The 72,089-nt window shown below is 37.3% G+C and overlaps 1 protein-coding gene across 1 annotated transcript; it reads left to right on the top strand.

Annotated features, from left to right (window-relative positions):
* Positions 1–29,403: 29,403 nt before the first annotated feature.
* LOC309806827 (phospholipid scramblase 2-like) lies at positions 29,404–60,249 on the top strand. Its single transcript, XM_082625781.1, is given in 9 exon segments — positions 29,404–29,850; positions 38,895–38,948; positions 38,951–38,974; positions 44,100–44,323; positions 46,430–46,472; positions 49,212–49,432; positions 50,958–51,119; positions 57,500–57,661; positions 60,012–60,249. Coding segments are annotated over 9 exon segments (1,191 nt in total). The 5' UTR covers positions 29,404–29,603; the 3' UTR covers positions 60,066–60,249.
* The last annotated feature ends 11,840 nt before the right edge of the window (positions 60,250–72,089 follow it).

Here is a 72,089-nt window from a genome sequence, read left to right as displayed (position 1 = left end):
TTGCTTGCCTCCATTTCAGTTAGTTCTTTTTCTGAGGTTTTATTATTTTGTTTAGAAGGTATTCCTTTGTCTCATTTTGCCTTTCTGTCTTTGTTTCTATATATTAGGTATGTCAGCTACATCTTGGAAGACTGGCCTTATGTAGGGACCCAATGATACACTTGACACACTTCCCCTTGCTCACCAGATCCAGGTGCCCCAGGGGTACCCCCCCATGTAGGCTGTATGGGCCTCTTGTGGTTGGGTTACAATTGCTGCAGGCACACTGTTAGGTAGGGCTGACCCCTGGCCCAGTTGGATGTGTGGCTCAGCCATGACTACTGTTAATGTTCTAGTGGGCAGTCTGATCCCCAACCCAGCTGTCTGTGAGACCTAGCTGTGAGTGTTGTGGGCATGCTGGTGTGTAGGGCTGGCTCCCCAGAGCAGAAACCTCTTTAGTGGGGTGCTAGTGCAGGCCAAGCTCAGCTACTGAGTTGGTGAGGCTACTTCCTCAGAATGGGAGCCACTCTGGAGGGATCCTGCTCCTTGCTGGGTGGGGCAGGAAGGGAGCCATTTCAGAGGGGCCAGCCAGGGCAGGCAGTTTTCACAGGGCTGATCCTGAGGAGAATGTCAGGGTGGGGTGCATGGTATTATCTATGTTCATAAAGAATGACAAAAATGGCTCCTGTCAGCACCAGGAATCTAGGTGAAAAGAGAGTTAAAAAAAAAAAAAAAAAAAGAAGGGTAAGCTGTGACAAAGCAAGAGAGTGGCATGGACATATATACACTACCAAACGTGAAATAGATAGCTAGTGGGAAGCAGCCACATGGTACAGGGAGATCAGCTCGGTGCTTTGTGACCACCTAGAGGGGTGGGAGAGGGAGGGTGGGAGGGAGGGAGATGCAAGAGGGAAGAGATATGGGAACATATGTGTATGTATAACTGATTCACTTTGTTATAAAGCAGAAACTAACACACCATTGTAAAGCAATTATACTCCAATAAAGATGTTAAAAAAAAAAAAAAAAAAGGAAGAAGGAACCTGCCAGTGCTTTCATCCCTGGAGAAAATTCCCATCAGATCTCTCCCATACACACCCTAAAATTAGTCAGTGAGTCTCCTTCTTGCATGACCCAGCAGTTTTCAAGCTGCTGCCTCTGCACTAGGACTCAGAGTGAGTTTGTGTGTGAGTTTTCCTAGAGTGGAGCCTCACTTTCCCACAGTCCTCTGGCTTTCCTGAATATAAGCACTACTGGTTTTCAAAGTGAGATGTTTTGGGGGCTCATCTTCTGGTACAGGTCCCCTGGACTGGGGAGCCCAACATGGGGCTTGGACCCCTTGCTCCACAGGGGGTACCTCCACAGTTGTGATATCACTCCCACTTACAGGTCACCACACTGCTGGTATGGATTCTGAGTAGACTGTGTTTCTGCCTCTCTTATCCTTCTTGATGTGGCCTTTTAAAAATATCCTTAGTTGTGGAAAATCTGTTCTACTAATCTTCAGAATGTCCTCAGAGATAGTTTCTCTCTATGTAGTTGTAGTTTTGGTGTGTCCATGGGAGGAGGTCAACTCAGTATCTTCCTACTCCACCATCTTGGTCTGGATCCTCTGTGATTCATCTTCTTTCCTAGACTATGAGCTCCTTCTTGGAAGGGTCTGCCTCTGAACCATTTTTGTACCTATCCTCAATGATACCAAGAACACTGTCGTGCCTATAGTTAATTTCAATAAATATTTCTTTTCTTGTGGTGGAATGAAAAATTTAAACAGATAAATCTACATTCTCAGACCTGACTACAAATCATCTTCAAATTTTCAGAATGGAGAGTGTGCCAACATTTCATGTAAATGAAGAAAAAGAATTTTATTTAACTACATGCTCAAGTAACTACTAAAAAGTCAGAATCTTACTAAGATGATTTGACAGAAGTATAATGTCTATAACAAAGGTGGTAGCTATGGCACTGTATGTGTCAATAATCCTCTCTCTTGGGTTTATAAACACTATAGTAATGTATTTCAAACTTCAAGAACACTGGAGGACATTTGAAACAGAATGATTAAAAAGATGAAGATGAGGGGTTCCAGTTCAAGGTAACAGTGTAGGAGACCCTTGAACTCATGTTCTCCTACACACACCAAATCTACAGCTATAAATCCGAAAATTCCCTCTGAAAGAAATACAGAAACTAGATGAGTGACTCCTACATATCAGGCAAACAAGAAAATACTCAAATCAAAACAGGCAGGAGACACTGAGACACAATCTGTCCATAAACCCGACCCGCATCCTGGCTACACACAAGAGGGAGGGAACTCACAACTCCCTGTATCTTCTTGAGTAGCAAAGTGTTTTACCCCACATCTGATACCCCACCTTTTAATACTTTCACCAGAGAGATGGGTCCCCAAAACATCCAGCTTTGAAAGCCAATGTGGCTTGCATGCATGATACCCACAAGGCTATAGTAAACACAGAGAAAGATCTTAAAATGTTAGTGTGGACTCACTGTGGTTATAACCCTAGGGCCCACAGCAGAGACAGCAGACTAAAACACAACCACTCTTTTCATAAAAGAGGCCAATTTTCTTATCTTAATAGCTGTAGCCTGAGGAGCAGGCTTCTATTTTAGCACATATAAACAGGTTAACTGCAATACTCTCCAGAGACCAGGAGGAAAGCAGCTCCTTCTTCATGCTCTCTCTCCACCTTGCTCCAGGTTGCTGATATGTCTCAGAGAAGCTCGTGTATGTGTCTGAAGCCCTGGTTTTTTTCTATACTTACATCATGAAAAACAGACTTTAAGCCAAGGACTGTAATAAGAGACAAAGAAGGTCATTATATAATGATAAAAGGGTCAATTCAACAAGAGGATATAACATTTGCAAATATTTGTGCACCTAACATAGTAGCAGCTAACTTTATAAAGCAAATATTAGCAGATCTAAAGGGAAACGTAGACAGGAATACAATAATAGTAGGAGACTTCAATATCCCGCTTTCATCAATGGATAGATCATCCAGATAGAAAACCAATGAGGAAATACTTGACTTAAATGACATGCTAGACCAGCAGGACTTAACATTTACAGAATATCCCATCCAAAAGCAGCTGAATATACATTCTTCTCAAATGCACAAGGAGCATTCTCCACAATAGATCATGTCAGGCCATGAAACAAGTCTTAATAAATTTAAGAAGACTGAAATCATATCAAGCAACTTTTCCAACTACAAGGGTATGAAACTAGAAATGAATGAAAAGAAGAAGACTGGAAAATTCACAAATACGTGAAGATTAAACAACATGTTACTAAATTACCAATGTATCAAAGAAGAAATCAAAAAAGAAATCAAAAAATATCTTGAGACAAATTAAAAAGGAAATACAGCATTCCAAAGCTTATTGGATGCAGCAAAAGCAGTTCTAAAAGGAAAGTTTAGCCTACATTAAGAAATGAGAAAGATCTGAAATAAATAACACAACTTTACACCTCAAGGAACTAGGAAAAGCAGCACAAACTAAGTACAAAATTAGTATAAGGAAGGAAATAAGAAAGATCAGAGTGCAAATAAATGAAATAGAGACTAAAAAAATCAAAATGATTAGTGGAATTAACAGCTGGTTTTTGAAAAGATACAAAATAGACAAACTTTTAGCTAGACTCACCAAAACATAAGAGAGGACTCAAATAAGTAAAATCAGAAATCATAAGAGGATACTATGAACATTTATATACCCCAAAATTGTATAACCTAGAAGAAATGGAAAAATCCTAGAAACATACAGCCTACCAAGAGAGAATCATGAAGAAACAGAAAATCTGAACAGATCAATAACAAGAAAGTAGATTGAATCAGTGATCAAAACTTCCTAACAAACAAAAGCCCAGAAACAGATGGCTTCACTGATGAAATCCACCAAACATTTAAAGAATTCATAACAATACTTCTCACACTCTTCACCCCAAAAAAAGGATAGAAGGAAATGCTTCCAAACTTGTTTTATGAGGCCAGCATCATCCTCATACCAAAGCCAGACAATGACACCACAAGAAGAAAAAAGTACAGGCCAATATACCTGAGGTACATGGATGCAAAAATATTCAACAAAATATTAGCCAAACCAAATTCAACAGCACATTGAAAGGATCATACACTGTGACCAAGTGGAATCCATCCCTGAGATGCAAGGATGTTTCAACATATGCAAATCAATCAATGTGACAGAACACATTAACAGGATAAAGGATGAAAATCAGGATCATCTCAGTTGATGCAGAAAAATCATTTAACAAAAATCAACATCCTTCGATGGTAAAAGCTTTTGACAATTTAGGTATAGCAAGAACTTACTTCAACTCAATAAAGGCCATTTATGACAAGCCTACAGGTAACATCATACGTAAAGGTGAAAAACTGAAAGCTTTTCCTCTAAGATCTAGAAAAATAGAAGGATGCCCACTCTCACCACTTTTATTCAACACAGCATTGGAAGTTAGCCAGAACAAGTAGGCAAGCAAAAGAAATAAAAGGCATCCAAACTGGAAAGGAAGAATAAAACTGTCTCTACTTGCAGGTGATAGGATATACATAGAAAAAACCCTAGAGACTTCACCAAAAAATTTTTTAAAACCAATAAACCAATGCATTAGAGTTGCAGGTTACAAAATCAATATACAAAAATCAGTTGTTTCTATACACTAATAATAAACTATCAGGAGGAGAAATTAAAAAGGCAATCCCATTCACAATTGTGTCAAAAATAATACATTTAGAAAAGAATAAATTTAAGCAAGGAGGTGAAAGGTCTGTACATTGAAACTATAAGACAGTGATAAACTATAAGACAGTGATAAGTTGAAGAAGACACAAATAAATGGAAAAATAATCCATGCTCATGGATTGGACAAATTAATTTTTTTTTTTTTAGAGTTTCTTTTTTTTTAAAATTTTTTATTTATTATTATTATTTTTTAATTTATTTATTTACTTTTGGCTGTGTTGGGTCTTCATTTCTGTGCGAGGGCTTTCTCTAGTTGTGGCAAGCGGGGGCCACTCTTCATCGCGGTGCGCGGGCCTCTCACTATCACGGCCTCTCTTGTTGCGGAGCACAGGCTCCAGACGCGCAGGCTCAGTAACTGTGGCTCATGGGCCTAATTGCTCCACGGCATGTGGGATCTTCCCAGACCAGGGCTCGAACCCGTGTCCCCTGCATTAGCAGGGAGATTCTCAACCACTGCGCCACCAGGGAAGCCCTGGACAAATTAATATTATTAGAAAGTTTATACTACCCAAAGTAATCTACAGATTCAAAATTCCAATGTCATTTTTCACAGAAATAAAACAAACAATCCTATAATTTGTATGGAACCAAAAAGACCCCGGATAGCCAAAGTAATTTTGAGAAAGCTAAATAAAGCTTTCTCAAGGCTTTATGAGAGGCATTATCCTTCATACTCTATTACAAATATATAATAATCAAGCTAAGGTGCTATTGGCATAAAAATAGACACAACTGATCAGTGGAGCAGAATAAAGAGCCCAGAAATAAACTCATGGATGATCTATTCATTCACAACAAAGGAGCCAACAATACACAATGGGCAAAGGATAGTCTTTTCAATAAATGATGTTGAAAAAACTGGACAGCCACCTGCAAAAGAATGAAATTGGACCCCTATGTTACACCGTTCACAAAAATCAACTCACGATAACTTAAATGCTTGAATGTAAAACCTGAAACCATAAAACTTCTGGAAGAAAACAGACAGTAAGCTCCTTGACATTAGTCTTGGTGGTGATTTTTTTAGATTTGACACCAAAAGCAAAGGCAACAAGAGCAAGATTCAGCAAGTGGGACTACATTAAAGTAAAAACGTTTCTGTACAGGAAAAGAAACTATTGATAAAACAAAAAGGAAACCTACAGAATGGGAGAAAATATTTTCAAATCATATATCTGGTAAGGGGTTAATATCCAATATATATAAAGAACTCTTACAAGTCAATAGCTAAATAAATAAATAAACCAATTTAAAAATGTGCAGAGGATTGGAACAGACATTGTTCCAAAGAAGAATTTCAAATGGCCAACAAGTAAGTGAAAAGGTGTTGAACATCATTAATCATCAGGAAATGTAAATCAAAACTAAAATGAGCTATACCTTAACATCTGTTAGAATGGTTATGATCAAACAGAGAAGAGATAACAAATGTTGGCAAGGATATGGAGGAAAGGAAACCCTTGTGCACTGTTGGTGAAAGTGTAAAATGGTGCAGCTACTACAGAAAAGAGTATGGAGAGTTTCAAAAAGATGAAAAATAGAACTACCATATGATCCAGCAATTCCACTTCTGTGCATTTATCCTAAAGAAAATTACTGTCTCAAAAAGGTAACTGCTCTCCCATGTTCACTGCAGTATTATTTACAACAGCCAAGACATGGAAGCAACCTAAGTGTCCATAGATGGATGGATAAAGAAAATGTGGTATTTATATGCAATGGAATATTATTCAGCCATAAAAAGGAAGGAATTCCTGTCATTTGCAACAACATGGATGGACCTTGAGGGCATTATACTAAGTGAAATAAGTCAGACTAGAAAGACAAACACTATGATCTCACTTATATGTGGAAACTAAAACAAAAACAAAACCTCTAAACTCATAGATACAGAGAAAAGACTGGTGGTTGCCAGTAGGGGATGAAGGTGTCAAAATAGGTCAAAGTGGTGAAAAGGTACAAACTTCCAGTTATAAGATAAATAAGCCCTTGGGATGTAATGTACAGCATGGTGACTATAGCTAACAATACTGTATTGTATATTTGAAAGCTACCAAGAGAGTAAATGTTCAAAGTTCTCATCACAAGAAAAAAAGTTTGTAACTATGTGTAGTGATGGATGTTACTAAACTTACTGTGGTAACCATTTTGCACTATATACATATATCAAATGAACATGTTGTACACCTAAACTAATACAATGTTATATGTCAGTTATACCCGAATAAAGAAAGATGAAGATTGTGGAGACCATGCTCTATGAAGAATGATTAGTGGTATATAGTCTCAGGAAGGGAAAATGTGGGTGCTGAACTATGGCAGTGGGAATAAGCTTACTCTGAATTGCTCTGTAATACCCTGGATTTCTCACCTGCAAAACTTATATAACAATTGTATATTTCTCATAGGGTTGTTGTGAAGAGTAAGTAAGTCATTGCATGTTAAACACTTAGAATAGTTCCTGGAAAATAGTAAGCACTATAAAAATGTGAGTTACTACTATTGTTATTATTCCCCCAAGAGTTGAACAAGGGCCAATGATACAAATAGATAAATTTTTCTCTGTATAAGAAAGAGCGTCATGATCATTAGAATTTTCTAACCTCTCAAAATAGTAAAATAGTTCAACATTCAACTTAAATGCCTTTAAGTCAGAAACTTAGAGTATTTCAGTCTTGGGAAGAAGTCAGACTGCATAACCTCCCAGACTCTATGTAAGGACTACTGATGAGCTGAACAAGGCTTTAGCCATAAATGACAAGTGTTTTGGAAAGGCACTCTGCACATGTTTGCAAGACGTTAAGGAACATTCTGCATTCTCCTCCCATGGCATTTGGATGGAATTATTTATTCATTCACAGTCAGTAAAGTCTCACATCAGCCAGTATATGTGCATGGTGAGATTTATGACCATACATACAGAACTCTAAAATTAGGATTCTTTAGACATAAAGAACAATGAGGGTATGGGTTTAGGAGAAAGCCACAGGAAAGAAGTCAGGCATTGACAAGGTGCCCACTTCACAACGGTGTCCAAAATACACTTTTTTTTAATAGAGGCTAATCAAGGATGCTAGTTGGTAAATATGTCATTGAAAGCCTAATGTCTCTAATCTGACTATAGTGTTATCATCTATAGGAGAAAGCCAAGAGCAAACAACGATGTTTTATTTCCACATAGAAAATGCATAAAGGCTTATATAGGACTGGCTATGTGCTGTTGTACTTCATTTTGTGTGTGTATATATTTGGGTAAGTATGAAGAACTATGCAGAGAATATGTCAATTTTCAAATAAAAATAATTATCTTATATTAAAAGAAATGACATCAGAGACACCAGGATTGTACACAGCAGTAAGAAAGTGAGCCCAAATAATTCTTCATAAAGGAAGAGTCCATGTCATAGGCTCAGCAGTTACACTAAAGCTATTAATTTGAACTTAAGTTTTCATAAATTCTACTGTCTCAAACTAATAAATTACTTGTACATGGAAAGATGTCAAACAAGTTCTCTCTCATCCTACATTTGGCAAACACCACAACTTCTTAACCCAATTGTTGGTCTCAACCTGTAACACCTGTAAATTTTCACCTCATTAAACATCTACTATATGTTGAATGATGGGGCAGAATTGTTGATTTCAAAAAGACAAAACCTACTCCGGATAGCTGAAACATAAAATAAATGTATTAAAGGATATTAATTTGCAGGTTCTTGGGGGGAGGGCCAGAGAGTCTGGCACGCAGTAAGAAACAATGCCCAAACCCTTCGAGGAATTTTCCAGAACGCAGGACTTGTGTGGCATTGCAGAAGGAGAAAAGTAGGAACGAAGAACTTAGGAATTCATGAAGAAAATGAAAAGGTGTAGCAGATTTGTTAGAGAGCACACTGAAGTATCAACATATGGAAAATGCAAGCTCTTACAATATATTCTTCTTCCATATTTTTCATTCATAAACTCAACTGATACGATTGGTGCCTTTGGGGATAATTAAGTTGGGAAAAAAATGTGGACACACAACAGCGAAAGCAAGATGTAAAGAGAAGCCACAGCTCCAAGAATGCAGATACAGCTACACTATGAGAGTATCTGAAGACTTCAGGTTTTAATTCAATCAAGTTAATTAGAAATGGCTGTGAACACAGGGTCCATAAAACAAATTATGGTGGTTACTGGAGTTCAAATGATCCCAGCTGTATAGAGACTGGAGAATTGCTCAGTCATTCGACTGAGAAACTGGCAAAGCCTACTGAGAATAAGTACTCAGAGCATGGGGCTTGAGACGTTTAGGACCAGACTGAGTAAATGCCCTAGTAATATGGATGATAAGTAATATGGATGTTGTCATATAACAACAAAGATGAGGGAAGTCTTGTCATGACTACCTTCCATTATTAGTTTCCCAGTTTTCAACAGAAGCTATTTAACGCAAAAGATAAATCAATTTTAGGATAAAATTAAAATACTAGGTTTCTGTTTTGTTCCACCAGAAACCGTGAGTCTTATTTGTCATGTGATATTTGCTGAAAAAAGGGATAAATTCATTTTTATATAGAGAAAACAACATTCTTTCAAAAAATAGCATTGGCTCTCAACTTTGAGGAGACTAGGCAGAGACTGAGAGGGGGGAGGAATGAAACAGAACATGATTTGTACTTTAATTTGGAAGCAAGCTGGAAATGCTGAAAAGCTCTTTCTAATGTCCTAAAATAGGTCCCTGTCCTTATTCCTATCCAACACCCTCCAAACTACTAAATTAATGACTCTGAAATTTAACCCTAACCTCGAAGAATCCAAAATAGGGCAACATTTATAACCACCACACTCTGGATCTCTTTTGAAGCAGGCAGACTGCAGAGAATCATATTCTTACCTTTTTTTTTCTGCAAAAAGCTTTACTGTTTCCATTTGGTCCACAGCTTGGGGGAGGGCTCCTGGGTGTTAGAAAAGCTGCCTAGTGCCTGCGGTGAGAGGCTCAGGCAGAAGCTCTGACACAAAGGGGATGCAGAGGAGCCCCTCAAAGGTCGCTGGGCTCTGGAGGCTCTAGTCGTGCTTGAGGGTGAGCCTTTGGAAGAAGAGATACTCGCCCACCCCTGCCTGGGGCCGCCAGCCTGCAGAGGGCGGTCAAGTGATTGCCATCTTCTTGATGAGTTTCACCTGCTCATCCAGAAAGTGGCTCTGCAGGAAGTCACAGAGATATAGGGGTCTATGCAGGCAGAATGCAGGGCATGCAGAACCCAAACAGCCTGGTTCAGGTTCTTTTCCAAGGCCACTGTGGCTTCCATGGTGTCCAGGGCTTTACCTCACTTACTGTGAACGGCTTCTGCATGTCCCAGAAGTGAGTGTGGCCTCCACGCTGGTTTTGCATCTTCAAGAGAGGTTGGGTGCCCTCAAGCTTCTCCTTGGCCAACTCGAGGAAGAGGTGAGTGGCCCAAGCCCTGTGGAGCCACAATGTCTCCATCGAAATAGAAGCCCTGAGAGAATTTTTGTTGATGAGGAATGGGATCCGAAGCTACTGCTATTGTCCTGCAGGAAAACAAAGGCACAGCTCCACTCATCCATTTTTAGCTGCCGAGCGTATTTCTTCACGAGGAAGCAGAAAGGCATGTCTATCACCCTTTCTTGGCCAAGCACAAGCCTCAACTTCCAGGATTGTATATCCCTCAAAGAGAGTAGCAGCACCAAAGGACAGCTTGTTGGGAGGTGTAGGCAGCACCCTCATCTCCATTAACTCTGTCTAAACTGCAGTGAAGGAAAGCAGTGTGTGTGTCTGGCAATGCAGCTTTGAAACAAGTCACAGCCTAGTTCCTCCCTCCACGCTCCTACCACGGAGACATTCTGCAACTTCTGCCTACCACTCCCACCCCAACTTCTCGCCCATGAACTCTACTGTACAAAGTCTACAGCGTGCGGTTTTGTCCTTATTAAATGCTGCCTGCTGTAGTTTGATGTCTTCTCCCCTAAATGGCTGCACTTGGAGGGCAGAGGACTTGCTCTCAACACTTTGGTATCTGAGCCAGAGCCCAGTGCAGTAGGTAAGCCACCATGCTTGCTGGTGGAATGGGCTTCCTACCAGTGCCCATCTTCTCCATTTCTACCTTCCACCGCTTGCTTCTGGTCTACAACAGCAGCTTGCTGGCAAAATGCTCACTTCTAGCAAGGCTGTTTCAACCCAAGTTGGAGAGTTTTGATCTGAGGAACATAAAGACCTACCTGAGAGGAAAACATGATCAAGAAAATGTTAATGACCAGCTGAGTCACATCACAGAGCATTGCAATGTGACAGCATGAGGGGTCCTATTGGGGGACCTGCAGAAATAATCTTTATATTTGAAGGCACTGTGGGAAGGAGGGTAAGTGAACTGAGGAGGTTCCCTGAGTTTGGGACAAGCTGGGCCTTTAAAGACCATGAAAGGCCAATCAGAAAGGCTCAGAATCACCAGAGGTTGAAATCAAACCATCCCCTCCAAACTGGAGTTCCCTGAGGGCATCTCAGAAGAAAGGTTGCATTAGGAGGTTTGGAGAGGGAGCAAAGATGCTAATGAAGCATAAACTGGCTGCTTTCTGCAGAGCCTTCTGGGTAGCAGGCCACCCTCTCCCCCTTTCCTACCCATATATTTATTTATTATATATTCTTAATTAATGGAAATTTCAAACCCCATTAGTTCAGGAGGAGTCAGTAATAAACAGTTGGAGCGTTAGTCAGGCAGCGCTACTGGGGAAGGGCAGAGGCTCTTCTTCCTGTTCCTAGATTCTGGTCACATGGCTAGCTTGGGCTGGGGAGAGAAGATCCATTTGCTGGTTCTATGCAGGAGGGTCGGAGCCTGTGTTGATGGGCCACTGACCTCCACAGTATCTGAGTTTCTTTTCTTTTTTTTCTCTTATTGAAGTATGGTTGATTTTCAATATTATATTAGTTTCAGGTGTACAACATAGTGATTCAATATTCTTATAGATTATAGTCCATTTAACATTATTACAAAACAGTGGCTATATTTCCCTATGCTGTACAATATATCCTTGTTGCATATCTATTTTTTAAAAAATAGCATTGGTGGTAACTGATGACTGTATGTTTTTGTTAAAGTATTTTTTAATAAAAGTAGTTATATGGACAGAGAAAGCATTTATTAGAAAAGGAAAACAGTTTATCTTATAGGCTAAGTGCCAAGAAGTCTATGGGAAAAAGGAAAGTCCTATTGTTCACTGCCCAATTTCCTGAGTACACAATAGTGTCTGCTAAAGCCAAACTTTATTACATGAGAAAAAAATAGGAGTCCTATATTTGGAAATAATTTGAATTTTTCATTAATAACATAAGTAATCATGTAACATGTTACCATTTAAGAGAATTATAACTTAGATCCTCTCACCTGGTAAAGTTTCCCAGGAAGAAATTTTAGAAGATTACAAAAATCTATAGAAAAGTATCATACATGACTGTAAAACACCAGAAACATGCATGTCTTTTAAAGTTAAGAATAAACTATGGAGGTACCTGGGCTTCCCTGGTGGTGCAGTGGTTGAGAATCTGCCTGCTAATGCAGGGGACACAGGTTCGAGCCCTAGTCTGGGAGGATACCACATGCTGTGGAGCAACTGGGCCCGTGAGCCACAACTACTGAGCCTGCGCGTCTGGAGCCTGTGCTCCGCAACAAGAGAGGCCGCGATAGTGAGAGGCCCGTGCACTGCGATGAAGAGTGGCCCCCACTTGCCACAACTAGAGAAAGCCCTCGCACAGAAACGAAGACCCAACACAGCAAAATAAATAAGTTAATTTGTTAATAAACTCCTACCCTCAACATCTTCTTTAAAAAATATATATATATATATGTGAATGCACCTTCAATTACTGATGCTATCCAACAATATCTTTGAAGTTCTGACCAATGAATAAGGCATGAAAAAAGTAAACTTATGAATATTAGAGAGAAAAATATTGCCAGAACTTTAAGAGTATATTATTTTATTTTTAGAAAATAGTAAATAATCAACTGAAAAACAATAAGGCATTTAATAAGGTATTAATTATTTTCCTGTAAACCAACAATAACAAATTTGGAAGGTTAATGGCAAAATGTCCCATTTAAAATTAATCACAGATACTGTAAAATGTCTGAGAATATATACAAAAATAAATGTTCAAGAGCTAAACTTCAAAACAATTATAAAACTTTGCTGAGCGTCATAAAAGAAGATGTGGGTAACTGGAGTGATGTTTTAGTGTATTGTCTACTTGATAAGCTGATTCTAAAGCTTATCTGTAGGAATGTATAAGAAAAAATATTCAATATATAACATTAAGAAAGAACAGTGAGGGAGAACTATTCTAGGTATCAAAATATACTATAAAGCTAAATCATTAAATCAGAGTAGTACTGTACACAGTACTTGAGGAAAAAAGTAAATAAAAATCAATGGATTAAACTAGAGAAGCCATGTACACATAGAATTACATATATGATAAAACTGGCACCTTTAAAGCAGTGGAGAAGAATTAACTCTTTTTAAAATGGCATTAGGGTAATTTGACAATATTTAGAAAAAGGAAGAAAAAGTTAGGACCCTTTTATATGTCATATACAAAAGTAATTATCAGATGAAATGAAAAACAAAATGCAAAAAACAAAACTATAAAAAGATAAGAAAAAACAGAAGAGATTATTTTCATAATCATTGTTTGAGGAAGGTGTCCCAGTGAAAAACTCTGGAAAATATTTTCAAACTTCACCCATTTAAAAATTTAGAATCTTTACATCTTGGGGGTAAAAATCTTAAAATAAACATTAAAAGTCTCAAAAATGTTAACATCAGTAAGCAATTTAAAGTTTCTATAAATCTATAAAAAGTAAATTCAATAAGTCAAAATAAATGAACAGGAAATGTAATATAAATACTCACAGGTATCCAATGTATCTACAAATAGACATTCGATCTCAGTAGCCATCAAAATCATAAAGATTATGAATTTTGTCTCTTTGAAGTCAACACTTATGCATATTCGTTATTTCAAACAATAGTGTTAAAAGAGGTTGCTTCTTTTAGATGTTTCAGCAATGAAAGTTTTATATACTTATTCAAGTGCCTTAACTGTCTACTTTTGCAAAAATGTAATCATTTTTGAAAACTTGTGTTTTAAACAACACTAAAAACTCAAATCACAATACATTTACACAATTTTAAATCTCTAAAGATATAGGCATTTTAGAATGCTAAATTTCTCATATTTAAAAACACCCAAGAAACAGAAAGAATAATGTATACACAGTTTTTAAAAGTTACTAAGAGTTTAAAATGGTAATACACATATTGTCAGCATAGCTATGCAACCTGTGTGTCCCTGCCACTAGAGTCTTCATACTTTCAAGAAAACAGAGTCTTCTTCAATTTTTATTTTCTAGTGCACAGTGCAGTTCTTTATATCATAGAAGAAGCCTAATAAATATTTTCTGAATGAAAGTCAATCTTTATCCTCCTTCCCAGAATATATGTATGCCAAGTTTTTCTTTGTTTACCCCCATGAATATAAATGAAATATGTCCCACACATAGATTTACTTGAATTATCTAATAGTGAATATATAGATGTATATATCCTGTGATCTTCATCTGCTTCTGAATACTTGTAAATAAATTATGATATCATGATTTAACAGAGCTGCACCTATTAGGCATTGTGGATATATTATCTCAAGTTAATTCTTCAGGACTTCATTGAATAGAAAGAGGCAATTTGGAAGATTCTAGGCTGTTAGACTAGTTTCATTAAAGTTAGTACCTTTCCTAGCAGTTGATTTCTACAGCACAGTAACAACATGAATGAATGAATGAATGGACTGTGTTCATGTTTGTCCTCTACATTGGCCAGATTTAATACATCCAGTATATCAACAAAGAAAACCCAGAGTAATAGGCAGAAACTAAACAGAGACAGATAACCACCAAGAGCAAGCCAACTTCATACATGTTTCTCAATCTTTTATGTTTCTAGCTGGTAGAAACGACTAAGCATTTTGCAATTATAAATATGAACTTTCAACCATAAATAAAGATTGCAGGGAGTATAATTCAAGTTATATGTAAGGAATGTGGCTGGTTAGTGCATTGTGTTCATTGTTCCAAGGTAGTAAATCTACCTCCAATTTGCCTAGTTAGCTGTACTTTCTCCCACTAATGCACACTGCTCATTTAATGTGGAAATCCCTATTCCAAAATAGGGCTAAAAGAAAATGAGAAGGAGTTAGAAACAAAGAATAGGTTAGCAATAAAATAAAGTACATTTCCTACCACTAGTGGGTAATAATGATGATGATAGCTAACATGTACTGGGTTAGTTGGATATCTAGTTGTCACTGTATATTAGGCAATATACCAAGTACTATATATTAACTGATTTGACTCTAATATCTTTAAAATATTATTATCTCCACTTAAGAGAAGAGACAAAAGAAGAGGAAACTGAGGCAGAGAGGTGTGCTGGTATACAGTATCTTTTTTGAAGAGTTTACACTTGAGTCCGCACTGAGTCTGTAATGCTCGTGTCTCACATTTAGATGTACATGAACAACTAGTAGTGAATGTTAAGGAGTTTGAAATTTTGTCATGGCCCATTGGCCAATTAGCTCAGTGAATGTAGCTGTAAATATACATACATCCATACATATATTTAACATACATCCATACATATATTTGACTCTGTGTGTGTGTGAACCTATACCCACATACACATGAGGTCGTCAGCTTAGAAAGGTTTTTCTTTTTGAGAATGAGAAGCACTGATGATTCCATCTAGTTGCTGGGACCATAGCAGTGACTAAGGCTGACTGATCTGCCCTCATCCTTTCCTTTCCTTTCCTGTGTGACGTGCCCCATGTGGCTAAGTAAAAGGTAAAGCAGCTGTGCTGAGATGGCAGACATTTATCTCATGTAGAAATTATTTTCCCTGAGTGGCACCGTGAAAGAGGACTTCTTATATTTTGTTTCAGAATGAGCCTTTCAAAGGAACACATCCTGAAACTCAATTAAATCAAGAAATTTATAGATTGGAATCATGGTTACATACCTCAGTAAAACAAGGGGAAAGTTCAACTGCTAAGTCTCATAAATGAATATATTTGATGTCATTTGAACCAAGAAGCAACATATAATGTTTAAGAATACTGACCCTGGAGGCAGAGTGCCTGGCTTCAATTCTACCAGCTGTGGTCACATTCCTTAACTCTCTACAAACATCCACCATCTGTAAAACTGGGGAAAATTTAACCTTAAATACAGAAAATTAAATAAGTGTGTGTATATGTATGTGTGTGTGTATATATATATATATATTTTTAATTTATTCCCAATCCAATATAGTGTTCAAATCAAGGCCTGGTATATAATAAGTGCTCAACTGCTATTTTATTTATTAAAATATGCAGATTTGTTCATTTATGGCATTTTAAATCTCTTAAGCCTTGTAAGGGCTCTGACTGTTCTGGATCCAATCACCTACTATATCTGGAGACTTATAAGAGTAAAGCATTAGTGGAAAAATATGAAGTGGCATATTATTTCTATTGTGTCTGTTACTAACATTCCAAGTATATCCTGAGGTAATTAAAGTTTAGTCTTAAAAGAGAATCTATGAATTCATATATTTTGATATCTAGTTGATACCTAAGATTGAATATCATAATTTACAATTTAATTTTTACTAAAATAATATAATTGCATTGCATTTTTTTCCATTTTGGGGCTTATAGAAAGGACATATTCATATATGAATTTTAAATAATATTTCCATCAAGGAGCTCCTCAGAAATACTGCCTAGGAAACCTGAAGTTTACTGGGAAACAAATTTGAAATATTTAAAAATTAATCCAATAGGTTCCCTGTATCCCTTCTCTCTTCATATGTAATTTGCATACCAAAAATTATTATCAAATTGCCTACAAATGTCAAATATTTAACATAGCTGTAATTGTAATTAATCCTGATTAAATACCTCACATGATATACAGTTCATAATGTTCATACATATATGAACATAAATATATACATGATATACAGTATAACACACAAAAAATAGGAGAATTTTAAAAATATCCAACAATTCTAGATCCAGGTAAGATGGAATAAGCACACTACTCCCTGACTCTCCCACTTAACATAGCTATAAACCTGGATTGCACATAGACCTGCTATTTAAGGACTCCAAAAATTTAATAGTAAAATGCAGATTAAGTGAAGACCCCAAAGAGCTTTTCTTTATGTGGGTTTTATCTACTGATACTTACTATATTAGAAATTTAAACTAAGAAATTGTTAAAACACAAGCTCATATTCCATTAGCTAACAGAGTGTTGATGTCATCACCACATAACACAAGCCTCTGGAAATTTTCACTGTGCATTCATATGAGAAAGAGTGAAAAGTACAAATAACATCTTAGTGATATAGGAAATACTTTTGACCACACTTTGAGAACTCTGTCTTGTGTGCAATTAATAAAGAATAAATATTGTTTTGATGCATACATGAAGTGTTCACCAAATTGTGAAACAGATTCACAAATATTTTAAACACTAATTTCATACTGAAAAAATTTTTTTAAAGAATACTCTATCAAAAAGCTAAAAAAATGTTTAGAAAAAAGACATTTCTAAATAATACAGACACATGTCATTTGATGTCTTTTCCCCAGCTCTGGTTCCCAGCAGTACTTTCTAAGGCTCTCCATTCACAGAGGATTACAGTAGAGTTAAGAAAGACACCAGGTTCATGCTCCACCACTACCCTTTTACAATTGGGATTACATTGCCATTGAGAAAGAACTCACTTGAATAAGTTAGATGTTTATATATAAAGACTCTTTATATCAAGCTATCCTAATTTGGGGACCAAATTCAACACTAGCAAGGCCATATCTGGGATAGTAGAGATGACCAGAATCAGTATTCAAATATCTGTGAACAGTCAAAACTTTTCCAGACTTCCAGAGAGGAAACCTGTCTGTTAAATTTCTTGTTATCCAAGAATTACTCTGAAAAAGATAAATGGTTCAGCATTCATTAACTAACATCTCCAAGAAATTATCAGATACTATACCTATTAAAAATTATGGACTTAAGATGACCTATCTAGAGTAATATTCTTGAACCTGTAGGTAAAAAAATATTATATAGATTACCTTTCATTTTGTAAGGTAGCAATAATTTCTAATATTTAAAAGAATTTCCAGTAAAAATAATTTTCCTTACTTGGCTTTAAAAATCTCAGGGGCTGGGAATTTTCAGAACTCAAATAACACATTTGATTTTTTCAAAAAAATTTTAACTTCAGTAGAAAAATATATATAAATTATATTTTAGAAGTTTAGAAATATAAACAAATATAATACACATAATAGAACATAAAACGGGTTTGAGCAATGTTAAAATATAAATGTTTAATCTGTGACTTTAAAAGGTCTTAAGATATTTTAGACCTGGTCATCGACTCTGGCACCAGGGAAAGGATAGTCTCTTCAATAAATGATACTAGGAAAACTGGATACCCACATGCAAAAGGATGAAATGGGACCCTTATACTGTACACAAAAATCAATACAATGGATCAAAGAGTTGAACAAAAGACCTGTAACCATAAAACTACTAGAAGAAAACATAAGGGAAAGCTTCTTGAGGTTGGTCTTGGCAATAATTTCTTGAATATGTCACCAAAAGCACAGGAAACAGCAGGAAAAATTAAAAAGTGGGACTATACCGCCTGCCGGTGCAGGGGATGCGGGTTCGTGCACCGGTCCGGGAAGGTCCCGCGTGCCGCGGAGCGGCTGGGCCCGTGAGCCATGGCCGCTGAGCCTGTGCATCCGGAGCCTGTGCTCCGCGGTGGGAGAGGCCACAGCGGTGAGAGGCCCGTGTACCGCAAAAAAAAAAAAAAAAGTGGGACTATATCACACTGAAAGACTTTTGCAAAGCAAAGAAAAAACAAGATGAAATGGCAACCTACAGAATGGGAGAAAATATTTGCAAAACATATATCTGATAAAGAAAGGGTTAATATCCAAAATATATTTTTAAATTATACAACTCAGTTAAAAAACAATCCAATTTAAAAAATTGACAGAGGAAATGAATTAATATTTCTACAAAGAAAACATACAAACAACAAGCATATGAAAAGATGATCAACATCACTAATCATCAGGGAAATGTAAATGAAAGCCACAATGAGCTATCACCTCACAACTGTTAGAATGGCTAATATGAAAAAACCAGAAGAGAAAAAGGTTGGCAGGTTGTAAAGAAAAGGGAACCCTTGTACACTGTCAGTTGGAATGTAAATTAATGCAACCACTATGGAAAACAGTATGAAAACTCCTCAGAAAATTAAAAATAGAAGTGCCATATGATCCAGCAATTCCACTTCTGGGTATATACCCAAAGGAATGAAATCAGTATCTAAAAAGGTATCTGCACTCCCATGTTCATTGCAGCACTATTCCCAATAGCCAAGAAATGGAAGCAGCCTAAATGTCCCTTGATGAACAAATTGATAAAGAAAATGTGGTATATACATACAGTGGAATATTATTCACCTTTAAAAAGAAGGAATTCCTGCCATTTGCAACAATATGGATGAACCTAGAGAACATTATGGTAAGTGAAATAAGTCAGATACAGGTGAATAAATACTATGTGATACCACTTATATGAGAAATCTAAATAGTCAAACTGATAAAAGCACAGAGTAGAATGATGGTTGCCAGGTGCTGGGGAGAGGGGAAATGGGGAGGTGTTAGTCAAGGAGCACAAGTTTCAGTTATGAAAGATGACTAAGCCCTAGAGATCTACTGTAAAATATAGTGCTTATAGTAAACAGTACTGTAGTGTATATTAAAAATTCACTGAGAGTAGTACTTATATTAGGTGTTCTTATAAAAAAAAATAATAACGATGATAAATAAAGAGGGCAAGAGTGAGATATTGGAGGTAATGGATATGTTTCTGATTGTGGTGGTCTTTTCACAAATGTATACTCATGTCCAAACTTATCCAGTTGTATACATTAAATGGACAGCTTTATGTATGTCAATCATACCTCAATAAAGTGGTTTAAAAAACATATTTTAACTGCCCAATTTTGTTTCTACTTGAACGGATAATATTGGTTCACTGTCATATGGGAGGACTAAATGATATGAACTCACTAATCTGATAATAATTTCAGAGGACAGGAAAAAACAAAACTGGTAATATGACCATGGTCCTGTTCTGACGGGTGAGTAGTAGAAAGAGGGAAGAAAGGAATTAAAGCCCAACTACAAATTACATTTCTTATCTTCGCTATCTTTGTTATCCTCAGTAAAGTGAGTCATGTTATTTTTGGCATCTTTTCTCCAATCTGTTATTAACAATTTCCACAAAGCCAAATGCAGACACCCCCAAGATAATCTAGCTTGCTGCAAACGCTTTGAAATTGAACAGGGACCAATCTAGCTTGAGGCTGTCATGGTCAGAAAATTGTTTCCTGGAGAAATTGAATAGTCAAAGGAAAATTTAAAACCTCTAGATTTTTGGGATATCTGAAAGAAAAAAAATCAGTTTTGACCCATTAACCCTACAGTGAGGCACACCAATCAACAAGGTCTGCTGTTGAAATCTGCTATTTTACTGCCTCTGGCATATATATAAATAGGCTATCTAAGGATCACCAGACACCTAAGGCAGGTATCAGACAAGAGAGACAAAAACAAACAAAAGAGAAGCAAAACTTGGGAAAAAAAGACACATTGCTGAAAAAAATAGGAAAAAAATCCAAACCCATAATTAATATCCTCTGAGACATAAAAATCAATTTATAAAACAAGAATACAAAACTACAAGAAAGAGTATTTGGGGTGGTGGGCAAGAGTTGAAAAGATAATAGCAAAAGTTTTAAATTAAGTTTGGGTATGAAAGATAAATTGAGAAAAATCCCTCAGAAATTTTAACAAACAAAAAATACCAAGAAGGAAAATAGGGAAGAAAAGGTATGAGAGGGTAGAGGGGAAGGAAAAGGGAGAGAGTTGAAAGAGAAAGGTGAATTGAACACCCTATTAGGAAGGGAATTCTGGTTTACTTTGGATGTTGTCAAAAGTTCAGAAATAACAGAAGTAAAACCAATTAATCACCAAAGTAGTAAAAGTTTTCTATGCACACACAAGAAAGACAGTCTGAGAATTGGGAACACTCAAATTGAATATTGAATGAGCCTCTGGGTAAATTATTAAAAGTAATGACTATTTTTTCTTCATAGTGATTGGTTATAACCTTAGAATTTTCTTAAATAATAGAGAATTGGTTAGTGGCTACCTCATATCCATTTGGGGAACCAGTTTAAGCTGTGCTTATGATTCCCAGACACATAGGCAAGAAACGACCCAAGTCAATATCAATATCTCCAGATGCTAAATGAAAGCAGGATACTAAATTGTATCAACTGTCTGAGTCTAATTTTATTAAAATTACAAATACACTTGCACACACAATGAAGACTGGAAAGAAATACATTATGTTATAGTGGTCATTAATGTGTGGTAGGTTATTAGTAATTTTTAGATATTTTATCAAATTTTTATATATTATTACTTTGCAATTTGATATATTTTTTAAAAACACTGAATATTAATCTGTAGAATTAGTTTGCTACTTATACATATGGCACTAATTCTATATACTACTTTGCCAAATTGACCTTTCAGAACATTGGTTCCCTCATCTTCAAAAATCAATTGACCCAACGGACCTAACGTCTCTTTGAACACAAAAATTCTAAGAATATATAAATATAGAAGCGTCACGAAAACCCTAGGTTTATAATGTATAGCCCTAGAATCATCACTTGGTCTTTGGCACTTTGCGATTTTTCTCCTTCATGTCATCGCTGCATAGGTCCTTTATGAGCATTTTTTGAACTCTGAACATGAATCATCTCTTAAACCACAATGAATGATCTTCTTATCATCCTATCACTACATGAGTTTTGAAGACAGTTAAGAAAGTACAAACAAGAGCACAAACTATTGGGAAATTGCTATCTTAATTTTCCTTTATATTTTTAAAGTAATATTCTTACATAAATGACAACTACATAGAAGTATTTGTGATTCTCCTTTTCAAAATATTTATGCTCTTATCATTGCCTTATATTAACATTATGCATACCAAAATAAGGTTTGCATATATGTTTGTTTGTAAGAGTTTTTAATTGAATTCATTATTTTAAAAATTATCAAAACTATTATGTATCATTAAAATTATATTTTAGCCATCTAGTTTAAAACTTAATAAACACTATGCATATCTGTTTTCATTTTTTAAAAAATCCTTTCATATATTTCATTCTATATGTAGGAGTATAAATAAAATTTCAGGTGGAAGCAAATTTGGTACAATTCTTTTGGAAAGCATTTTAGCAAGATACACAAAGAGAATTAAAATGATTAAGCAATCTGACCTCAAAATCCACCTGGAAATTTATCCTTATGAAATGATTCAAAATAAATAAAAGATCAATGATGGATATTTACTTCCATTTTAAAAACTTTCATTCAATTATGAGCTTAAAAAATCTATTAGCATTCATCCTGAATTGTTTGAATTTCTCATCTACACAAACCAGATTAAACCTAATTTCTTAATGTACTAATTTGCATTAACCCTCTAAGCCTAAAGAATGCATTAGAAATTTGGTACTCAGTGAAGGAATGGTTTGGAATCTATTTACCAGACTAATAAGTACAAATAACATTCCTTGAAATATCACTATATTTAAGTTATTACAAATGGCTATGAAACTTTTTTCTTCACTATTACCTCTTCACAGATGAATATAAAACCAAATAAATAAATGCAATTCCTGTTCTGGTATGAATTTAAATGATATTTCTTTGCAAACGAATTCAGTTCACCACCTGAGTTTGCAAATACGTGCTGTCAATACCAAGCAGTTTCTTTCTTGTACCACAAAACAAAACAAACAAAAACGAACAAAATAAAACAAAACAAACATAACAACATCATTATTGGAAAGATCAAGACTAAAGTTTTCTTTTTTAAAAAATGTAGACAAAATGTTGAATTACTAAACTGGTGAAAGAAGAGCTAACATTTAACAGAACCATGATTAGTTGTTGCCGTGTGTTGTGGTTTGTTTTCAATGTTGATTCCACTGGTAACTTAATTGTAGGTGATACAAACAAGCAAAAATGTGATCAGAGGAGAAAGCAAGCAAAGGGCAAACATGATAAAGTGTAATGAAGTAACTGAAATTTTTATCTATTGACCTTATATAATATACTATCTATACTGAGCTCAGATTGACATATGACATTCTTAATATAATGACTTATTGAGGAGATGAAAGCATTGTTGACCTGCTATGGGGTTTTGTTTGTAATGAGTTACTTTGTTTTGTTTAAATTTGGCATTCATAAAGGAGTACGACACTCAAACTCGCCCTCTGACTCAGTAACCAGATATTTGCACTTCATAAGCATGAACTTATGAAGTACATTACCTCATAATCTGAATATGAATTCCTCAGTTAACAGGGTTTCAAATTGTTCTTAGAGTTTTATTAAAGTGTCTCTTATCTTGTTTTCGCTTGTGATACATCCAAGAAAATTAATGTTTTCAGTTAACAAAGGGTTAGTCCAATGAACTTGATCCCCTTTAGGGTTTTTCATTACATCTTCATGGTATTCCGTAAACCACTGAAATATGGTTTCCATTCCCACAATTCCAATAAAATTGTCCTTGCTAAGACTGGTAATGGACTTTTTACTTGTTAGACCATCTGAAAACTGTTAAATCTTTAACTGACAGCCAGGACAAATGTATATTAAAATACCTCTTGTGCTCAGATTTCTTGGATTTTTTTTTAACCTAATAATTATCTCTTTAGATGGTTATTTGATATTGGCTAAATAAGTAGAAAATTTAGGCCCCAGACCTAACTATTTTGTTTTGCTGGTTTGGATTTGGGGTAAGTGAAAATTGTTTGACTTGTGCAAAGTGAAGAATCAAAACAGATAAGCTCATCAGATGGTGACTGATAAAGCTATAGTTACAACTTTAAACCTCAGGAAAAGATTCAGCCCTGCACCTCCTCGCAGGACAACCTGGTGCAGCAGCCTGGCCACTCCCACCCTGTTCACTGAAACACAGCTCTCTCTCTATCTCTGTCTGTCTAAAAACAATGGGAACTAGTACATTACAGGGACCTGAAACTGTAGAGCAAAATCTTACTTTCTTTCCACTCTGCTCATATCTACCTACTAGGGCTCCGATTGTGGATAAGATCGTGGGATATATTTTCTGTTTAGTGACTTCCCTTCCCTTCTAGAACTGGGGGAGTGGAGGGCACAATAAATTAGGCATTGCGTTTAACCAGAAGGTGTCTTTTCCTTGTCATCAGGTGCAAAAACAGGACATGATCTTATGACTTAAGTGCAAGACTCAGCCACCGCAACGACAGTTTCTCTTATTTCTTGCAGTTGTGACACCACTAAAAGTTTCCCATTAAAATTTAAATTAAAAAAATTTTAAATTTAATAATGACACCATTAAACTTTTCTCATTAAAAGTCTCTTCCTCTGGGCTTCCCTGGTGGCGCAGTGGTTGAGAGTCCGCCTGCCGATGCAGGGGACACGGGTTCGTGCCCCGGTCCGGGAAGATCCTACATGCCGCGGAGCGGCTGGGCCCGTGAGCCATGGCCGCTGAGCCTGGGCATCCGGAGCCTGTGCTCCGCAACGGGAGAGGCCACAACAGTGAGAGGCCCGCGTACCGCAAAAAAAAAAAAAAAAAAAAAAAAAGTCTCTTCCTCCTGAATTTCAGGAACATTACACTTCTGCTTTACATGGTGCTCTTTGTCCTTCCTCCCTTTCAGTTTCTTTAAGGGAAGGATACAGTACCCACACTCATTAAATACCGGTGTCTCTCATTTCCATGCTTGACCCATTCCTCATGCTGCAAATTCAGTGGTGTGGGCCTGTTTCTATAACATCAATTACTGTTCATATGTCAAGTTCTCTCAACAGGTAGGTAGGAATATCTTAACTACCTACCCATTGTCTCTACTTTGATGTCCCACAGCCATGTCACACTCAACAAATCTAGCTAAACTCGACTCCTATTCTCATTCTGTGATGTCTATACATATGCAGTAGCATCTATCCAATTGTTCAAAATGGAGACATTCCCCATTCCCCCAAAGGGAACGAGAAATAATCCCCTTCCCTTTCTCTCCCCAAAATCTGTAGTCACCAAGCAGCACCTGTCCTTTTATTTTTTTTTCCCCATCCTTGGAATTCATCTCCTCCTTTCTAACTTCACTAAACACCACCTCACTATTTTTTTCAGGATAGTACCTTTGTCACTAAAATTACCTCCTTTCTTCTCCTACTCTACAAATCATTCTTCTCCCTGTCACAATTCAGTCTTTCTAAAACAAGAGCCTAACAGAGTCTTTTTCATACTTAAAATTATATCATACTTCAATCCAGTCTCCAAGATCAAACCCAATCTCTTCAGCACAGTGTATGACCTTTTACCTATGGTTCCTGCCCAACCTTTCCAGAATTGGTTAGTTTGGATGATGATAGCTTCTATAACAAATTTTAATGGCTTTTATTAATACAACTTTCTTTTTCTTTCCCATAACTATCAAGGTGAGAGTTTCTAGTCTCTGGGCAGCTTTCGTTCACACAGTGTTTCAGGGCCACAAAGGCCTCTGTTTTGTAGTTCTGTCATCCCTTAGGGTCTCAGCGTCTTCTGCATCAAGCCAATGGGAAGGAAACAGTATGGTGGAGGTTCACCTAGTGCTTAAGATTCTTAGTTTGGAAGTAATACCTTTGTTTCTACTCACACTCTGTTGGCTGAAATTCAGTCATATGGCCAAATGGTAGCTGGCCACTTGTCGGCAGTAGTTCTATACCAAGGAAGAAGGAACACAAATTTTGGCGAACAGCTCATTTTCTCTGCGTCAACATCAAAAGTCTCCTTCCGTTCCCTATCTTGCTCCCTCTTGCATGGCAGCCATACTTAACCCTCATACTCCGGAAATACACTATGGCATCCCTTGGCATATGTTTTTGCTGCCTTCTGCTCATATCTATCTTCTATTCACCTTTAAAAATGCAGCTGAGAAATCTTTTTGTGTAGAAAGCCATTACAGAATTCTTATTTCTGGATTAATATCCTTCCTATGTGTTCTATATTTTTTTGTTGCAATAGGTGCTTGGAAAATCTTGATAGACTCAGTTATGTACATTATAAGTTCAAAAATGTTCATCTCTCTTCTCAGTGGGACCTAAAAAATATGACTGTTGAAAATGAAACCTGACTCATTTGGAGCGATTCTTTTTTTTTTTTTTTTTTTTTCGGTATGTGGGCCTCTCACTGTTGTGGACTCTCCCGTTGCGGAACACAGGCTCCAGACGCGCAGGCTCAGCGTCCATGTCTCACGGGCCCAGCCGCTCCGCGGCACGTGGGATCTTCCCAGACCGGGGCATGAACCCGTGTCCCCTGCATCGGCAGGCGGACTCTCAACCACTGCGCCACCAGGGAAGCCCTGGAGCGATTCTTATTACAAATTTATGAAAATATTTTTGGTAAAGTAAAAGGATTTATGATTTTATAAATAGCTGTTATCATACAACTGGTAATATACAATTTGTTAAACAGGAGCTTTTTGTGTGTTTTTAATCTTAAGTGAAAACCTGTAGAAGATGGTATAAAAATCTTTTGCTTAATAACACTCACTTCCTTATTTTTCTGAAGAGACACCAGACAGCATCTCTCAGCTTCCTTTGCAGTTAGGTGTGGCCATACAATTGAGGTCTGACCAAGGAAATGTGGACAGAAATGATGTATCTCAATTTCAGATGCGGCCCATAAAAACCTCTCATATGCAACCAACTTCTTTCCCCTGCAGACTTAGTGTCAAAGCCCAGAAAAATCTCGAAAGCCATATGTTAAAGATGTCAGTGTTTCCATGAGCCTGGGTCCTTGAGTGATGCTGTAAAGCAGAGACCCCGGCCTACCAAAAGGGAACACTTCCATTTGGCTGTTATGTCGTGGGGAAAAAAAAAAAAAAAAAAAAAAAAAAAAACTTTTATTATGTTATGTCATTGAAGTTTTGAGGTTGATAATGCCACCAGCATTATCCCAAATTATACAGCCCAGTGTTGATGACTAAAGAATTCATGTTTGGTGATCTCCTGGAAAATTAAAAATCTTTGCTAACATTAATATTTCAAAATAGATAAATTTGCCTGACCAATGGTGAGCCTGAGGCACTCAGATGTCAGGACCTTCTCCTGCTTCTTCCCATGAAACCCTATTGTACCAATTTCACCTTGGGGCTGCGGCACTCTCTTGGAGCTATCGGCTACAGCAGTTGACCTAAACAAGAAAACAAACAGCAAAAAAGAGGATTTTGGAAAGAATATATTAAGATTCTTGGTGGTACAATGCTAAGATTATTTTTAAAGTAACTTTAAATAGCTTAAACAAAAAGAAAGAATCATGAAGAGCTATAACCATGGTGCAAAATTATAAAGACATAAACCCCACCATGCAGAAAAGGACAGCAGTACAGAATCCTGTTTAGTTTTAGTATGAAATCAGATGAAAAACAAAATAAATACTCTTGGTGAGTCCATAACCACAAGCCAGCTTACACATAACAAGTCATCTGGAACTATGTAAGTCAGGGTCAGTGCTGTGGCTCAAAGGGGTCATTATGTTCTTGAGATCGTTCCACAATTCCTATATGTGTGTGTGTGTGCTTGTGTGTGTATGTAAGTGTGTATACATGTATGTGTGTAGGTACATACATTTGTATGTATGTATACAGAAATATATATATATATATATATATATACACATATATATATAAAATTAGGCAGGAATGCTTTTCTCGAAGTCCTCAAGAAGATTTTTCCTCAGCCAAATCTGAGAAATATGCCCACGTGTGCACCAATCACAGGCAAAGGAGACAGGCCGGTGTCAATACAATTGTCTACCAATGAAAATTCATACTTTGGGTTAGGACCCTTGTTCCATGAACACATTGCTCCCTAATACGTAACCAAAATAGGATTCCCTTACCAACTGGTTCTCAAAGTGAAGTCCATGGACCAACATTATCAGCACCACATGTGAACTTATCAGAAAAGCACATTCTCAGGCTCCATCCCAAACCTACTGATTCAGAAAAACTGAAGATAGGGCTTCACAAATGGAGTTTTAACAAGAATTTCTGGTGCTTCTGATGCACATTAAAATTTGAGACCCACTACTTTACCATATAAAAGTAGATACTGAGTTTTGGGTAGGCAACTAATCGTTTATGCTATACCTAGATATTTTCTAATTAAAGATATTTTCTAATTAAAAGTACTTTTCTTGGGCTTCCCTGGTGGCGCAGTGGTTGAGAGTCCGCCTGCCGATGCAGGGGACACGGGTTCGTGCCCCAGTCCGGGAAGATCCCACATGCCACGGAGCGGCTGGGCCCGTGAGCCATGGCCGCTGAGCCTGCGCGTCCGGAGCCTGTGCTCTGCAACGGGAGAGGCCACAACAGTGAGAGGCCCGCGTAACGCAGCAAAAAAAAAAAAAGTACTTTTCTTTAGAGATCATAATAAAATGAAAGCAAATACAGTTAAAACAAAACAAACAAAAAACCAAAGATATAAAAAGCACAAGAAGAACAAGAAAATGTTAATGTACAGAGGGGAATAAAATCTTAACATGTTTGAGAAAATGGAAAGAGGCAGATGTGGTAACTATTTTATAACAGGAAATTATAACGTGTGTATAGACAGATGTAAGAATAAAGAGATCCAACTTACTACCACAGAATCCCAGAGAGACTGAGGACTTAGTGATTTCAAGTAAAAGGGAGAATAAAGTTGAAAATTAAAGATCAAAATGAGAAATGCTTGAAAGTCTATATTCACAGGTCTATTCACCAACCCTCATTCACTATCGCCATGGAGAGAACGTGGCAATGGTATATACCACCCTAAGCAAGGTGTAGGAGCTTTCTTCTGTTTAAAAGATAACAGAAACTTCTAGAGATTCAAAAACAATATTCATGGAGGAGGAGAGGTTGAAAAAAAAACATTGAAAATGGAAGGTACTGGATCTCTACAGTCTTCCTATTCCTTCTGCAGCAGATATCAGCAGTCAGAAAGCTAAACGGCAAGGTACATATCACTTCTTTTCTCCATATCCAGCTTTGTTTGGAAGATCATGTGTTACTTTGGTAAATAAAAATTTTACTAGAAAAACACCAACAATGAATCCTTCAGTTCAACAAATATTTTCTTACTGCGCCAGTTTGCCAGTAGGGGGCGCTGGAAAGAGTAAACATGCTAAACACATCTGGTTGATTGGACGCTTCAAAGGAGTTAACATCGTTTAGTGGAAAGAGAGAGACAGAGAGCGAGAGAGAAACAGAAAAGACACCATACAGAAAAACAAGTTTGACTCGCCCTCGTTTGTACTCTGTACCGCCTCCTGCTTCCTGGCTTGAAAGCAATGGGAATCTAAGGGACAGAAGTCGGTCAAGGCCGAGGTAAAGGAAGTTCCCCCGAGCCGGGCAGCCAGAGTCCACCCCGGAGGCGGCCACTCCCCTGTTAATGACCAAGTTCCAGCTGATTTCGACCTCCCAGTTCCTCGCGGCCCTAAACCTCAGAACCAAAGTTTTTGGAGCCTCTCCAGGGGTCAGAAAGGGAGCTGCCAGTCTCTCGGCGCTGCACCGGGGCGGCGGTCCCGCCTCCAGGTCTCAAGCCTCCCGCAGCGATGCGGAAGCGCCAGCCCGGGGACGAGGGCGGGAATCCCCTTTGTAACTCAGGATCTAGGAAACGAAACCAGAGGCCATGGGTTTCGTCACCGAGGTCTCTCGGAGGCCTCTTTCCTGGTAACTTCAGGGAAGGTTGTGTAAGGACCACTCTTGACCGGCAAGGGTCGGAAGCCGAGCATCGGCCCCGCGCCCGGGTTCCCCGAGCTCGTCTCACCGCAGGCAGAGCCGGAGCTGCGGCGGCCACAGGTTGGTGGGCGGCGTGCTCGGCCTCCTCCCGCGGGCGCCGGCCGCGGGGCTGGCGCGGGTTCCCAGCCCGGGCAGGGGGCACTGGGGGGCTGCTTGGGAGCGAGGGGCGCGAGGGCCGGCAGGCTGCGTTTGCGCTGAGGTTGGGGGCGGGGTGGGGGGGCTCGGGCCCCAACGGCCTTGGGAAGCGATCGCAGAAGCCAACTATGGACTCAGCAGGGGGCCCGGCTGACCTAGTCCTATCCCGGCCCGTCCCAGGACCTTTCCAAGGCCAAGGTGTTTTCTGCCTGAAACCGCCTTGTAGGTTCGAATGCGCTTAGTCCATCTCTTAATAGCGCGGAGCTGCGCTGGATCATGGCCAGAACCTGGGCTCAGCGGTATCTGCGAGCACTTAGGGGTATTCAGAGGGACGATTAATAGATCTGCTAGCTGTCGTTGAACAGTCAGTATTAATGAGGAGTGTGGCTGGAGCCAAAACTATACTGGGCACCCTGGGACACACACCAGAAGAATTGGGAAGACAGGCGGTTTATCACATAGATGCTAAAGCCATTAGCTGAGGAGTCCACCTGCCTGACTTGAACTTGCCTCTACTACTTAATATCTGTGGACTCCCAGGCAGTTTCTTCCTACATGTTCCTTCCTTGGCTCATCTCTGAAACTGGGTAACGATCAAAAGTTACAAGAGTTATTAGAGTGTGACGTATACCTTTGTCTGGCACTGCAGAGTGTACTCAGTAAACGTTAGATTTATTACTTTAAATATTTGAGCAAGCCCCTGCTCCTCCAAGCTCACTGTCTGGTTCCCATGTGGTTTTATTTAGACAGCTATTCCAGCAAGTCCTGGAATGGCCACTTCCCAGTTCCAGGACCAGGAAGTCAGTGTTTCTCCTAGTTGAGCAATTTGACATACATGGTTAGTGCAAGTGTCACTTGCTTAGTGTGAAGTATCAGGAGATTCAGGGTCCCCTTGTTCTTCCTGGAGCTTTCTTAACAACGGAACTTTCTCTTAATACCACCCTGGCGAGTATGACAATTGTAGGGCTTTGAACACTGAGCAAACACAAGGAAATGAAAAATAAATGAAAAGGGAAGTGAGTGGGTTTCTGCAGTTGGATAGAAGTGTCACATGAAACAGGTGAGTCATAGATTAGCCAGCCTTCACATCTGTAAGGTAACTGTCCTTTCTGACTGAAGGGAGTGAAATAATACTGTACACAACTATTGAATCAGCAAGCACCAACTAAGTGTCTTGTCCTGACAAGCCGTGCTCTGGCCTTTGAGAGCTTAGACAGGAAACCTGTAAGAACTGTTCCCTGTTCACCTCTCCATCCTCTGGTCCAGTGATCTCTCTCTCCTTCTGTGCTCTGTGACCCACAGATCTTTATTCCCTTGAATGAGCCAAGCTCCCTCCCTCCAGCCTCAGGACTGCTACCTATGCAGTTCCCCCTGCCTCTAATGCCTCACCCCATCCAAATACACACCTCCATAGCCTAGTTGATTTTAAACTGCCTTTGGCTCTCAGATCTGACTTTCTGACAACCCCAGTACACTATCTAAATTAGTGCCTCCATAACTCTTTTTATAGAACCATTATTTTTATTCATAGCGCTAGTATTTATAATAATATATTGTTAATTGTCTGCCATTTTGTTCCAGTGATTGTTATAGTGCCTTACATGCTCTATGCCTCCAAGCAATGTTCCTTGGAAAGAGGCACAAACGTTATAGTGAGTGACTATTTACAGACATATTTATATGTGTATATGTGCATTTATATATGTGTGCATGAGTGTGTATACTCTATTGCATTTTCTTTAATAGTGCTAAATTTAAAAAAAAACCAAAGCATTGTAGTTAAGCAGTGCTAACTATTGTGCTTTACGTTTTACAAATTTTGAAAATACTAAGTACTTACAAAAAGCTCTTGCCTGGCCTAGTAAAAAAACAAATAGCCAGCAGTAAATTTGAAATTCCTGCTCTCTGCCTTACATAAGAAAGACACCATAAAGATAGTCTCTTAACAAATTTCACTGAAAATTGGCGATTTGGGATAATGTGTTGTTGTTGTTGTTTTCCAGTGAATCAAGGACATGACTGCAAAGGAAATGAATCGTGAATCATTCATATGAGCTACTTACTGAGCTGTATGACATTAAGTAACCATTAACCTCTCTGGCCTTAGTTTCCTCCTTTTTAAGGAAAGGAAACAACACAAATTTGTGAGGGAGCTCTCAGTTGTCAGGAAAGGCTTTTCAGGAGTAATAAAGCAACCAAACTAGGATAGCTGACATAAAGATTAGTTTATGTGTCTTTGGTCTCTTTGCTTTAGTTGCTAGTTTTGTACAACACTTGACCACCTCCCTCTCAGTTGGTCCCAGCTGATGAAATGTCTACGTTGTTCTTCAAGGTTTACTATGAAATGCTATCCCAATGTGGTTCTGAGCATATTTGTTTTGATTTCTTGAATCTAAAATACAGAAGTGGTATTTTATAGGCAGAGTCTCTCTTATCAGGTTCCCTGCACTGATGATGACCTCAGCCACCCCACTTCAGTGCCCCGTCTTGGACATACGTGTACTGGTATACTCAAATCCTCACCAACATCTTGGCCACCTATTTGTGTGAACCCATCTGTTTTTGCTCTGCTTGTCTTTTACCAAAACCACAGTTCAACAGATGAAGTGCTTTTGACCTTAGGTGTTAACCTTTCTAAATGCATAAAATTTACCTACAAACATAAGCTGAACAACATGGAAATTGCTTGATTTGTGACTTACCTCAGCAAGGGTTGGGTTCTCCGCTAGCTCTGTGTAATTCCTCCCCTCCCCCTAGTCTAGTATCTCCTTTTCATTTATTCATAGGAAGTTAGGGATATAGAATTCTGGGATTGTGTTTAGAGCAGTAATGTTTTGTTAAAATAATTAAGGACATATATCTCCATCTTGGGACTCTGAGAAAAACGTTAACTGGCTTGGTTTTTGGCAGTTAAGAAGTAAAATTGGATAAGTAATCCAAATCTAGTTTATGCCTAGTTCATAGGCTTAGTAGTTTCAGGATCTTTCAGAATTAGGGATGTTTCCCCTTTGGGTTGCAGGTTATACTTTAATATTTTTGACGAAATAAGATAGAAATTTCAGGACCCCAAGAGATGGGTCAGAGGGTTTCCTGTAATATGAATTGTGGAGCCACAACTGGATATCACGTGCACTATTTCCCCTTCTCCCGGGTGGTAGAGGTTTATGATTATCTAGTATCCCACAGCACCAATAGAATAGGTCTTAATGGTGTCTGATAGAATAAATTTAACAGATACATGCTTATATGTATAGTATATGATGCCTTAATTTCCTCAGAAGCTCTCATTTAACAAGTTAGGATAAGTGTGTAGTAATCAGATTATAATTTGGAATTCTGTATTTGTCCTGAAGTAATTATGATTCCAGTGGTACAATGTATAATATGACTTCATTAGAGTTCTTTTTCTTTTAGTACAGGATAAATATGATTTTCTTGCAAGTCTTGCTGTGATTTGTTTCTTACTAGGAGTAGTGGAAGACATTATTTAAAAGTTATCATATTAAATTAATTAACTAATAAGTTAATTCATACAGGACACACAGCCCGATCATTCCCAAAACTGAGTGATGTTATGTCTTGTAATAGAACCATTAAGTTCGAGAAAACCAAAACATCCTTAAAACAGCAAAGGAGAGTGGACAGGGATGAACGTGGGGGATGTCTTTAGTCCACAAGTGCGTTATTCTACCTGGCACACATACAGGTTCAACTGTCACTTCACATTTTGCACCAGAGCTTATGACGTAACATTTTTCATGCTTGAGATATTAGGAACTTATGAAAATTCTAAAACCTACAGGAAAATCAGGACCCAGATTATACTGCAGTAGTTTTGCCAACTGGTACTCATCCTCACAAAGCTATAGTTTAAGACTCAAAATAATATGACCAAGTAGGAAGGAAAGAGTAAATATGAAAAAATGAGCTCTGTTTGAGTCTGTTTCATTTCCTTTCCTTCGATTTCTGTGCAAGGAGAGAATTATCTCTGGCTTCATGAAAAGTAAATACTCATATTCATAGTTGGTACTTATTCTGCAAGGACTTGGGAACTTATTGTTCCATTGCTTAAGAGCCTCCACCTGTTCCTAATGTGATGCATAGCATTCGTGTATGAATTCCCTCTCTTTCTAGCACATTCTTTATTTCTGACTGGCACTGAATTTCCCAGGCTCAAACAACTAAATGCTAAGAAGAAGTATATTTTAAATTAAAACTAATTTTTTTTCCATCTCAGATGTATAAACTTGCCCTCCAGAAACTATGGATTTTTTTTGCCAATTCAGTGATTTGTTCACAAAAATAAATTGTTTAATTCTAAAAATTAGACCTCCAGGTATTATTTATGATTTTTCCTTGAACTGAGTGCCCTTCTGACATTTTAGGCAAGGCAGGAATGACTGAAACAGTAGTCCCTTAAAATTGCTAAGTTGATTGAAGGGCCATATAACATTTAAAAAAAAAAAAAACTAATCATATTATGAAGTGATCCTATGAGAAAAAGTAGCTAAGTAAAAACTTGAGCTGTTTAGTCCAGTTTGTTAACTAAGGGATACTACCCATTTCTACTCCAGAAATGGAGTAGTTTTTAAATGTTTTATGTATGTTAGGGTACTGAAGATAATGGGTATGAATTTTAATATACAGTCTTGGATCACAGAACTGCATGTTGACAAAAGTAATCATGGTCTATTGTATATAAGAATTTAGTCTCCTTTCTTAGTTGTCCTTCATATGATAGAACATAAAACACATTAATGGCCTTTGAAAACTTTTGGGATGCTTTTGTTACATGTATTTATTAGCTTATTGTTCACCTTCTTGAATAATTGCAGAAAAACATAAATTTTAATCTTTTTGTTCTTTTGTCCTGAGGAGGTCCATAGCACTTGGTTTCTAACCAGTTAATGCTAACAGGGGGTAGTACTGTTCTAAGAAAATCCAGGAAGTAAAATCTGTAACAAAAAACATATTTTTAAATTTATTCCAGGGCCAAGAAAACCCATTACTGAACTCCTTGAGTATATATAATTGAGGTGACTGTAATTGGAATATTCTTAAAAGTTTTACTACATTATTAAATTTTATGCTTATAACAGGCAATGATAAATCGATAACTTAGAAAAGAAGAGGGATACGGTTTCTTCTTGGGAACACCAGATTTTAGTTAAGGATATGGAAGGATCAGTTGACTTTTATTTACCATTTAGGATAACACAGTAGAAGGAGCTAGTAAAGGGGCAGCAAAAACTGGAGAGGGCCTGGGAAGGGCAGAGCCAATTCATATTAGTGTGTGGGTCGCAGATCAAACAACTGAGTAGCAAGTTTTTGCCTAATGTGTTAATTGTAATTAACAGGCAAATAGGGGTTGGGATTTAAAGTGGAGAGATAGGAAAAGTAGTGACTGGATAATTGTGGGAAAGACTGGGATGGGATCAAGGCAGTAGAAGGCAGAAGTATTGAGTATAATGTTTTTTATCATTATTTTTCTGCAGAAATAAGCAAGACAAAGTTTCAGTTGGATTATCATGGTGTTACAGCTACTATAACCCCTGAGTATATGTTTTTAGGCTAAAATCATGTATTGATACACAAACAGGGGGTCAGGCCTTCTCAAATTTGTTGCTGAAGCTGGGCAGAACATGTCCTCAGGACCTGGAATTTCCAGAGATATTTAAAGCAGTGTGACCTGATAGCTAACGTTTTTCCTTCTCCTGCTGGACCACACCTGCAGCCCAGCCCTACAGCTGGAAGCTGGATTGCATGCTCCCTGTAGATTGTGTAGGTTGGAAGGCTCCAGTTTTTAACTGGAGGGCCTTGGGTTCACAGTGTTTCTGTCTTTCTGCCTCATTGAACCCTCTCTTCCCAAGATTTTTAGAAATTGTCCACCATCCTGGACTGACCTACAACTTGTAAAATCCTACTCAGAAACAGCAGCAGGGAATACAGTCAAGACTGAAGAGTTTAAATGACCAGATTCTGGAAGACTAGATGAATAGAGGAATATCTCATGTGTATATAGTTTCAGAGTATCTTGTTTCAACTGTCATATTTGAATTATATATTTATATCAGGTCTTCTTTTTCAGAACTGTTTAAATCATGGACAAACAAAGTAAGTAATTTAAGTTTTTACTTTCCACCTATAATGTTAAATCTCTTGTTAATGTGTTATTTGTCATAATGTTCTGTTCAGTTTCTGAAAGGATATAATTTGCTTTGTGTTGTTTATGTTCCAGAATCCTAAGTCTGGGCCAGTGTTTTGGCTATAGAGAAGATGTACACAAATATCCATGACCACTAATTTTTCCTTTAAAAATAAAAAGCCTTAGATAAACCTAAGAAATTTTAGGCTTACTGGGAAATATGTTGTATAATTTATATTACATTTCATCTGAATCAAGTTTCCCTTTTCTATGTGCATTTTATATACAAAAAGATTGTTCCAATCATATTGTTTAACAAACAATGACTTTAATATGCCAGGACATTGTAATAAAATGCTCAGATACATCCCCAATATACATCTCATAAAATACACATGTGAATAGGTTTAAATAAATACAAATCTTTATTTTATGGCTTTTTTTTCCAAGAAAATTCTAAATAAGATGAGTATTAACCAAACATGTAACAAAAGACTTTGTCTTTTAAAAAAATCCAAGTTTCTGAAGAGAAAAAAAATCCTATGGGAAAAATAGGGAAAACAAAATCCTGTTTTCTGAAGGATCTCTATTCTTTATGTTTGTTTAGATAGCCAAAGAGATGTTTATCTCTACCACAATGCCAGCCTTGCTACATATACTAGATACTCTTTAGGACCAGAAACCTTGACTTTCCTTCACGAAGTTTCATGATTTTTCTTAATGCTTGCTATACTAATTTAATTTTATTAACAATACTTACTTTACTTTTTAAACATAAATTTATATAGTGTTAAGCTATTTTCTTTGCTACAAAAATAGGATGCTTCCAATCACTTAAAAAAAATCATTGGGTCATGGTGACAATTACCTTTTAACTCTTCAGCTTCCTATATACAAATGCATGTGTATGTATGTATATGTGTGCGTAAATAGAAATAGGATGTATGTATGTATATAAATATATATATATAGAAATAACAATAACTTGTTGACAATATGAAAGTCCTGTGATTTTTTAAGTTATTCTAAGTTGCATTTCACAAATGCAGAAATCCATCCATAATTCATATGCTCTCTGATCTACTTGAGCACTTGCCCATGCATTTATTTTCTCTTTGTATAAATTCCCCTGGAATTCCTGAAACCAGGATCATTGCTCTGGTACCAAAACCCCAGGGATTATGAGCTCCTAATTTCTTGAATATGTCAACTCCTTGATATGTGTGTGTATTTACTATCGTTTAAACAGTGGTACCTGTTAAGAGGTGCCAAAATGTGACATATCATTTAAGGATGGGTCTTTAAGTCACACTTGCAGTGTGTTTCTGTTGAGTCTGATCCTGTTGCTTCCAACTCAGGTTGGGAGTGGGGCTGTGGGTATAGAGCCTCAAGAGCTAGAGAACTAGGAGCTCGGCCACTCACCTGAAGGGATGGTTAGGATGGAATGACTCGTGATATTGCAGAGATGTGTGACAATTCGGGGTATGCTGTGGTGTCTGTACGGGGAAAAGCCCTGACTCAAGTAGAGCGTTCTCTGTTGCCTGAATTTGCAGTGTCCATGGACTCCGTTCTGCTGAAGTTATTATGAAGCCAATCATGGAGAAGAAAGGGGGTGGAGGTGGGCAAAACCCAGCCTTCCTGCTGAGATCATATGACTTGAGTTGTCTTTCAAAACCCATGATATATACAGGAAATGAGTCAGATTGAAAGTTTGGTCAACTTTGTCTTCTACACCGTTGCCATGTCCCCATTATTCAAAAATAAACTATTTTGAATTTACAGTTAATAAGCCATAGGGAAGAGACAAGAATATGGTGTAAGTGTAGTGTCCACTAGACCATAAATTCCATGAAGGCAGAGCCAGTGTAGCCAGAGAGCCTAACTGAGGGTGACACAGGAGATGCTAGTACTAAATATTTATTTTCTGGCCAGGGTGGTTGCTAAAAGAATGATTAGAGAAACACAAATATGAAGAACTAGGAAACTGAACCATTTGTACATACATATTAAAGATTATTCAAACTACATTGATTAGCAGATAACAAAAGTTAATATGTTTATTTATTGTAGCTAAGTCAGTTATGATTTTTGTAGTTCAAAATCAGTCAAATACTGCGAATTTCCTATAGTTCAAACTTAATGGGGTCGTTCCAGAGTAAGCATAAAAAGGATATTTAAATACTGAATTGCATGTATTATTTTAAATATTTAAAACATAATTCTTATAGCAACAATTATAGATATCTTTAAAATCACCTATTGTCCTTCTATTACCAAACCCACATCCAACTAGGTTCATTTATCTCCTTCTTCACAGTCTATGTAGTTTTTTTTTTTAACATCTTTATTGGAGTATAATTGCTTTACAATGGTGTGTTAGTTTCTTCTTTATAACAAATTGAATCAGTTATACATATACATATGTCCCCATATCTCTTCCCTCTTGTGTCTCCCTCCCTCCCACTATCCCTATCCCTGAGAAAACCATAATTCAAAAAGAGTCTATGTAGTTTTGAAACAATCTATTTTTCCTAGTAACAAAATCAGTGTATGGGTGAGAACGAACACTCATCAGGCATATTTGAAAACTAGAAATTCAGCCCCAGTAATTAGCTGTCTATTTTATCAGAAGGGAATTTGTTTGAAACAGGGTTCTACTGCAGATTAACTCTGATAACAGGCATGGCTTTTGTTAAGTGAAGAATTCACTTTGTTTCAATACAACACAGGAAAATATAAATGAAATTATTTAAGAACAATGCATTTTTTTTCTGATATGTATTTTTTTTAAGAAGATATATGTTTACCTCTCCTTGAATTGCAGATGTGCAAATGAATGATCCTCACCCAGGAACACAGTTGCCAGGTGGGTATCCCCCGAATATCCTCCGGCAGCTTTCCCAGGTAAAACACTGGCTTAAAGAATAAAAAACCAAAATTTATCAGTTATTGATATTCCCCAAAGGGTATGTGTGTGTGTGTGTGTGTGTGTGTGTGTGTCTGTCTGTCTCTGTGTGTATTTTAGTAGTGTCTTTTACTAAAAGTTCAATAATGAAATTTGCAGCCTAGTTCTGGATTTTTTTCTTTGACTATATGTTATCATAAATATCATTAAAATATTTTTTATTTAGACAGAATAGTAAAAGTGTTGTGTTAATAAAAACAGTAATGAATTGACATTTAGCAAATAAGATATAAGGTTGCACATAAATTAAACCCCAAAATACACATATTAAGTAACAGATTTTATCGATTCTCCATTCGTTCTGAAAATTATGGTCATGCAGTCACATTTAGGAGATTTATCTCTGGGTGTTTTTGAATCATTTATTATCTGGGGTTAATTATGTTAAGTGATTGTCATGCAAAAGAGATGACTGCTTAAGCCTGGAAGCTTCAAGCAATAGAAACATAGCTACCTGGGATAATTCTCATTTTTATTTTGTAACATACAAAAATGTGAAAGCTTTGCTTTTATATACATGCTCAATCCTGCCTTGCCTTTCTAAGAAAAGTAACTGAGTCATATCGCTACATACCAAGTAATATATTATTTCTTTTGAACCACTGCATAGAAGACTTCAGAAATTTTCATTTAGACAAATGCAGTTATCAACATTACCAGAACTTGGGCTTCCCTGCTGGCTCTGTGGTTAAGAATCCTCCTGTCAGTGCAGGGGACACGGGTTCAGGCCCTGGTCCAGGAAGATCCCACATGCCGCGGAGCAACTAAGCCCGTCACACCTACTGAGCCTGCACTCTAGAGCCCGCGAGCCACAACTGCTGAGCCCGTGTGCCACAACTACTGAAGCCTGCGCGCCTAGAGCCCGTGCTCCACAACAAGAGAAGCCACCACAGCGAGAAGCCCTCACATTGCAACGGAGAGTGGACCCCGCTCTCTGCAACTAGAGAAAAGCCCGCGCGCAGTAACAAAGACCCAACGCAGCCAGAAATAAAATAAAATAAAAAACGTTACCAGAACTTTACCAAATGGCAGGGTTCATGGTGCACCTACATTTGCAAGTAGGCCAGCTACCCACATCTTGAGAGACCATCCTGAGGACTTAGGATCAAAAGGAGTCTTGTTTGGCCAGAAGGGTGTATGCATTTTTTTTTTTTTTTTTTTTTTGCGGTACGCGGGCCTCTAGCCTGTTGTGGCCTCTCTCGTTGCGGGGCACAGGCTCCGGATGCGCAGGTTCAGCGGCCATGGCTCACGGGCCCAGCCGCTCCGCGGCATGTGGGATCTTCCCGGAACGGGGCACGAACCCGCGTCTCCTGCATCGGCAGGCGGACTCTCAACCACTGCACCACCAGGGAAGCCCAAAGGGTGTATGCATTTTTTATTCTACTCTGAGCAAACAAATCTGTTTAGGAGCTGAATGGCTTGTTAGTTGTCTAGCCAGAAACCTCTCAGTGGAGCCTGGATCTCATCCAGATGTTTGCATTTAAACGAATGAGAGGTAGAAAGACTCTCAAGGCTCTAAGATGATAGTTCTCAAAGGTGCCTATACTTAAGTGTTACTTGTAAACTGCTGAAAGCACTAGTACCAGGGCACTATCCCAGGAAAACTGAAACAGAAGCTCTGGTTGTGGGACCCCAGGATTGGTAATTTTTTAATTTCGCAGGTGATTCTAAGGTGCAGCCAGGGCTGAGAACTGCTGCTCTCAATTTTTAAATGGTTGGTGTTTGAAGAATTATTAGGAAGTCTATAGTATGCACCCAAGGCACTTGGAGGATATTTTAATCCACCCATGGCTAAATAATAGTAGGCGATACATAATTAAGTTATAATCAGACTTGAGAGTTTGTGAGAAAAATAGCTCAAATTTATTTCTCAAGTAGAAGGCCAGTATAGCACAGGTCTTTTATGACAATGATGCTAACAATAGTGATAGATTAAAACTGAGAGTTTATTGTGCCTAATGTGAATTAACTCATTTAATTCTCAGACAATATTATGGGGTAAATACTATTAATTATCCCCATTATGCAAGTGGGAAAACCAGCATAGAGAGGCTGGATCAGGCTTCAAGTTCTGGCTTCTGTACTTAATAGTTGTGTTGTGGTTTTAAGCAAGTTGCTGTACCTCCAAGCCTCAATTCTTATCTATAAAATGGGCATAATATTTTCTAATTCAGGCGTTTTGGAGATTAAATGAGAGTATGTGTAAAGCAACTAGCACAATGCTTTACAATTAATAAATGACAAGTATTTGCTGACTATTATATTAATAATATATTAAATCAATTGGGCTTTAGGTAAATGAAATTTTACCTAAATTTCAGGTAATTCTATATGCTTAACCCATGACTTGGGAAATAAGTATCCTCTATAAGAATCTTGTGAAGGTTTAATAATGCTAATAATGTAACCAATTAATTCACATCTCCTCCCCCTCACGGGCTTGCCTGTGGTTTCATCTTTGCACTGTAGTCAGTGATGTTTAAAAATAGTTATCTGGGGCTTCCCTGGTGGCGCAGTCATTGGGAGTCCGCCTGCCGATACAGGGGACACGGGTTCGTGCCCCGGTCCGGGAAGATCCCACGTGCCATGGAGCGGCTGGGCCCGTGAGCCATGGCCGCTGGGCCTGCGCGTCCGGAGCCTGTGCTCCACAATGGGAGAGGCCACAGCGGTGAGAGGCCCGCGTACCGCAAAAAAAAATAAAAAATAAAATAAAAATAGTTATCTGTTAATATTACAGACAGTACCCAATGGGTACATCATTGGCTTCCTTTTGCTTTCAGGATAAAGACCAAAATGCTTAGTTTGGTCCACCAAACCCAAGGGGCTCCCCTGCCTTCTCCTTCTCTGTCTCTTAAGACTGTCTCTCCTGTTCAGGTAGACTGGCCATTTTGCAGATTTTTAAATGCCCTGTGTTTGTTACTATCCCAGGGCTTCTTTCTGAAATATTCATTCCCTGCTGCCCACCTACTCAACTCCTTTGTATCCCTCAGATCTCAGCTGACGGTGGTTCTCAGGGAGGCTGTCCCAACTCCCTCCCTCTGTCTCTCCCCATCTAAACACCTTCCTTTGGCACATAAAACCCTGGTCCCTCCCTTCAAAGCGCTTGTCTCTGATTTTAGTTAATCACTTACTGACACTGGTGTTGTAGATCCCTAGAGTAAGGGTGAGTGTAAAATTCTCTCTCCCATTAGGCAATGAGGGCAGGGGTTGCATTTGTGTTTCCCATTTTAAATCCATAATGCATAAAGCGCTTGGTACTCCTAAAAACTTTGCAAGATATCACACAGATCATGGAACTCAGTCTTCTGTTTAAAATCCCTAAAGCCTGTCAATCACACTTGGAATAAAATCCAAACTCCTTATTAAGGGGCTCTCAAGATGAATTGATCCTACTTCTTTACTGACAGCTGTTTTTGTGCTTCCTCTCCCTTATAATGTCCCTCTCTTTCTCAAACATGTCAGATTTATTCCTAAAGTCAGATATTTTGTATTTGGTATTCCTGCCTCCTGGAATATTTCTTACCATATCTTCACACACACCTTTTCCCTTCTCAACTTTTAGGTGTCAACCATAAATTTTATCTATCTAAAGTAACTGGTTGATACCTTGCCCTTTTCCCCATGTATTTTCTCCATCAGGTCAACCTGAAATCTTTTTTTTTTTTTAATTTATTTTCTGTCTCCTAGAAGTTGCCTCTAAGCTCCCTGAGAGCACGTTGCCTTGTTGATAGCTGTATCCTCTGATTCTATCCTCTGATTCTAGACCCAATCACATTATAGATCATCTGTAAATATTTATTCATTTAAGAGGGAATAAATTATAAAACTATATTTAAAAGACATTGCTATGAGATTTAGTCTGTCTTCTGAGTCTTACTTTTTATTGGTGTATGTATTTTGTCGTCAGTATTCCACTTAAAAGTATTTACAATTTTCCTGCTCTAAGTGTTAAATTTTGCATAGCCTTAACTTAAAATATTGTGGGACACAGTTCTTTGCAACTACATCCTCCATTCCTATGGAACAGCTACTCTGCAGACTATTCATTTAAGTTATAAAGTTATGAAGCTTCATATTTGTAATCACAAATTCATGTGGAATAGAGTATATACTCATTTCTTCCTCTACTGTGCTTAGTAAGTACTTGAGACAATTTTGCCTACTATAAGGTTTTACCTTCCTTGGTTCTCAAACTGTATTTTCCAGAGAGCTTAGGGTGCCGAACTGTGAAATTTACATTTGTAACCTAATATCATACCTTTTTTTTTTTTCCATGTGGAGGGTTTTAGGAATGGAGTACACCATGGGTTAAAACTTCAGGCAAATTGTTAACCCAGAGGAGTATCTGGGCAGTACTGGAAGGAATGACATACCCTTACCACTATACTAGGGTTTCTCAACAAAGGCACTACAATATTTCAGGATGGATAATTCTTTTTTTTTTTTCAGGGCACTGCTCTGGTCCTTGTCGGATATTTAGCAGCATCCCTGGCTTCTACCCACCAGATGCCAGTATCCCCTTCCCTTCAATTATGACAGCCAGAAGGGTCTCCAGACCTTGCCAAATATACCATGAGGGGACAAAACCACTATCAGTTCTATACAGATAAGAAATGTCACATGTTGGAATTCTAGAAATATCATTTTTTACAGGGTGGTTTGGTCCTAGAAATGCTGACTCAAAGCCTTTATTCTGGACTTTCTACTCAATGCCATCCCTCTTTTCCAGGAAGCCATTCCAGAATTTTTACGTACCTGACTCTAGATCATTGTTGACTTTCTTTCACTTTATTAGATTTCAAGCATATTTTCACCTGAGTTTTGAACGATAAGGGTAAGGCTGTGGGGCAACTGTAAACACAGCCTAAAACCCTCAGAATAGGAGTGGACCTGAAACCACAGGTATTTCATTGAAAAATCACTGAGAGAGAAAAACACAAGCTTCTTAGAAACAGGATTTCTAAGTAGAAATTGTAGTTTGTAGATAGCTGGGGTGATCCTAAAAGAGTTGAAGTTTGCATTTTTCTCTGCAGTTACAAATAATTTCACATGTTCATATTTCAGGGCCTCCAGGATATACTGGCTATCCTGGCACCCAGGCTGGCTATTCTGGCACCCAGGCTGGCTATCCAGTCCCGCCAGCTGGCTATTCAGGTGCTGGCCCAGTCGGCTTTCCTGTCCCATACCAACCAATGACTAGTCAGCCAGGCACGCCTGCAGGGGTACCATGGATGCCAGCACCACCACCTCCATTAAACTGTCCACCCGGATTGGAATATTTGACTCAGGTAATTCAATGCATAAAAGACTCATTAAAAACAAAACTGTGCTTCCAGTTTACTTAATGCGATTAACAATTGACTCATTCACAAAAGTCTGAAATGGTAAAACAATATGTTTTGCTTACAGATTAATTCTTCTAGGTCAGGTTTACTTTTAAAGCAAAATGAAAATGTCTTAGGAAATTGTATTTTCTATGATCTTGAATATAATCTGCAATAATAGCTAATAGCAAACCTTTATTAAGCTTCCAGGCTTTGTTCCTAAGTATAATTCACGTATTTACTCATTTAAATTCTTTTTAAAAAATTCTGTGATATACAAGTGCTATAATTATCACCATTTTACAGAAGAAACTGAGGTCCAGAAAAGTTACATAATTCGCTTAACATCAAAATGCAGAGGAATTGGGAATGGTTTTTTACTTCTGGAACCTTAGTTCTGGATCCTGCCCTTTAATCCCAATACTGAATAATTTCCTAGGAGTTGGAAAGAACCATCAAACTCGATTTAGTGTTGATTTTCCGTAAGTGGTACCAAGAAAGGAGTTATTGATTTGTGTATAATATGACCTACCTTTCATTATAATTAAGAAAATTACATTTTTATGTTCCTTTTGTTCTTTGGAAGACCCAATTTTATTAATGTTACCAATAAGAAAAAAAATTCCTGGATTTTAATGTACTACATGATAGCTTATCTCAGCAATGTGAGATTTAGTATTTGTGTGCCATTAGAAATCTGGTAGGTTAGTTTTCAGTAAATGAATTGTCTCTCTTGCACTCTCTGCACTAATTTAATTTACCACAATGCACTTGGGCAGCCTATAATATAAGAGTTGTGCACTGTTGGTGGGAATGTAAATTGATACAGCCACTATGGAGAACGGTATGGAGGTTCCTTAAAAAACTACAAATAGAACTACCATATGACCCAGCAATCCCACCACTGGGCATATACCCTGAGAAAACCATAATTCAAAAAGAGTCATGTACCACAATGTTCATTGCAGCTCTATTTACAATAGCCAGGACATGGAAGCAACCTAAGTGTCCATCAACAGATGAATGGATAAATAAGATGTGGCACATATATACAATGGAATATTACTCAGCCATGAAGAGAAACGAAATTGAATTATTTGTAGTGAGGTGGAGGACCTACAGTCTGTCATACAGAGTGAAGTAAGTCAGAAAGAGAAAAACAAATACCGTATGCTAACACATATATATGAAATCTAAAAAAAAAAAAAAAAAATGGTTCTGCCGAACCTAGGGGCAGGACAGGATAAAGACACAGACGTAGAGAATGGACTTGAGGACACGGGGAGGGGGAAGGGTAAGCTGGGATGAAGTGAGAGAGTGGCATTGACATATATACACTACCAAATGTAAAATAGCTAGCTAGTGGAAAGCAGCTGCATAGCACAGGGAAGTCAGCTCGGTGCTTTGTGTCCACCTAGAGGGGTGGGATAGGGAGGGTGGGAGGGAGACTCAAGAGGGAGCGGATATGGGGATATATGTATACATATGGCTGCTTCACTTTGTTATATAGCAGAAACTAACACACCATTGTAAAGCAATTATACTCCAATAAAGAGGTTAAAAAAAAGAAGAAGAATTTTGGTAGTTCCTAAATTCTCTAAGAAATACCCTAAGCAGATTTTTTTTTTTAATTAGGCCCTTACAAAATATTTGGGGAAGTTATCACCTACTACAAATAATGATATCAAAAGAAAGAAAAAGAATATGTTTAGATTTGTAGAAAAAAAGCTCTTTAAATGGATGAAAAGGTCTTAATATTTCTTAGGCCCTTCTGGAAGGAACATTTTTTTCTAATTTTTATAGGGATTCCAGTGTAAGTCCATTTTGTTTGACCTGAATTTGCCCACATTAATAGTGAACATGTTCAATATTTTTTTTCAGTTAAAAATATATTAACTTTAATTTTATATCTAGAAGTAATATAAACAATTATTAAATATTGATAATATTGATAAATGTTGATAATTGATTATATACATTCTTTTAAAATATAAGAACGCTAATGTTAATTTGTTTGTCTTAATAACATATGATACATGGTTACAGCTTAATTTTTTTTTATTATAATAGATAGATCAACTATTGATTCATCAGCAAATTGAACTTCTGGAAGGTATGTATTCATTGTATTTATCATACTTCTAGGAAGAGAAGACATTTATGCAGATAAAGGCATATCACCAACCACAGATATAACACCTTCAGTGATGCTGGATATTAAAACTGGTTATTTACAAATGTCTCTCTTCATGATAATGAATTGATAAGGATTATCAGCAGCTTATTTCTTGAAATTAGGAGTCAAGTGGTAAAATACTATTATGCTGGACATCTCTCCTCATGATACTGACCCTAACTTAGAAGGAAACCAGTCAAAACTTACTGTCATTCCCCCTTCTCTCTAGAAATCATTTCAGTGATTCTATCACTTTGCCTAACCTCTATCCCTTCAACTGTTTTTTCCCCAGTTTGTGATGTCCTTGCAGTTGTCACAGAGCCACATGCAATAGTTCAGTTACCTTAGTAAATACATTTCCAAAGCAAGTGAACTCTGAATTTGGATGGATGGGGATGTTTTGGAAAATTGCATTACTGCCCACAGTTTCTCTTGACAGTTCAGAGGAACCCTATAAAACCCTTTGTTCCACGGGCTGTGGATTATCACCTTGGGCACAGGGACACTGCACTGGAGGGTGTTGACCAGCCGGCCAAGAGGCCTGACTTCACAGAATGCCACTGGTGCTCCTATGAATGGGGCCTGACTCCTACAGCTGTTTCCTTAGGTCCAGTGCTCGTCAGGTGCAAAGTAAACTTAAGAAGCCACTAGATGTTTCAGGACTGCTGCCAGGGGAAAGGGAATCTGGGTAGATTCATGCACTACAGTATCCTCCTTATAGGTATAAAGAGTTCAGTGAAAACTCTAATAGATTTTAGAATATATCTATTAACTCGTTCTTCATATCTTTGCAAAGTTCTTTTCCACTGATAGAAATTATCATGTGAACTGTACTACTGTAGAAATATGGTTGATATTTGGTTAGAATATATCATTGTTGCTTATTACACTTAAATTACTTGTAATGTACACTTAGATATTTAGAATGTTCTCATTTTTATTAGTTTGTTTATATCACATTTTCTCTGGAAAGGAACTCTTCATAGTATGATAATTTATATTCTCAACTTTTTTAATGATTCATTTTAGGGAATTTATTTTTGATATTATAAAAAACAAAAAACCAGACACTATATATTATATAGCACTCCATTTATAGTTTTAAGATTTATAAGTTTTATGTATATATTTGGAAATATATATGTATTAATCATGAAATATAAATTTCAAGTTTAGTAGTTATAAATTCTTCAGTTTTTTAAAGAAGGATGTCTAATTTTCTTTTCTTTTTGTCTCCAACTGAAAGTTTATATTTTAACATTATGAGCAGTAAAAGAAATAAATATTACTCAGTTCATTTTTAGCACCTGAGACTATGATAGGCACTTATACATTTCCCAATTCAAAACTTAGTAGACAATAAAGACATAACCATAGAATTCTCTTGTTTAATTTGTTTTCATTTTTTAAGTAACTAGAAGGAAGCTTAGATTGTGTAAGCCCACTGATCTCATTACACAGATAAACAAGCTGAAAATTTTTCAGATTAAGCTACTTAATGAAACAGTTAGATAATAGATTCCATTTCATGAATCAGTTTAATTTTTTCACATGAAATATTTGACTGGCCGATATTGAGGTAAAGGGTTGTTCTTTTAAAGGCAGGGTCAGAGCCTGTCTGAGCCAGAGCAAAGATACTTAAGGGAGGTCATGGTGATAAAGTTTGTGAAGAACATCTCTATCTGACTAAAAGCCTATCCACACCAATATTAGCGAGTGATTTTTGTCTCTATGTTTCTTTTAATTGCTCATTATGTTGGTGGCTTCTAATACCCTATGACCCACGTTAATGAGGGCTATGGACAAGTGGCACTGTGAATTGATCCCTCCTGGCTTTAAGCAAGGAGAGGTTTCCAAAGTGTGGTTCAATGTGGGAGGCCCTTTGGTAAGATACCATGTGGGTGTCAGATGGCAGCACATCTCTGTTTCCCCTGTGAGGAGATTAGCCCCCGCTAAGGTACAGAGTTCACTTAGGATGCCAGTGGTCTGGAATCCTCTGACTTGCAGCCTTGGTTGCCAAGGGCCTTTCCCCTTGTCTAATACCCATTTCCTACTTCTGAACAACCACTGCTGAGCTAAACAAGGGTGCCCTGGGCTGAGGGTGACATTCTGTCTCACCTTCCATTTTCACTCTCTCCCTCTTCACATGTGTGCATTGAGAGAAAGCCCTCTCACACCTTCCTCACACAATGCAGAAAGAGAAGCCATGACTGTGGTTTATGAAACTAAATCTCAAGCCAATTTATTTAATATAATATTATACGGTGCATAAACATAGCAATCTTCTTATATTCCCCTCCATAGCTGAATACATGAACAAGTAGACATTTTCTGCATACACTTAAAAGGACTGTCGCCATCGGCAGCACTGCACCATCCCTCACAGCAAAGTCTCCCTTTCTGACATGGGTCTATGGAATTAGGAAGATACGAGTTGTTTTCTCTTCCATGTCTCATACAGGAATTCCTAATTTCTTTGTACTTTAATACCCTCTCATCCATTCCCTTTGCCTTTTTTTCTGTTTAGATCATCTCTAAACATCTTTCCTTTTCTTCCTCCTGTGTTATATGAAGTATCATCTTAAAATGGTATAACTAGATATTGTAGTATCTTAGGATAGATTGATTACTCTTTTAACACAATAGTCATAATGATTCCCTCTTTTATGTTTTTAGTCTTAACAGGTTTTGAAACTTGTAACAAGTATGAAATTAAGAACAGCCTTGGACAGAGAATTTACTTTGCAGCAGAGGATACTGATTGCTGTACCCGAAATTGCTGTGGGCCTTCTAGGCCTTTTACAATCAGGATTCTTGATAATATGGGCCGAGAAGTCATAACTCTGGAGAGACCACTAAGATGTTCCAGCTGTTGTTTTCCCTGCTGCCTGCAGGAGGTCAGTGAGCAATTACCAGGGTAATTTTTACAAATACTTTGCAAAGTAGTTCTGCAAGAATTTTCACCTTATTGGTGAATTTATATAATCAAATGAGATTTAAAGGAAAAGTGGTCCACCAGCTATTGGTTTATGCTTGAGGGTAAATGGTAGGAAGGAAGGCAGGTGGAAAAGAGTGAGCAGTTAGCCCCATGTCCCTGAGCAGTGTGCCCCCCGGGGGTGAGATCAGAGATCTCAGAGACCAGACTTCTTGACCTTCAGGGAGAGCTGAGAACGTAGGTCACCTCGGTCAAGTCCCTCACCTGAAATGACCATGAGGGCCTGGCCAAAGCCAGAGGAGGGCCCCATAGAGAATACCCTCGAATGCTATCCCAGAGGCAAGTGGACAGAAGAGTGAGGAAAAGAACACGTATGTTCAGTTCGTCTCATTATTTTAGCCGACCTGCAAGGAGCAAACCTAGGAGAGGCCCCCTCTGAGAAATCTCAACTCCTGTGTTTTTCAGTTCTCCATTTGAAAAAAACAAGTAATATATTTGAGTCCCTGTAACAGGGGTATGCGAATTGTGAACACCTTCAGCTCCATAAAGACCAGGTGTCTCTTTCATAGTACTTGACAGCCCTCTGATAGAGAACATGGATCTCAGGGGAGACGCCAGGGCACAGAGTGTTTACAGGAAGTTGGCCTTTGCCTGTATCTCCATTGGCCTGAGACCAGAGCTGCCTGGGTCACTCAGTCATCCATACGGGTAGCTGTGAGAGCAGGGCACACAGAGATACAAGCACATAGAGATTTGGTGTCTAATACTGCTCTTATTTTGAAAGGATAACTGAAGTTGTTCACACTGAATTATTTTCTTTTCCATGTCAATTAGTTTAGATGTAATAATATTCATTGGAATAGCTGAGGGAAAACTGAGAGTTTGATGGAATATGCTCTACAATTTATAGAGCACATTAGCATACATTATACAATTGGTCTTAATAAAGAGATCTAGGAAGTCCTCAGTTACAGATGAACATGTTGAGATGCTGTCAAGGTCACCCAACTAATGTTCAGGCCCAGATTCCAGGCCCCATTTTCTTTCCATGCTAGCACTATTGCCACTCATATTTGAAAACTGCCCCAGTGATCAGGGCTCTGTCCATACACTTAAACCACTGTTTTTAAAGGAATTTGAGGAAATAGCTATTAATAATTTAGTCATTTTTTGTAAGTATGGAAATTTTAAAATATACAAGACCAGTAGAGCAGTGCTTCAGAATGGAGACAGTGCATGCAGCCTCCCCGAGTTTGTGTCTCATCTCTTCCACTTTGCAGCTGGGGAATCTGACACAAGTTAATTAACCTCCCTGTTCCTCAGTTACTTCCTGTATAAACAGGGATAATAGTACCAACTTGGTAAGGATGTGGAGTGAGTTAAGTGGTGCTTAGAACAGTGTCTGACACTTAGAAAGTATTCAGTAAATGAGAGTTCTTATTAGACATTGTAATGATTACAGTTTATATATTCTTTTGCTTTTGTAGATAGAAATCCAGGCTCCTCCTGGTGTCCCAGTAGGTTATGTTACTCAGACCTGGCACCCATGCCTGCCAAAGTTTACACTTCAGAATGAGAGGAGAGAGGATGTACTAAGAATTACTGGTCCATGTATTGTCTGCAGCTGTTGTGCAGATGTTGATTTTGAGGTAAGAGGTGTGATAACGTTTATGGGTTTTGCTTTCCTAGTATAAGAATAACATAAGCTGGGAGGATGTTACAAATATATTAAATGAATATGTATGTCCTGATATCTCAAGAGGGACTCAGTGTCCCTCATATTTATCTTTGGTCAGAGAGATGGTTATTGCTCTGATTAAGCATCAGTGTTGATTGTGCTAAATGGAAAAAAGAGCAGCAGAGATTTGTAGCCAAATAAATATAAACAAGGCATCTAACATTGGTGGGTTTTGTATAAAGGTACTGTATGTTATGCATTTTAAGTGGAACATTAACCTTGTCATCAAAGTCTGATTTCCAAAGCATATGGTTCTTCCTTAGCATGAAACACAGGCTGCCAGTGCTCTAGGCCCTCTTCAAAATCTCTGACATCTTTGAGTTCCTACAAAAAGCCCAATTATGCAAAGAGAATTTTAACAAATATATGATGTACTACCCAATCATGCTTCTCTATGATCTCTCCTTTATCTTTGTATTAAATGCATTCATTAGAAATCACAATATATCTGTGTATTTACTACCTGGAGGAATTGCATCACAGCAGTTTTTCAACAAATGGGGCCCAGACTTATGGCCCAAATTATTTAGTTGCAAATGCTTAAAAGTCGAGAGGTTATAAAACTTAATCTTGATACCATGATTCTCTTGTATAAGCATAAAATCTGGTAAACTGGACAATTTCCACAGAAGAGACAAAAATCTAAAACTGAGCAGGACTGCCCCCTTATGATAAATAAGTGGGAACTCTGCCACTGCCCCTGACTTGCCAAGGTTTTCCACTGTCCGGCTTCATTCTTTTATATTATCTGCATGGCTTTGCTAGTCATATGATTTTTAATTCCTCTGTTATATAAAGATGGACCACTCCTCTCATTGACTTCAGTGTCTAATGAGGCAGACAGGCAATTCTAAGAAAAGTACATATGATGTAATTAGAGACTTTATAAAGACTCTTACAAAGAATGCATAGTGTGTGTGGGGGATATAAACTATGTATGTTTAAAGATTTTATAGGTTTATGTATAATAATAGTTCTCTATGTAGGGGTTATCATTCCCATAAAAGATCCAGAGGATTGAAAGGTAATTGTTGTTTCAGGGAATATTAATGGAAGTTTTGCTGACATATCTTTTATCTATGTAAAATAAGTAAAAATACTGGTGAAGTAAGTCACACTGGAGTGTGAAACTCTTATATTTAATGATAAGAAAGTTGGAAATCATTCAGCAGCCCTTCTCAGTGGATACCTTAAAGCATCTATTATAGGCAATGAATTAACTTCTCTCCTGTGCATCTAGAATGGTGCTAACTAGATAACATCTTTGAGGGAATTGAGAAAATAGTACCTTGAATCACTTTCTATATACTAGATAATAGAAATTTTGAAAGCAGGAATTATCAGTATGAGGGACCACTATGGAACATGGAGAAGAGTCATTCTAAAGGAAAAAATACTTCAGAGACATTTATAAGTGTACCCAGTGGTACTGATTCATAGATTTGATGTCAGTGGAGGAAGAAAGAAAATTTAGACATGATTCTAAAGTCTTATTGGTCTGATGTCTGATGTTTAAGAAGCTGAATGATGATGCCATTGACCAGGGTAAGAATCCTGAAGGAGAAACAGTTGATTTGTGGGAAGCTAATGATTTGTTTTTGAGTCATGTTGGTTTTTAGGTGTGTAAGGGAAAATGTTAGAGTTTTCGGCATACGGATGGTAGTTGAAGCCATGAGATTATCCCATGGGTGAGTAGAAGAAGAACAAGTAGACTTTGTAACCCTTAGAGATAATGAGGGAATCTGTCTTATTCCAGGGCTATTAGGAGTAGGAAAAAAATATGCCTACATGAAACTGATATCCCAATCTAGCCCCCTCTATGATTTTGAGGTCTGGATTTATAACACCAGTATGATTCATGAATCTTAAGACATAGAAACTGATCTTGAGTGGTGATACAGATGGGAGAATTGAATGCAAAAACATACTAGATGGAGATTGATCACCAAGGTCACCCTCTATCCCTACAGAACAAACCTATCTCCACATGAGCAGATTCAAAAATTAACATACTGTTCTAGGAACTAATCTACCAAAACCAAACTGCATATAATAGAACAGTCTGTAGTCAGTCATATAAGAAATACCTAAATAGACATTAAAGAGCCTAACAAAGAAACAAAAAGGGTCATAAGGGAAGGATGAAACAAATAATAAAGGCCAGGAGGATATAAAAACAAGCCAAATAGAACCTCCAGAAATGAGGAACAGTCATTGATAAAACCTCATTTGAAAGGATGAGCTACAGATTAGACACAGGTGAAGAGAGAGTTAGTGAACTGGATCACCCATATTAGGAATATAAAGAGGAGGTGGGCAAAAGATATAAATTTGAAGGGACATGGAAGCTAGAATAAACTACTGCATATGCCAAAGAGGAGTTACAAAAAAAGAGGAGACAGAATGTTTTGATATAATATTCAAAGAGATACATATAGCTAAGAATCTTGCAGACTTGATGCCATTGATTCTCAGATCCAGAAATTGCAAGGAGTTCTGGTAAGAAAAAGAAATGACACCCAGATACAGCTTAGATAAACTGCAAACTGCAAACTAAAATAGGAAATCTAAAATCATCAAATGGGAGCGGGGAAGATTATTTCTAATACGTAATTCTCTGACCATTAGGGATTATGAACATTTCTCTAAGTTTACTAGCTACTTGTATTTGCTCTTTGAATTATCTTTTAATATCCGTTGCCTGTATTTTCTATTGGGTTATTTTTTTCTTGTCAATTCATAAATGTAGTTTTTGTGTTGAAGACATTGACCCTGCATCTGTATTTCTGTCCTCTGATCTGCAAATATTTTCCACATATCTACCCCTTTTGTACTTTGTTTTATAAATATATCTCAGTTGGCTGGACAACTGTGTCATCACAATTTATTAAGTAAACTATTCATTTCTTGCTAAGCTGAAGTGACATACATTAAGCTTCCACAAGCAATTTCTAGATCCATTCTTCTATTGCATTGTTACCACTTTTCTTACAGTAGTGCCTTATAATTCAGTTATGGTAACAGTGATGTATCCTGTATTTAGTCATAGCCACACAGTCACTAATCATTCTATTTTATCATATTTTCTTGCTATTGTCAGATGTTTCCTTTCATGTGAACCTTAAGATCATTTCATTAAATTTTTCAGAAGTTAGAATCCAATTAGTATTGTATTGTCTATGATTTTTTTAATTAATATATTTATGATGCTAAACCTGTCTCATCCCAAAAGTGTAATATATTTTAATTCATTTATATCTAATTTTGTACTCTTCATAAGACCATATAGAACTTCTATCTCTTTTGTTGAATTTTTTCCTAAGTAATTTATAGGCATTATCACTACTAATCAGGAATATTTTTCTATTTGTAGGTACTTATTGTTAATATTGAGAAAAGCTATTTATTTTTGTTTACCTCTTATTCAGCCTTGTGACTATATTCTAGTATTTAATTTGGAAGGCATTTTTGCTATATTTACTTGGTTTATCTAGGTATAAAATCACATAGCAAATGAAACCATGGAAGCTCTTCTAATTTGCCAATTAACTTATTTTCTTTTCCAGCCTGCTTCTTACAGCAAAACTGAATAATATTTGCCAATTTTGTGTATACCTACTAAGTTGATGATTTCAATTGAAATAGCAGCAAATGTTTCATAATTTAGAAAGATACTGGCTATTTTTCTATTCCTGTTTTACCTAGAGCAAGAATCAATATACTTTTTTTTTTTTTTTTTTTTTTTTTTTTGGTAAAGGAAGAGATAGAAAACATTTTAGAGTTTTGGGCCATATGGTCATTGTTACAACTACTCAGGTCTGCCATTTTAGCATGAAAGTAGTCATACACAATACACAAATATTGGATGTAACTGTGTCAGAATAAAACTTACAAAAACAGGGTGCAGACTAAATTTGGCTCATTGACCCTTGCTTGCTGACCCTGACCTAGATTTTTATTAAGAATTGATACTTAACTTTCTAAACAGCAGAGCATCATAACAGTCATGAATACAGACTCTGGAGAAGAACACCGGGGTTTGAAATCCATTTCCATGACTTCTTATCTGTGTGAACTTGGACAAGTGACTCACCTCTCTTTGCTTTGGTTTTTTCATATGAAAATTGTGTGTAATAATACTATATATCCTATAGAGAAATTATGAGGAAAAAATTACCTAAGACTTGTAAAGCATTTATATGCCTAGCATATACTAAATGTTATATAAATGCTTAATTAGTAAGTAAATAAAATACCTTTTCAGGACCTATGGATACACTCATGTTTTTGAATTATATGATTTTTTTTTCAGTATTTTACACTTTATTATAGTATTTTTATACTGGGCTTTATGTGCTAATGTACTATTTGGATTTTTGTATTTATATTTATGTTGTGAGATGAACCTATATATTTCTTTTTAGAATACCTTTATCAATTATTTGTATTAAATTTATAGGTTTACAAATTTAATAGTAATATAATACCAGTTTATTACTTCCAGAAGTTGAAACCATTTTATTATGTAGATTTTGTTTTTAAAATATTTTCTAGAATTTAGCTAAAAATTATCTAGTCCTGTTGACTTTTCAGTTGTAGATCCTTATTCACTTTTCTGTTCCTTTCCTTTAAAAATTTATATATCTACCTCTTACATAAATTTTTGGTGACTTTTTAATTTCTTGCTAGGGTAATCAAAACGGGGAAGTGTCAATATCTGGTAAGTATAGTAGTAGGATTATGATGGCTGATTATCTTTTGTATATTTTATTAAAAATTTTTTTTCAAAAATTAAAAATAATTGAACTAAAAAATAAAATGTAAGGATTTATTACTAGCTTCAAATCCTTACATGACAGCTATGAGCAGATAAAACATGAAGGTGTGCAATAGGGAATTTGTATTAGTTTGTTTTGCCACAAGAGCGTAACAAATAATCCCTAAAGCTCAGTGGCTTAAGAAAACATGCTTATGGGTCTGAAGGTCAACTGATATACCTATGCTCAGACAGATGGCTCTGATTTAGGCTGCCAGTTGGTCTCAGGTCTGCTCCAGGTATGTTCATCCTGGAGCTTCAGCAACAGCAACTGCCTGGATCATGCTTTCTAGTGGCTGATCACTGGAGAGCAAGACCTAGGCAAACCCACTCAGCCATGTTTAAGGTCTCTGCTGCTGTCACATCCACTAACACTCCACTGGTCAAACAAGGCACAAGGCCAAGCCTAATTTCAATGTGCAGGAAAGTATACTGGGCTTACAGAGGGAGGGGACTGAAATGACTATTTGATGAACAGTAATCCATGCTATCACAGTTTTTTCATATTAGAAGTTTATTTCAAGTTTTTAAAGAACTTAACCACCCACATCCAAATAAAATGAGTCAACTCTTTCTAATTTGCCCACATTTATGTAGCTGGTCCAAACCTAAGCTAGGTCTTCAAAGGTTGTTGCCAGCACGTGTGGTACCTTGTACACATGTGAAAAGGACACTTCTCTTCCTGGTTTGACACAACTCTGCCTATACATACCCTGGCAAGTGTGGACTACATTGAGCCTCCACATGCCCACTTGGTGAGGTGCATTTCTCTGGCTATAAGCTGTTCAACTCTTTATCATGGCCCTGAGCTTTCCTCAGGCAGAACTGTAAAATTAGAAAAACTTTACTTTGGATCTTTTTTTTTTCATACGCATTTCCTCTTTTGTTGTTCATCCTCCTCCTGTTGTCGAGTCATACCCTAACCTTTGACCTGAGGCATCTCATCAAGTTACTATTGGTTACTTACCTTCACTCGAAACTGCCAGTCCTCTTTTCCAGGCTCTTGGCATTTCATGTTTTCCTACTGACAGTGGGTGATAATGGGGCCTTCCATCACCTTAAAAACTCTGCCTATATCAACTCTCCGTGCTTGTGTTAGAGCAGAAGTCAGATAGGAGTTTCACTTACTACCTTCCTGATGGCTTCTAGAAATTTCATCAAAGAAATATTTCCTGCTTAAATTTTATTTTGCCTCAATTCAACTAACTTATTACTGTATATCTTAATGGAGAATAGAAAATGTTAAATATTTCATCTAAACTACTTTCATATTAGTTCTCTGTACCAAAGAAACAGTTTTTTTAAAATGAATCTATAAATGGATATAGGAATGTACATGCATGTAATGAGTGATATAATGTTCATAGTTATGAATGGCATATAATTTTAATATAATATTTGTTTTATTTTACTCCTACTTGGAAATCAGTTTTATTATTAGTTTTCTCGAATTCTTTGTCTTTTTTTAAAATTAGATTAAATCTCTTGATGATAAATATGAGGTTGGCAAGATTTCCAAGCAGTGGACTGGCCTTGTGAGAGAGTTATTTACAGATGTCGATAACTTTGGCATCCAGTTCCCTTTAGACCTTGATGTGAAAATGAAAGCTGTGATGCTCGGCGCATGTTTCCTCATTGTAAGTTTATTCTTGCTAATCTGGGGTATAGATGGTTTCTCTAGGATCATTCTGAAATAATTTGGTAAATTTTACATTTTTAAATGATCTTAAATTTGTAGGTTTTATTGAAAGTGGTCCTATTTAATTTTAGCTATGAAATTCCATTTTCTTCTGCTACTCTGGGTTCACAAATGACTAGCTTCTCTCTGGAGGGTCTAGGCAGTTTTACATTGTAACAAGAGGATCTTATATATTAAGGAGAGGCTCTGGTTTTAGTAAAAAAAAAAAAAAAAAAAAAAATTGGTGCTTTGGAAAACAGTCTGAATCCTCCAGTGTGTTTAAATGGAATAAGTCTCAGTGAAACAAAGAGATTTCTGCCTGATTCATTATTAAATTAAATCATCTAATACAGAAATACAAACTGTAATAAGAATCTACATTCAATCAAGCCTTAGACAGAACTACCAATTAAGAGGAAATATATGAGATACAGCAATGATTTTGAACTTGTCTTCACATTAAATTACCTAGGGAGCTTTTAGTAGTAGGCCATATTCTAGTATAACTAAATCAGAAGCTCAGAATTAAAAGTTTGTGTAGCTCCTCAGATGATTCCATATACAGCTGATGTCAAGGACTCCTGGGACAGAGCAGTGGTTTTCAACCTTAGCTGCACAGTAGAAACACCTGAGTAGCTTTCACACTCCCTATGTCAAGACTATGTACCCAGATCTAGTAAACCAAATCCTGAGGTGGATCCAAGCCTTCAAGCTGTTTGAGCTATCATATGATTCCAAAGCAAGCAAGGTTTGGAGTCACTAGATTAATACCTTAAATATTGGCATATGGCTGCAATCAGAAAAAAAAAAAAAAAGTAAAAGAACATACAGAAAAAGGATCCAGTTACTTCAACAAATAAATATCAGGAAAATAAAAGATAAAATAAAAAGAGAAACATCAGCTTAATGTAGTTTGTAGACCATGTTTGGATACTGATTTAAACAAACCAATATAAAAAGACATTTACAAGACACTCAGGGAAATGTGAACATTGGCAATTTGATGATATTAATGAATTATTAAGGTTTTTAAAAAAATATATGATGTTATTGTGGTTATACAAAAACAGAACAGTCCATTTTCTTCAAGGGCGCATACTGAAGTATTTCGGTGTAAAATGATATGGTATCACAGATTTGCTTTTAAATAATGGGGGTGAGGGAAGAGGGACACAGCAGATGCAGTAATTGGTGAACCAAGCTGGATGAGTGGTCGTTGGGACTTTATTATACTATTCTATCTACTTTGGGACAGGCTCAGTATTTTCTATATAAACTTTTAAATATAACCACAGTTCTATTTAAAAACTATGTTTTCAATAAGTGTTTATTTCACATGAGAAGCAAATTTTAACCTTAACTTGGGGAACTGTTTAACCAAAGGTTTACACACCATAACCAAAGATACGGTGTGTACAGGGTGGAGAGAGTAGTCTGGGGCGTTTGGATAGGTGAGTAATGGGATTAGGGTGGTGGTGGTGTGGTTATTAGGAAGTGAATATGGGGTAGATTGGGAAGTCTTCCCAATCTTATAGACCTTGGGAAGATACTGAAAATTGTTTAGTTAACTGGTTAATTTTAAGCTATGTATAAATAAAAGAGTTATAAACCCAAATTTTAGAAAGATAAATCCCGGTGACTGTGTACAAAATGGATTGAAGAGAGGTAAAATTCTAATAGTGCAATTGCAAGTGAATGGTGATAAAGATTCAATTATTTCTTTGTAAAGAGAAAAAGGAAAATGATAGATGTGAGAGAGGTACAATCCACAGGATCTGAGAGAAGTTGTAGGGGAGAGGGTCTGGTTAGAAATTGATGGAGTAAGACAAGCTGAGGACCACAGTGGGCAACAAGTTTGGAAGAGAAATCATAAAACTGGGCCAAAAAAGTCTAAGATGTTATTCTAACTCTAAGATGGCTGTCATTCTCCAGAAAAAATCTAAAAATTGTACATGGAACTCCAGTCACAACACAAGTTATATTACTAGAGAAGGAGAACAAAAAGTTGAGGAACAAAGATTGAAAGAGGAACATTCTAAGAGCCATGAAAAAAGTGAAATTTAGAGAAGTTACCAGAGGATTAATTAAGTTCATACAGGTATCAATAAGTGAATAGAATTACAGGATTTAATTGCCATTAAAATGGAAAGCTGAAGCTATCAGCCTTTCCCAGATCTACCTATTAGCTGATTTTTCTTGTTTAGCAGATACGTTATGGTGTTTCATCAGATCCCTTAGCATTTATGCATCTGAGAGCTGATCTCTGTTTTGTTGCTGAAAACCCATTTCCATATTTTGTTTTTATCTAGGACTTCATGTTTTTTGAAATGACTAGAAATGAACAGAGAGCAGGAGTGTGGTAATGCATTCATTGACATCGCCTCAGAAAATCTGAAGTCCCTATATTGATTAGGACTATGTAAAAGAAAAACTGGTGGATTTTTCTCTTTATGTAAATGACTTATAGCATATGTGAATTACACTGTGATTCCTGAAGCTCCAGATATGATTTTACTTTTCAAATTAAAGAGTTTATTTTTAATATCACTTACTTATCAATGTTTTTATACATTGTCTTTTATACATTTTCTTTTTCATTGTGTATTTTGGAGAAAGGATATAGAAATTTTCACATTTAAACATAACTTCCTATGATTAATTACTTTGAACTACAGTCTCTACTTTATTTTCAATTTGTATCGCAAAATTAATTAAAGATTTTTTAAAGTAATTTTAGTATAAACTTATACATTATTTTATTAAATCCAGTTACAATTTATTTCATATGTAACAACTGTTATTTTGCAAATACTGTATATTCAAAAGGATTCAAAATGAACATAATTTCAGTGTTTTTTTACAATTACGTTCAAATAATACTCAATATTCATATGTCAAGGGAAAGTAAAATGTATTTTTTTGATCAGAAAAATCACACTACATTAACTTCTCCTATAAGCTAATCTGCAACTATAAATAACATTTTCATTTTGACAAGACTATAAATTACCAATTTTTGATAATGATTTTTCGTGACAAAAGAATGATTCTGTCCCCAAGAAAGACACAATTAAAGACTCACTCACTCTAAAACTGGGATATTGTTATAATTTTCGAAGTAATTATTTATATATGGAATGGTTAGCTCCTGTTCTGTATTCTGTCATTCATGGAACATAATAGTTTTCAGATCACTCAGGTGTTAATTAAATAGAACATATATATTCTGAGTATAAATGTCTACAATGGTCTATTAGATTATTTTTACTAACAATCAAATAACTAAAAAATTGCTGATATATTTCTTTGCATATTTGATTTTTGTTTTTAAACAAACTGTGAATAGCCAACTCACATGATATTCTGAACTTTACACATTTACCTCCCCTTCCCTTTCGAATCTCCTTTAAAAGAGCAAAAGCATATGATAATCTTTAGCAAAATATATACCTGTACTGGAAACTAAGTTTTCTTCCTGTCAGAAAGTTAAAGGAATTTTTATACCCTATTTTGTAGGGAAAACTGAATCAAGTGAGAGGAGATGTCCAACCCACAATTTACCTCATGGAAAGGAAAAGTGTGTTTAGGAAATAAGAACTTAGGGGAGAGATTCCCTTTCATCCTCAGCAGAACTCCAACACCATCAGCTCCTAATGTTGAGAACATTGGGACGGCAGGAAGCTGCAGAAAAGGTGATGTCCAGACCGCCTTTCATTAGCCTAAATAATTCACCAGGTGCCAGATTCCTATGATGAGGTGTAACCGAGGCACTCACATTCAGTTTATAGTTGGTACAGACGGCATGCCAGGTAAAGCTAGGTACTTGCACAGCTGGACCCTAGAGGCATTAGTTATGCCAGTTAGAGAAGGGAGGGTTTTCCAAGCCCGCTGTCAGGTACCACAACCAACCCAAAATGAGGCTAAGAGACTGACATTATCCCTGTGACAGCTATATCTTGCTTTCACTTTCCCCCTCCTCCTCCCAATCTCCCCTACTCCTACTCCTTCTTTGCATAGGACTCAAGATCTCTGGTTAAGCAAAGTAAAACTGCAACTTATCTGAACAGCTCCTTCCTTCAGCTATGCAAAGAAGATCTGAGCAGAAACCCACACACTATCAGCAGAATCCATTTAATTTCAAATACTAGAAAAATGTGCTCTCATTAAATATTTACAAAGAAAAGACTCATCATACATGGAAAATTAGAAATTTAAGTGAGAAAAATACCAGGACTTGCAACAAATGTCTTCATTTGTAATCTCAATGAGATTTGAGGAAATGTTGCATATTTATTTCTGGAACAGGCAGTAGAGAAAAAGGAACATTCTGGTGAGGCAAAATTTTAATAAAGTCGAAAAGTATGATAACCACACTTTAAAGTATGATGGTGATACTGGTATAGTAGGTTAATTTAGGTAGAAAGATAACACAGTAAGATAAAAGAGATTTTAAAAAATTCTCCCAGAAGTCAGATAAACACATAGAGAGGAAAAGGTGATTCCTGAGGAACAGATACATTCACTTCATGTTATGCACAACAGAAATTCCACAAGCAGAAATTAGATGGGGTCAAGAGAACACTTTATTTCCAAACAGGCTGCCATCGCTAGGTGAATGGATTTATCACATACCAGACAAAATTAATGAAAATGACCCATTTCTTTGTTACTTTTGAAGAATAATTTCACCATATACAGAATTCTGGGTGGTTGGGCTTTTTCTCTCACTCTAAATATTTCACTCCACTCTCCTTGCTTGCGTGGTTTCCAAACAGAAGTCAGGTATTATCTTTGTTCTTCTATAGGTATGGTGCTTTTTCCTCTGTCTCCTTTCACAATTTTTTTTTATCTTTGATTTTATGTAGCTTGAAAATAATATGCTAGTGTAGGGTTTGTTTTTCATTTTTTTTCCTGCCTCATGTTTGCTAAGCTTTCTGAACCTGTGGGTAGGTGCCTGACAATATGAGGAAATTCTCAGTCATTATTGTTTCAAACATTTCTTCTGTTTGTTCCTCTCTTTCTCTTCCTTCTGGTATTCACATTACATTTATGTTACACGTTTGTATTTGTCCCATAGTCCCTGAATATTCTGTTCTGTTTTTTTTTCAGTTTTTGTTCTATTTGCTTTTCAGTTTTGGAGGTTTCTATTGAGACATCCTCCTCAGAGATTCTTTCTTCAGTTGTGTCTAGCCTACTAATAAGCTCATCAAAGGCATTCTCCATTTCTGTCACAATGTTTTTTATCTATAGCATTTCCTTTTGGTTCCTTCTTAGGATTTCCATCACTTTGTTACATTGCCCATCTATTTTTGCATGCTGTCTATTTTATCCCTTAGAGACCTTAGCATATTAATCACGGTTGTTTTAAATTCCCAGTCTGGTAATTCCAACACCCCTTCCATGTCTATTTCTGATGCCTGTCTCTTCAAATTGTGTTTTTTGACTTTTGGTATTCCCTGTAATTTTTTCCTGATAGCTGGGCATGATATATGGGATAAAAGGAATGATGTAAATAGGGCTTTTCATAATGTAGTGGTGAGGTGTAGGGGAGTGGGAAGTGTTCTGTACTCTGATGATTACATCTCAGTCTTTTACTGAGCTTTCCCCTCTGGACTGGGAACTACACAAGTGTTTTTTCAGTATTTATCTCCCCTATTTGATGGAACAGGATGGCTATAGTGGGCTGGAGTTGGGTATTTCCCTTCTATCACATGTAAGGCTAGAGCTGACTGGAGTTGGGTATTTCCTTTCCACCAGGTCATTTAGGCTGTGGTTAAGTACTTTTTCCTGAGGGCAGACCTTGTTAAGAACAGAGTGCTCTGGTGTGTTTCAAAATTATACCTTTTCCCCTCCCACTGCAGGAAGCACAAGGGGGTTTTATCTTTTTAATTTACTGTGAGAACCTGATTGAGCTCCTGAGGGAGAATCTCACAAAATTGTGTCCCCCATCTCCCCACACCCACCAATGACAGGGTCCTTGTAGAGTTTCTAACTCACTGACTTGTGCACACTGAGTGTCAGTACATCAATACATTTTCCTTTTCTGGCACTGGTTCTGTGGTGGTTTCCACTCCTGAGCCTTAGCTCCAGTAAGCCATGACTCCCTGTGTTCACCTGTCTCTCCAATCTTGGGGACAGCAGTTGGCCTTGTGTCCTCACTTCTGTTACAGATCCTAGAAGAGCTATTTTCAGTAAGTTCAGCTTTTTTACTTGTTAGGATGGAGAGGTGACTTCCAAGCTCCTTACCTGTGGAACTAGAGTCAGAAGTGGCTCTTCATTTTTTTAATGTCAAAATTGTTGCTACATCAAAATTCTTCTCTGATTTTCGTTCAGTCTGTATTTCTTCTTTTCATGCCGTAAGTAAAATGGTAATTTTATTATGAATATGAGCACATTTTACCCTATATTATAGCTATGTATCTTCTGTTTATGATTTATTTTCTTTACTACAGTGTGTACTCCTTCTGGGCAGACTCTGCCTCAAAAGCATTTTTGTACCTATCCCCAATGATGCCAAAACACTGTGACTTGCATATAGTTAATTTCAATAAATATTTCTCTTCTTGTTGTGGAACAAATGAAAATTTTAAACGGATACATGTAACATCTCAGACTTGACTGAAAATCATCAAAATTTTGAAATTGAGAGATAGCAACATTTCATGTAAAAGGAGAACAGGAGTTTATTTAATGACAAACCCAAGAAACCTCCAAAAAAAACTACAGTTTTTAAGGATGAACGGACATAAATATAATGTGCACAAGATTGGTAGCTATGGCAATGGATGTGTCTATAATCCTCATCCTGGGTTTTATAAATACTATAATAATACTATAATAAGAGTATCCAAGGGCTTCCCTGGTGGCGCAGTGGTTGAGAGTCCGCCTGCCGATGCAGGGGACACGGGTTCCTGCCCCGATCTGGGAAGATCCCACATGCCGTGGAGCGGCTGGGCCCGTGAGCCATGGCCGCTGAGCCTGCGCGTCCGGAGCCTGTGCTCCACAACGGGAGAGGCCACAACAGTAAGAGGCCCGCGTACAGCAAAAAATAAATAAATAAATAAATAAATAAAAATAAAAGAGTATCCAAACTCTTAGAACACTGGCACCTGAGAAAATATGATTAAAAGGATGAGGAGTGTGGAAACCATGTTCTTTGAAGAATGACTAATGGTATACAGCCTCAAGAAGGGAAAATGTGGGTGTTGAACTATGGAAGTGGGATAAGTTTATTCTTAACTGCTCTGTAATGCCCTAGATTTCTCAGCTATAAAACTGATACAGTAATTGTATAATCCTCATAGAGCTGTTGTGAGAGTTAAGTCACTACATGTTAAGCTCTTAAAATAGTTCCTAGCACACTGTAAACACTATAAAAATGTTAGCTACTATTACCATTATTATTCCTCCAAAGCATTGAACAAGGACCAATGATATACATAGACAGATTTTTCTTTGTATAAGAAAGTGCTTCATCATAATTAGAGTTTTCCAACCTCTCAAAATAGTGAAACAGTTCAACTTTCAACTTAAATGCTTCTATGTCAGAAACATAGAGTATCTTAGTCTTGGGAAGAAGTCAGACTACACAACCTCCCAGACTCTATGTAGGGACTACTGATGAGCTGAATGCAGCTGTAACCATAAGTGACAAGTGCCTTGGAAAGTCACTAGTGAGCACTCTGCATGTGTTTGCAAGATGGTCTGGAGCATTCCATGTTCCCCTCCCGGCGGTGAGCTGCAATTACTTATGCTTTCAGCCAGCAATGTCTTCATATTGGTGAGTATGTTTTCATGGTGAGATTTATGACCATATGAAGAGAACACTAAAATTAGGATTCTTTAGACATAATGAACAATGAGAGTATGGGTTTAAGAGAAAGCTAGAAGGAAAAAGTCAGGCATTGACAAGGTGTCTACTTCATGACTCTAAAATACACTCTAAAGTACACCTTTTTTATAGAGGTTAAGCAAAGGCATTATTTAGAGAATATGCCATTGAAAGCATAATGTCCCTAATCTGCCTGGAGTGCTCTGATCATCCAGGAGATAGCCAACTAGAGTACCTAAGAGTATTTTATTTCTACCTAGAAAATCCACAGTCATGTAGAGGACAGGCTATGTGCTGTTGTACATCATTTGTGTGTGTGTGTGTGTGTGTGTGTGTGTGTATTGGGGTTACTAGGAAGAACTATGAACAGAATATGTTCTTTTTCCATATTACTTATTCTGTTGTTAAAAAGGATGACATGAGAGACACCAGGATTCAATTCAGCACTAAGAAAGTGAGGCCTAAATCTTCATAAAAGAAATAGTTCATGTTATAAGCTCAGTAATTACACTGAAGTCATTAATTCCACTTACGTTACTCTAAAGTCTGCTGTCTCAAACCATTCAGTTATTTGCACATGGAAAGATGTCAAATAAGTTCTCTCCCATCCTACACTTGGCAAACACCATAATGAAAATAGTAATCAAGTAATATTTAATACGGGCATTACACATATGATAAAAATGCCATCTTAAAGCAGTGGTAAGAAGTCAACTACTTTTAAGATGACATTAGGATAATCAAAATATTTGAAAAAAAGAAAGAAAAAGTTAAAATCCTTGTATGTGTCACATAGAAAAGTAAATATCAGATGAAAAACAAAATGCAAAAAACAAAACTTTATAAAAAGAGTAGAAAAACCAAAAGAGATTACTTTTTTATAATCACTCTTTTGATGAAGGTGTCTCAACAAAAAACTCAGGAAAATACTGAAAATTTTTAATTTTATATTTAGAATCTTATATTGTTGACACGAAATGCCCTAAATTAAAAGCAAAAAGTTTAAAGATAATATTGGCATCAATGAGCTATTTAAATTTCCCAGAAATCTATAAAAGTTAAATACAAGCCAAAATAAATAAACAGGAAATATATGATAACAATCATTAAGTATCCAGTGTATTTACAAATAAACATTCAATCTCACTAGCAATCAGAATCATAAAGACTGAATTTTGGTTCTTGAAAGAAAATCCTGTACATATTATTTCAAGCAGAAGTTGTAAAAGAAGTTGTCTTCTTTTACATGTGTCAGCAATGGTTGTTTTATATACTTTTAAAGTATCTTAACTGTCTGCTTCTCCAAAATTATAATGACTTTTGAAAACTTGAAATTTTCAAACAACATTAAAAGCCTTATTAAATTACAATACATTTACAATTTCAAACCTCTAAAGATGTAGCTATTTTAGAAGGCTAAACTTCTCATATTGAAAAACAAACAAGAAACAAAAATACTAACTTGCACACATTTTTTAAATTACCGAGTTTAAAATGGTAATATACATTACATATAGTCATTATAGACATACAACTTATGCGTCCCTGCCACTAGACTGCACTACTTTCAGTCAAGAACAGTCCTTTTCAATTTTTATTCTCTAGTGCAAAGCACAGTACCTGATATGATAGAAGAAGCCTGATAAATATCAGTATTTGCCAAATGAAAGTCAATCTGACTCAGAATGAAAGACTCTGACTCAGAATATATGTGCCAAATTTCCATTATACTTACGCCCTATAAATATAAATGGAATAAATAGCACAGATAGATTTATTTGGATTATGTAATAGTGGATATATATTTTTTGTAATCCTCATCTGATTGTGAATACCTATGAATAAATTCTGGTATTATGATAGAGCTACACCTATTAGTAGTTACATATGTATTATCAAGTTAAGTCTTCAGAACTCAATTTAATACAGAAAGGCACTCTGGAACATTTCTAGACTGTTATCCCAGCTTAACTATAGTTAGTATGTTTGCTATCAACTGATTTCTATCAACAGTAACAACAAAATATAAATTAATAAGTAAATAAATGTAAGAAATGTGTTCGTGTTTGTTTTCTATAATGGCCAGTTTTAATTAACTCAATAAACAAATTAAGAAAACCCAGAGGGTACAGGCAGTAACTAAACAGAAACAGATTACAATTAAAAAGCAAGCCGATTTCACATATAAATTTCCCAAATCTTTTAGGTTTCTAACTGGTGGAAATTAAAAGCATCTCCCAATTGTAAATATGATATATTCAACCATAAACAAAGATTGCAGATAGTATAATTCAAATTACAGATAAGGAATGTGGCTGCTTAGTGCATTGTGTTCATCTTTCCAAGGTGAAAATTCACCTCCTACTTTGTCTAGTCAGCTGTACTTCTTCTCACTAATATAAACTGTTCATTCAATTTGGCAAACCTTATTCTACAAACATGGCATTGAGAAAAGAAAAAGGGTGAGAAAGAAAGAACCTATCAGCAATAAATCCAAGCATATTTTCTACCCCTGGGAGATAATAATGATGATAATACTTAACAGATACTGAGCACTTAGTATGTATTAGACATGTACTAAGACTATATATTAACTTATTTGACTCTAATATTTTTATAATATTATCTCCACTTTAGAGATGAGACAGCAGATGAGGAAAGTGTGCAGAGTGGTGGAGCTAGCACACAGCATCTTTGTAGACTTTACAACTGAGACAGCACTGAGTCAGTTAAGCTCACACCTCATACTACTTGTACATGAACAACCAGTGAATGTTAAGAAGTTTGAAATGTCATGGCCCACTGACCAAGTGGTTCAGTAAATGTAGCTTGCAGTACATACATCTATACATATATGTGCATGAGTGTGTATTCATGTATATATGGGATCTTCAACTTAGAAAGTTTTTTTTTTTTGAGAATGAGGGTGGAGAAGCACTGATGATGCCATCTAGTTGCTGGGGCAATTACAGAGATTAAGGCATCCACTGAATAATCTGCTCTAATCCTTTCTTCTCCTTTCCTGTGTGACGTGCCCCATGTGACTAAAGAAAAGGCAAAGCAGCTGTGCTGAGATGGTGGACATTTATCTCATATTGAAATTATTTTCCCTGACTGATTTTATGAAAGGGGATTTCTTTTATATTTTGTTGCATATGAGCTTATCAAATAAACACATCCCAAAACCCAATTAAATCAAGCATTTTATATGTTGGAATCATGGCTACTTTCCTCAGTAAAACAAGGGAAAAGTTGAACTGGTAAGTCTCATAAATGGATATGTTTGATGTCATTTGAGCCAAGAAGGAACATACAATGTTTAAGAATGTTGGCCCTGGAAGGTGTACTGCCTGGCTTCAATTCTATCAGCTGTGGTCACATTCCTTAACTCTCTATAAACATCCATTACCTGTCAAATCGTGATAAAATTCAACTAAAACAGGGCTTCCCTGGTGGTGCAGTAGTTAAGAATCTGCTTACCAATGCAGGGGACACGGGTTTGATCCCTGGTCCAGGAAGATCCCACATGCCATGGAGGAACTAAGCCCGTGCGCCACAACTACTGATCCTGCACTCTAGAGCCCACGAGCAACTACTGAAGCCCAAGTGCCTAGAGCCTGTGCTCCGCAACAAGAGAAGCCACCACAATGAGAAGCCTGCACACTGCAGTGAAGAGTAGCCCCCATTCACCGCAACTAGAGAAAGTCTGCGTGCAGCAACGAAGACCCAACGCAGCCAAAAATAAATAAAATTAAATTTAAAAAAATTAAAAAAACATTTAACTAAAACAGAGAATTAAATTTTTATAATCAATATAGCACTCAAATCAAGTTCTGGCATGCAGTAAGTGCTTAACTGCTATTTTATTTATCAAAATATGCAAACTCTTTCCTTTACAGCATTTCTAATCTCTTAACCTTTGTAAGGGCTCTGACTGTTCACTAAGCTGGATCCAAGAATCTACTACGTCTGGGGACTTATAAGAGTGAGACATAGGTAGAAAACTATGAAGTTCATATTATTTCTATTTGTGTCTGCTATTAGCATTCCACAGTTATCCTGAAATAATTAAAGTCTAAACCCTGAAAGAGAATCTGTGAATTAATTTACTTTGATATCTAGTTGATACCTAAGATTCAATATCATATATTTACAACTCACTTTTTAAATAAAATAATATAACTGCACTGCATTTTTTTCATTGGAGCTCACAGATGACATCTTTCATATATGGATTTAAATTAACATTTACATCAAAGAACTCTTTAGAAATACTGCCAATGAAATATGAGGTTTATTAGGAAACCAATTTTAAATACATTTTCAACAGTCCACTAGTTTCCCTGTATCTATTCTATCTTTGTATGTAGTCTGCATACCAAAAAATGATTATCAAAGTACAACTGCCTACAAATTTCAAATATTTAACATATCTGTAATTGTAATTAATCCTGATTAAATACATCACATGATGCACATATCATAATGTTCATACAAACATGAACATATATCCACAATATTCAGTATAATCGAAAAAGAATGGGAGAATTCAAAAACAAAAACCCAGGAGGAGCTTCAAGATGGCAGAAGAGTAAGACGCAGAGATCACCTTCCTCCCCACAGATACATCAGAAATACATCTACACGTGGAACTGCCCCTATAGAACACCCACTGAACGCTGGCAGAAGACCTCAGACCTCCCCAAAGGCAAGAAACTCCCTACGTACCTGGGTAGGGCAAGAGAAAAAACAGAGACAAAGAATAGGGACGGGACCTGCACCAGTGGGAGGGAGCTGTGAAGGAGGAAAAGTTTCCACACACTAGGAAGACCATTTGCAGGCGGAGATAGCAGGGGTGGTGGAGGGGGAAAGCGTCAGAGCCACGGAGGAGAGCTGAACAACAGGGGTGCGGAGGGCAAAGCAGAGAGATTTCCCGCACAGAGGATTGGTGCCAACCGGCACCCACCAGCCCGAGAGGCTTGTCTGCTCACCCGCCGGGGCGGGCACGGGCTGGGAGCTGAGGCTCCGGCTTCGGAGGTGAGATCCCAGGGAGAGGACTGGGGTTGGCTGCGTGAAGACAGCCTGAAGGGGCTAGTGAGCCACGGCTAGCCGGGAGGGAGTCCGGGAAAAAGTCTGGAACAGCATTAGAGGCAAGAGACTTCTTCTTGCCTCTTTGTTTCCCAGTGCGCGAGGACAGGGGATTAAGAGCCTTGCTTAAAGGAGTTCCAGGGACAGGCACGAGCCACGGCTATCAGCGCAGACCCCAGAGACGGGCATGAGACGCTAAGGCTGCTGCTGCCGCCACCAAAAAGCCTGTGTGCGAGCACAGGTCACTATCCACACCTCCACTCCCAGGAGCCTGTGCAGCCCACCACTGCCAGGGTCCCGTGATCCAGGGACAACTTCCAAGGGAGAACACACGGCGCGCCTCAGGCTGGTGCAACGTCATGCTGGCCTCTGCCGCCGCAGGCTCACCCCGCATCCGTACCCCTCCCTCTGCCCGGCCTGAGTAAGCCAGAGCACCCGAATCAGGTGCTCCTGTAACCCCATCCTGTCTGAGCGAAGAACAGACACCCTCAGGCGACCTACACGCAGAGGCGGGGCCAAATCCAAAGCTGAATCACAGGAGCTGTGGGAAGAAAGAAAAGAAAGGGAAATCTCTCCCAGCAGCCTCAGGAGCAGCGGATTAAATCTCCACAGTCAACTGGATGTAGCCTGCATCTGTGGAACACCTGAATAGACAACGAATCATGCCAAATTGAGGAGGTGGATTTCGGGATAAACGATACATATATGTATTTTTTCCATTTTTCTCTTTTTGTGAGTGTGTATGCATATGCTTCTGTGTGTGATTTTGTCTGTATAGCTTCGCTTTTACCTCTTCTCCTAGAGTTCTGTCTGTACGTCTTTTTTTTCTTTTTTTTTTTAGTAAAGTTTTCAGCGCTTGTTATCATTGGTGGATTTGTTTTTTGTTTTGATTGTTCTCTCTTTCTTTTTTATTACTTTAAAAAATATTTTAATAATTATTTTTTCTTTTTTATTTCAATAACTTTTTAATTTAATTTTATTTTATTTTACCTTTTTCCTTCTTTCTTTCTTTCTTTTTTATCTCCCTTTTATTCTCAGCCGTGTGGATGACAGGCTCTTGGTTTCCGAGCCAGGCATCAGGGCTGTGCCTCTGAGGTGGGAGAGCCAAGTTCAGGACATTGGTCCACCAGAGACCTCCCAGCTCCACGTAATATCAAACGGCGAAAATCTCGTTGAGATCTCCATCTCAACGCCAAGACTTAACTCCACTCAACGACCAGCAAGCTACAGTGCTGGACACCCTATGCCAAACAACTAGCAAGAGAGGAACACAACCCCACCCATTAGGAGAGAGGCTGCCTAAAATCATAATAAGGTCACAGACAATCTAAAACACACCACCAGATGTGGACCTGCCCACCAGAAAGACAAGATCCAGCCTCATCCACCAGAAGACAGATAATAGTGGCCTCCAGCAGGAAGCCTACACAACCCACTGAACCAAACTTAGCCACTGGGGGCAGACATG

This window comes from Mesoplodon mirus (genome assembly GCF_964341445.2).
Source record: "Mesoplodon mirus genome assembly, chromosome: 6".
NCBI lineage: Eukaryota > Metazoa > Chordata > Mammalia > Artiodactyla > Ziphiidae > Mesoplodon > Mesoplodon mirus.
Note: the sequence above shows the minus strand (reverse complement) of the source record. Positions and strands in the feature narration are given on the sequence as shown.